The sequence below is a fragment of the Quercus suber genome, unplaced genomic scaffold (genome assembly GCF_002906115.3).
Source record: "Quercus suber isolate HL8 unplaced genomic scaffold, Cork oak 2.0 scaffold_666, whole genome shotgun sequence".
Taxonomy (NCBI): Eukaryota; Viridiplantae; Streptophyta; class Magnoliopsida; order Fagales; family Fagaceae; genus Quercus; species Quercus suber.
Window position 1 is genome coordinate 202,198 of NW_027070107.1, and position 72,089 is coordinate 274,286.

A 72,089-nucleotide genomic window follows, 5' to 3' on the forward strand; every position below is an offset into this window, starting at 1 on the left:
CGCGCAAAACCCAGCAACGTTATTGAAAAAAACAAAGGCTGAGAGGAGTGAGACTGAGGAGGATTATTATAATACTACAACTACAGTACAAAACAAGAGAGAGAGAGAGAGAGAGAGCGGCGCATGTTAGCAGATAGAGATACCTCTTTGGGTTTTTTTTCCTCAGCTTTCTTCTCAGGTTTGCTGTCGTCGGCGGCGGCTTTGTTGTCCTTCTTAGGAGGCAGAGGAGAGACAAGCTCCACATTCTTCTTCGTTTTCTGAGACAGGTAGTCTCTCAGTTTCGTGGGGTCTACTTTTCCGAACACCGTCAGCTTGTTCAGCGCCATCTCCGCCTTTACATCCTCCACGCCTGAAAAGGACGAATCACCAATCACCAACGTTGTTTCAGTGCAAAGGAATCTCAAAATCGTTAAACCCTTTAAAGGGTAGTTTTGGAAAAAGCCAGAATATTAATAAATAAATAAAAGAATAAATTTTGGACTTTCAAGAGTGTTTTGAGGAAAAAACGGTTTCCAGATTCGATTTTGTCAAATCTGACTAGAAAAAAAAATTAATTTTCTGGATAAACAAACAAAAACTTATACATTTACTTCCTAATTTTGTCAACAAATTTTTGACAAAAAAAGAAACTACGACGCAATAGATTGTTAAAACAAAGATTTTGTTGGAATCGGAGAGAGGTATTTGATACGAAACCTTGGAAATCTTTGACGCATCGCTTAATCTTGGTGGCGCAGCCTTCGCAATGCATGTCGATCTTGTAAACCGCCGTGAGTGAATTCGAGTCCTTGTTTTTCTTCTCTCCTCCGCCATTGTCCTTCTTCTCCTCCGCCGCCGCCACCACCTTCTCGGTCACCACCTCCTCGCTCTTGGCCTCGGCCTCATTAGCCTTCTGGTTCTGGTTTGGGTTCTGGTTGCTCTTGTTCTTGTTCTTCTTCTGTAACACCAAATGGAACATAGTACTCAACCCCATTATAACACACACATGAACCAAACCAAAAAAAAAAAAAACAAAATCAAATCAAAGAGCAAAACAGAGAAAACGATGCATAAATAGTAGTAATAGCAAGGAAAAACAGAGCCGACTCACCTTTGCCATTGCAGAGTCGGTTTTGGGTTTTTGGTTTTTGGTTTTTTTTTTTTGGCTCTCCTTCGAGTCCGAATCGTAGAATGAAAACGTATCCGGTAAACTCCGTATTTAAAGAGGAAGAAGGAAATGGTTTGTTGGTGTGAGAGAGAGAGAGAGAGAGAGAGAGAGAGTAGGGCAATGCTGACGTGGCATAGAGTGATTGATCATTATGATGTTGATGATGATGTTGAACTTGTTTTCTATGTTGTGTGTGTATGTATGTATGTGTGTGTGTGTGAACCGTGTGTACTATGATGTATTGTGCGGCGTGCATGTACATGATATGGGATTGGTCGGTCTAAACTCTAAAAAACCTTGTGCCTTAAAGGGTTACTGTTAAGACGTGTTGTGGGGGTACGGCACACGTGCGACGTCGTTTTAGCAGGCAGAAGCGAACGCAGAATTGAGAAACTTCTGGGTAATTTTGTGATAGGAAGATGGGATTTGTGGTGGGGGCCTCAAGTCTAGAGGGCCTATCATTTTTTTGGGTATCCTTTGCCTCTTTGTTTTTTTGTGCGCACCATCAAGTTCTCGTTTGAATTTGTTTGTTTGTTTCTTTATTTATCCTTCTATAATTTTTTTTTTCAAATGCATAACAAATCATTAAAAAAACAAAGGGGTCACCTCTAACCTTTTTTCCCCCTAAAAAAATCAGTAGTTTTTTTTTTTTTTTTTTTTATAAGGAGTAACTTACTAGTAAGTTAGCAAATATGAATAAAAATCTTATCAATTTTAGTATTTTACTTTATTTTTCACTAATCACATAGACAATTGTTCATTATTATTTTCACCTTAAAAGAAAACCAAAAGTTTAAAATGATGCAAATATACACGCATGGGCGACTTGTAAGACACACTCCCTATTTCTTTAGGGTAGGCAGGAACTATTCATTAGGTGTAGAAATTTTAGAGCTTTCTCCTTCCCCTTTTCTTCTAAAAATAGGTACAGGCATTGTAAAATAGTGATAAATACAGTGAAATACTGATTGACGGATAATAAAGATTATTGCTCTACGGCTCCCATTAATGTGATAAAATTTAAAATAAACTATTTATATTTTTTTTTAGGGATGTGAAAAAAACTAAATATGCATTAAATACATATCAATTTAGATAGAAAAAGTCAAATTATTTTGTAATAAATCATAGCTAAAAAGTAAAATAGGTCATGCTAACAAGTGTCCTAACTCATTAATAATCCATTTCAGGAAAGTTTAGATACCACTTTTATAGAAAATGAAAAAAACTGTCAAAATATTAATTACTTTTTTTCATTCTTTATAAAAAAATTTTTAAATAAATTATTAACGAATGCTCTAAGAACACTCGTTAGCATTTTCTAAATAAAATTTTACCAATTTACTATATAATGAGATTTATGATAAATTATAAACGAACCACAACTAATTTATTAACAGGTGCTGGCCGGCACCTGTTAACAAAGTCCTATATATATTTATGCAGCACCTTTAACAAAGTCCTATATATATTTATTTATTTATTGTCGGTAGTTGGCTGCCTTATTATCACATCAACAATCAATATTGTATTGGAATTTAATTTCAGTACCCGTTTGATCAGAGCTTCTGGGTCAAAATCATGTTGGCAGTTTCACTGCTAACGTATTTGCATTTAATTAACACTTCAATTACCAATTTTAAATACACATGAAAAAGGAAAATAATAACTCAAACTAAACATGACCCTCATGTGTTTCCCTAAAAAACTCAACATTGAAAAAAAAAAGAAGAAGCAAGTAATTGTGTCTCATATGGCGGAGCCAAGGCATTTTTTTAATTATTTATTTTCGGCTGAAAGGATACAACAACAACAGAACAAACAAAACAAAAACTCAAGCCCCGTCCTAATCCCCAATGGAGAGCATCAAGTCTGACTGTCTGAGGCATAACCAGCCCTTTTTTTCTTTTTCTTTTTTCTTTTTTTTATATTAAAGCAAAATGTCCATTTAGCTAAGCAAGCAAATGAGGTACTGTATTTTACATCTCTTTTATCCATTTTTTAGCAATCAAGAGTCACCTCACCAACTATCAAATATTTTATCAATATTGTATTGGAATTTATTTATTTCCAGTACCCGTTTGCAAGGACAGACCCAGGATTTGAACCTAGGGGACGAAAGCATGAACCAAAAAATTTCAAGTGACATGGTTTATTAAAAAAAAAAATCATGGTAGAAAAAACAATTGCACTTTATTACCATAAATATTTAAGTCAAAAAAGAAATAATATGAACCAAAAATGTTGAAAGTTACAATATGATATTCAAACTTTTTCGGAGAAGAATAAAAAAAGAAGAGGACTTTGGATCTCCAAATTTTGGATAATTAGAATTAATATGTTGATTTTATCACATTGACCAACTCACCAATATGATAAACTCACACTTTTGAATGCAACCAAAAATCACACTAATGAAGTTTTCAAAACTTTTTTTGAGGATTTTAAAAAATTGGGATATTAATAGTAAGTGTTGGCAATGCTACATCATCAATGTTGGCTTCTAAAAGAATTTTACATTTTATCTTTTGAAAATATTTTAAATATTGTAATTGACTTTCCCATAATTTATAAATTAATTAAAAAGTTATATAAATTATTATCACCCCCGTAAGGGAATTTTTTTTCTATNTCTTCTAAAAGAATTTTACATTTTATCTTTTGAAAATATTTTAAATATTGTAATTGACTTTCCCATAATTTATAAATTAATTAAAAAGTTATATAAATTATTATCACCCCCGTAAGGGAATTTTTTTTCTATGAGATTTTTTTGGTTATGAGTTATTGAATTATGATATTGATGATTTGTGGATTTTTTGTTATGTTGTATTTGGACTATGGAGGGGTCATGGGTTCAAAGAAAGAGTTAAGTGATTAGTTTTTTTTTGGGCTATTTGGACCAATCCAAAAATTTGAGGGGGGCCAACTATAACTCTAAAATATGGGTATGCAAATAAAATAGCTAAAAAAGTTTCTCAAAAAAAAAAAAAAAAAAAAGCTAATTTAAAGAGGGGGTGGGGTGGGGGAAGGGGCCCCCTTGCCCCTTAATGGGTCTGTCCCTGCCCGTTTGGACACAAATTTTGGAGCCAAAATCACGTTCATTGTTTCAAATAACCATTTTTAGGCATTTTGTACACATTTGAAATAGTGCTTTTTAGTTTTGTAAACGTGAAAATGTGCATTTTTGTGTTGCATTCAGAGTAGCAATTGCAAATCGCCACTTTTTCAAAAGGCCCAAAATCAAAATGCGAAACCAAACTCACCCTCCTTTTGATGGACCAGTTGTGGGAAAAAAAAAATCAGTAATATATGATGCTTCTAATAGATAATTTAAGTACAATTTATTGTTTGTCCGAAATCAAGTAAAATGTTGTAATAAAAATGAGAATTTGGGTCAAAATGGTAGGTCAAAAGTGAAATTTGATAATATCCTAAATGCCTGAATGGTCATTGTCTTGTTTTTATTTTAAATCCTTTTTCTGCTGAGAGGTCTAAGTGATGCTGATTGTTAAATAAAAAGTCAAGCTCAAAATTTTTTGGGACCCAAATGTTTACTAAGCTTTGCTCTAATAGCCCCACACACACGAAAAAATACACCCTGCTTATATTTCCTCACACTCACAGCTGGTGGGACCCACCAGCTGTGGGACCCACACAACTGTGAGTGGGAGGAATTAAGGGTATACTTCCTCCACAACACACGGAAAAACACAAAGCTTTGCTCTAGTAGCCTATATATGGGATGGAGCCCAGTTTGTGGAAAGCATACCAATGGGCCGGACTAAGAGTGAGTTCTATGGGTCGGCTATGGGGCCCAGATACCAAATAACGTCAATCATTAATCAAATTTAATCCAGTTTTAATCTGGCTCGGATAGTGATTCATAAGGGAGTTAAGAAAATATCTTCATGTGAGCAAAGAGTAACGCTACAGGTTTATAAATTATAATACTATATCAGAAGTATAATAGAAAGTTGATTTTACGAAGAAAAATGTACACGAAATGACTTTACATAACGGATGTGCATGGAGTACAGTAATAGGCCTCAAGTAGTTAATGTTGTAAAATAGTGAAACCTCAAATTACCAAGATTGGTTGTGAAAATATTTTAAGCTTGTGAAAGATCTTCAAACTAACAATAGTAACGAAGAAAATTAAACCAAAAGAAAATAGATACAAAACACCAAGAATTACGTGTTTAAGCAATAACTTACATCTACGGGTGACAACAAATAAATTTCACTATAACAAATTTAGGATGATACAAATTGATGTAGAGACACACCCACAAACCCAAATCCCAAATACACCCAAATAACTCTCTCTCACAAATACAAAACCAAAGAACCAAATACAAACCCAAGAACCAAAGGTTCACAAATACCAAATACAAATATCAAATACGAATCCAAGTTACAACACACCAAGAGAGAAAACCAAGCAGCAACAAACCTCTCTCACTATTCCAAATTGCAAATCCAACAGGAATTCCAAATCAAGTAATAAACAAGACTTTTAATAAAACTTAATAACTTCAAACAACAGTAACCCAAAAGGAATAAAATTCCTTCCTTATCCAAATCCAACAAGGAGTCAAACTCCTAATTCAAGCCATATTCTACCGTTAAAGCACTAAACTACAAAGATGTAGTAGATTTCAATTAGGTCAACTAGTAAAATTTCGTGTGATTTAATAAAAGATTTGAAATTTGATTCTCATTTACACCAAAAATTAATTTCTGTCTTGGACCTGCCGATAATGAGCAATCATCGTATAGATGACTATGGAGATGTGGTATTTTGCATGGAGAAATAATTACCTACAAAGTGTTAAATGTTGTTAACTTGTTATGGTAAGGCTCTATTTTTCATACTTAGCTTATATTGGTAACCATTTCAGTTAAGCAACGTTTTGGCACATCTCAATTTGGCGTGACTCTGTTTGATAGATACCTTAGATGAGAACATGTTTAAAATAATGTTATTAGTTAGTAACACAACATTTTTATAACTGTTATTATGTACTGGTCACAAACCATTTTAAAATTATGAAAAAAAAAAAAAGTGTTCTTATAGTTATTAATTTTATTACCGTCTACTTTTATTATACCGATCACAAACCATTTTAAAAGTATGAAAGAGAAAAAAGTGTTCTTAGAGTCATTGAAACATTGATGCGTTTAAGTCTAATATCTGGCCGTGCCGACAGAACTAATATCAGAATTCCAGCATGGGCTCCTCTCTCCAACATCAGGTTCATTAGTCTATTACAGACCACTTGTAGTCAATTAGTAACTATTTAAACTGTTGAAAAATATAACCAAGAAAAACAAAAAACCTTAATCCTAATTTTCTTCTTGGTACACGACGACATAAGTTTAAGGTTGGTCAAGAAAAGTTGCTAGTTCACACTGCGCGTTTCGTCATGTGTCGCCAGATTGCAGTAGAGAATATGATTTGGTAGACTGCCAAATTCAAGCAATCCATTTCAATCAAAGTGGTGGACCCTTTGTTGAAAATGTTGACAAAAATACGCATGTGTGTTGTTTTTGTCACATTGTCATTTCTCAGATCTGTTGGCGTGGAAAACAAAAAGGAAAGAAAAGAAAACATGATGGGATTCCTATATAGAATTTTCAATATATATCTATTCCCACTCCTAAATTTTCCTGTTCAATTCTCTTACACTTGCTCCAAATAAACTTTGCAAATCTATTTGAATCCATCTCTCTCTCATACATACACGTATGTGTTGTATTCAAGTTACACAATGTTATGTTATTTAATATTTTTTAATTAGATGTGAATTTTGATAATTCCACCACATTATCTTCGTATATTCTCAATGCTTACAAAATTTGAAAATAATCAAAAATCAATAGCCATGTCATCAATCAATTTTTTTTTTTTTTTGGTAAAAATCAATCAATTGTTTAAATTCAAGTTTTTGTAATTTAAAATAATACATAAAAGATGAGTTTATAGATCGAATATTAAATTACATCCAATTGACATGAAAATTAGCATGCATGTTAAGAAAATTAAGAACATATAATTTAACGGTTGGATTTTTAAAATATAAATTCAATAACAAGTTATTGAACGTTGTAATATTGCGTAAAGTTACATCAAGTGTAACTTAAACCCAACCCTATATATATGTGTGTGTGTGATGAATTCAAATCAATAACAAGTTATTGGGAAGTGTAACTTTAACCTAACCTTATATTTATATATATATATATATATATATTGATGAAGAAAGTTTCTTAGTTCTTACTATTATCCTTTTAATTCATGAATTTAGGATATGCGGTTGAACTACATTTCATTTTACTGGTCAGTGGTCAACATTCATGCTGGGAAGTATCAATCAATGCATGCATCTATATGCACAAACACTCTCTGAGTACGCTAATGGTCTACCATATTCTCGTGCGAGTTTCTAACTCCTAGGAAGCTGAATGAGTCAAATCCAATGTAGGAAATCTATATATTTCAGTGGACACAACTTTCTTGAATGATTTCACCCACTAACACTCTTTACAATGTGTTTGGCCAAAAGGGAAGGGGTAGTGTAAGCAGGAAAAGAAAAAAAGAAAATATTTTTCACTGTATGTGTTTGGATGTATGAAAATAAATATAATGTTGTTATTTTTGTATCTTTAAATATACGACATGTATGAAATAATATAAGGGAATATTAACAATTTTATAATATAAAAGTCACAATCACCTCAAAGTCCCTCTCCCTTCCCTTCTCTTTCCATCCAATTTGAGATGACAACCGTGCTCCATGGAAAATGTTTCCTCCCACTTGAGTCTAATTTCCTTTCTCTCATGTCAACTAAACGATTGAAACGTAGTCCAATCTATTCATTCCTCATCTTTTTCATCCCTCCTTTTTCATCCCATCCAAATATGTGTCAAAGATCTTTCTGTATACTTAATTTGTTGGACCCTCCAAAGCCTTGTTAAAATCATGAGTACGTAACAAATTAAAAATAGTTCAAAGCCATGGCAATTTTCAACATTAATTATTATTGTTTCATGAAAAATGAATGTCATAAACTTTTTAATAAAACAATTAACTTAATTGTCTCAATTGTTATGAGGATATAGTACCTGGTTTGTCTTTCTAATTTCGTTTGATGATTAATTGATTAAGTAGAAAGTCATTACGCGTAATAAGAGTGAGATAGATCAAATTGATAACACTAAATTTAGTTGGCATCAAAACTGATTGAAAGTCATTAGGTTGATGATATTTTAAGAGAATAGGGACTTTAGTATGGGTTACTTAATTAGAAAACATTTACCCTGTGAAATTTCTTTGCCACATCTAACATCATAAACATTGAGTTCTATTCCATCTAGTGGGAACATCAAGACATACAATACAAGACCCTTACTATGAAGTTTTTTTTTTTTTTCTCCACACGTTTTAAATTTCTCATACTTAGAAGGAGAGGACTTCACATACCTTAACATATTAAGATCTTTCAAACCTTCTGTCACAATATAAGGTTCACAATGTATGCACGACATCTCATATAGTAGGACTATTACAACTGGCATTATCAATTATATATGACAATAAAAATTATATCAATGTCCCATTCAAGCAAACAAGCCTCCTTGGTCTTTCCAGTGACTCGCCCTTGTGAAAGTCCAAATCATTGTGAAATGAGAAGTAACACTTTTGTAATTAAGGGTTTGCACTGAAATCCATGTCTCAATCGTGTGACAGAACCTTTGAGAAGTTCTATTAAAAAATTTCCTCAACCTTTTCCTAACCCAAATGAGTAACGTCTAATACAATCTCTAGCAAAATTTGGTTGCGATGGGACAGGAAATTAAGTTGGGTTACATCATATTACAAATTAAAGTAGTGAAATCCTTCATTTTCAACAAACTTGAATGATATAACTCATCTATTATCAGCATCTTAGCAAATGTTTGTCTACATATTAACCCTATCATAGCATTTTAAGAGTGCCTTTTGCTTCCTCAATTGTTTTAGGTTTTTAGAGGATATTTGTTTCCTATCTTGATCTCCGAAATGATTTTTTTTTTAACCTAAGTGTAAAGGACAAAACAAGTTTCTAGTAGTCTCTCGTAGATAGCATGATATTTTAACCCAAAATCATGAGTTTGCCCATAATATCCACGTTTGTCTTTATTATCACTGACATCATTGCTGTATAATTTGATAAATTGATCCTACACAATTGAAGGTTTTTTTTTTCGATTGTTTCTTCTAACTCACCTTGGCTGGCGTCGGGGGAACGTTTTGTGACAAAGGCCGAAAATGCGAGAATTGTCCAAATCTTCCATTGGGTTCTTTAGAGGTGTTTATTGTAGAGAATCAAGGCTAAAATTCCAAATATATAATAAACAAAAGGCTAATGGTGCTTTGACAAGAGAAAATCAAAATGTTTATAACAAAAGTGAAAAAAACCATAAAAACATAACATGTTTGAAATTTCAACCCGCAGTCACACAAAAGAGGTAATTGAGAGAGGTTGTGAGGAAGAGAGGGAAAGTTCCCCTGTACCTATATTTCCACCCCTAAGTTTCGAAATTGTGAGATTGTTGACTAGCTGAATGGGGTTTAGCTCTGAAGTTTTAGGTATATGAATAAGACGTGGCTCAACAGGTCTGAAACTCAAGGAAGCAAATTCCGTACCGTACCGGCCGGTACGGCCGGAATATACCGTACCGGCCAGTAATCCGGTACCGAATACCCCTCTGTTTCGTACCGGAAAAAATACCGGCCGTACCGGCCAATTTCGGTCAATACCGGCCGGTACCGGGCGTACCGGCCGGTACAAAAAAAAGTTTTTTTTTTTTTTTTTTTTTTTTTTTCACACAAAAGAGGAAATTGAGAGAGATCGTGAGGAGGAGAGGGAAGGTTCCCTGTACCCATATTTCCACCCTAAGTTTCGAAATTGTGAGATTGTTGACTAGTTGAATGGGGTTTAGCTCTGAAATTTTAGCTCTCTAGCTAGAACGTGGTTGCCCCATTTTGAATCTAATTGGAGCCTTTTGTATTGAACTTGGGGTGCTCTAAGTGACTAGTTTTTGAGTAGTGGAAAAGGCTTTTATCCCCTATGATACTATTTTAGTGTTTTGGCTTGGGTTGCTTTTGTTTAGGGAAGAGTTTGGTATGCTTTTAGCATGATTTTGGAAATAAAGTGGGTTTTCTTTAATTGGTTGCCTTTGGTCAGAAATTTCAAACCATTGGGAGGTCACCTAAGTGAGGGTTAGCAAATGGAGTTGGCCAATGGGAGCCAACTATGTTTAAAGGAAAAAAATGGTTTGGGTAGAAAATTTGGACCATAGTCACACAGAGCATAAAAGCTGTTTTGAGGTGGAAATTTTGGATACAAGACCTCATTCATGAGCCTGAGATGCTACTAGTGTCCCTTGCTCACTTGGTAGCACGCATGGGCTGGACTCATGTAAAAGGTCTGAAAGGAACCGACCCATACCTTCCAAATCATACTTCCTCAATTTCCCCATAAGTCGCATGGGCTTGGGCCATGCTTAAAAAAATATAATATAATATAATACATGAATTGAGCCCACAAGGAAATCGAGCTTGTTTGAATCGGGCTAGTACAAAATGTGTCGCGAAAATGGGTATTAACAGCTGGGAGTTTTGAAGTATCCTCAGCAAAATATTTTGAGGGCTTTTTTTTTTAGTCTAGAGAGAGAGAGAGAGAGAGAGAGAGATAAATATATATATATATATATATATATATAAATTAGTACACATGATATTATTCATTGCCATCACATGGCATAGATTCGATGAGCTTACACCGAAAACCCTTTTTTTATTTANAAGTTTTGTAATTTTTGAATTTTTGTTAGGATAGAATGGTAACTTATTTGCATTAACTTATTAATATTATTTATTTTCTTAGTATGTAATGGTAACTTTTAATCTTTCTATTTTTTATTATTATGTTTTTTTTTTCTTTTAATTGATACTAAAGTCTAAAATCATGAATAATTAGTTCTGAATTGAGGAAATGTTTTATGATAAACTTTTATATTTATTATAATATATATATACACACACACATACATACATACATACATATATATCTTTATTTATTTATAAATATAAAAAATAGCGGTAAACCCGAAACGGTACACCGGTATTGGCCGGTATCCGAAATATATCGTATCGCTGGCCAAACCGGTACAGCCTCCGGTACGGTATTGACTCCCTTGCTGAAACTTCAACCCCAGTCACACAAAAGAGGAAATTGAGAGAGATCGTGAGGAGGAGAGGGAAGGTTCCCTGTACCCATATTTCCACCCTAAGTTTCGAAATTGTGAGATTGTTGACTAGTTGAATGGGGTTTAGCTCTGAAATTTTAGCTCTCTAGCTAGAACGTGGTTGCCCCATTTTGAATCTAATTGGAGCCTTTTGTATTGAACTTGGGGTGCTCTAAGTGACTAGTTTTTGAGTAGTGGAAAAGGCTTTTATCCCCTATGATACTATTTTAGTGTTTTGGCTTGGGTTGCTTTTGTTTAGGGAAGAGTTTGGTATGCTTTTAGCATGATTTTGGAAATAAAGTGGGTTTTCTTTAATTGGTTGCCTTTGGTCAGAAATTTCAAACCATTGGGAGGTCACCTAAGTGAGGGTTAGCAAATGGAGTTGGCCAATGGGAGCCAACTATGTTTAAAGGAAAAAAATGGTTTGGGTAGAAAATTTGGACCATAGTCACACAGAGCATAAAAGCTGTTTTGTACACCGAAAACCCTTTTTTTATTTAGCAAAAAAAAAAAAAAAAAAAAAAGAAGGTAAATCAGTAACCAAAAATAATAGAACCTATGAGATAAACGATAGTAGGATTATGGGAACACTGTACAAGTAAGTACTAGTACTTTACAAATATCCAAAAACAGCAAAATGATTTCAATATATCAATAAGATTATTAATAATCTAAAATCTAAATCACTCGCCAAAATGCAAAACCCCACCTAAAATACTTCACACTGCTAGCAACCACAATTAATAATATAGGCTATACATTGCAACCCTGATGAAAATGAAAATCTCAATAAAATAAGGACCTAAGAATTCATGATGCCATTACTGGGATGAGCAGGATAGTACTATTTTCGACCGATTACAATTTTGTTATCGTTTTGGGCCCATTTCACTTGGGCCGAACTTAAAAGGAAATGGACTCTTGGGCTGAGCTTAAAACAAGATGCGCTTCAAGAGAAAAACCATAAAAAGACAAAATCGGCCCACTGAACACCAACTCACGGAGGAAAAGGCATTGAAGATCGGCCATACCTCACTGATTTTATGCTATTATGGGCCAACTTGATAAAGATATTAGGATTATTTTGTGTTTGTGTATTGGGTCAAGAGAAACCCATTCTCTATAGGCATTCCATTAGAGTTGTGCTGGCGTTGGATTTCTTTGCCACAAACAAAGAAGGCTGACCATTGGGCTTTTTTCCTATTGGACTCTACTTGAGGTGAATCTATGAACCTCTGTTCTTCTTTTCCCTCTCTCTTTTCTTAGGATATTTAGTGTTGGCTCAATTCTGTATAAAAAAATAAGATAAAAAATAGTTGTAATTGCATAAATAATAATATCATTGTAATTATATTTCCATTTTAATTTTAATTGCAGTGTCAATGAGGATTAAAAGTCCAGATAAAATTCTTTAAAGTGCTACAACAAGAATTTTAATCGAGAAAAATTCACTTTGGTAAGCAAGCTGTTTAGCAAGAATAATTAGTCATATATAGAATGATTTCGCCCAAAACTTGGTTGAGTGAGACTATTATGGAAAGTTAGATTTATTTTTTTCTTGGTTATTTTCTGTAGCCAATCAAGCCTCAATTGTGACACCTATGTGAACAAAAATAAAAACTTAAAATAATCTATTCCCTTAAAAGTTTCTCCCAAAAAAAAAAAAAAAAAAAATCTATTCCCTTAAAAGAAAACATTATAGCCCCCCCTATCTTCACCCTCTGTAAGTTGACACATCCTTAAGCCTGAAAGAAGATTTCATCTAAACATCTTGATCATCCTTGAGTGTACGTATTGGATTAGTGCTGAAAATCATATGGGTAATCGCAAATCTTAAAGTAATCTTAAAGAATCCAAGAGATTGGATTTGTAGTTGGCGATTGACTATCATCATTTGATTGCTTTCACGAGAACCGATTGATACAACCATGCAACAGCAAGAGCGGAGAGCTCATGCACTAGTGCAATTACTTATACCAGAGGTTTTGTTATATGTATTGTGTTGCAACTTTTTTCCTAATGAATTTGGTGAATTGGCCGCAACCCCAGAGTGTTTCATTATTGTATTCTTATTATCCATGAAACCCTTTAAGAAAAATTATTAGATACTCCTGGAGTACCAATGCGTACTCCCCCTTCTCACATAAATGGTGAGTCTCACCATGAATTTAATTTCCCACCGTTTAATTAACTACTTGGATTCTAAATTGCTAAATCAATAAATTGGTAGTAAGCCGTGTCTGAACATTAACTTTAAAAATAAAAGCCACATTTTATAAAAAAAATTAATTGTCTTTAAAGACTAATAACAGTTATTTACTCCATTTTGAAAATCATCACTTTTTAATTGTCTTTTCATACCACCGTATATTCTTGGTGCGATGGTCACTCCACAAGTATAAGTGCTTATGGGGTGTGGGGGGTAAGAGTCAAGGTTTAAGTATCCAGAAGGAAGTTTTACACACATATACTCTTAGATTAGGTTAGAGTAGAATTCTATCTTGTATCAAAAAAAAAAAAATTGTCTTTTCATCATTTATAAATATTTGTTTTCATATTTGTTGAAATATAACAAGAACCTAAGGAAAATCCTAAAAATTCTCCAAAATTACTATATGTAGGATTCATAGTCTTTGTTATATCCGAGAGATGATTTGCCAATAACCTATTAATAAACTATTTTGAGGTGGGGTTCTCATTAGCTCAATTGATAAAATCTCTGATGATTGAATAAGAGATCAGGGATTCAATTCCTGCCTACACCAAAAATCAATTGGTATCTTGATCTGATGATAAAGAGCTATCATCAAGAGTAGACGCTATAGATTAAAATTCTCTAAAAAAAACTATTTTGGAGTGGGGACAAATATTTTCTTAAAAACAATAATTCAACATGCATGCCTCAGTATAACATTTTTTAGAATTATAGCAAGTATAACTTGAATCCAACCCATATATATATATATTGTTAAAGTAAACACTATATAAGGATTTCAGATACAAATTGAATTCAGTCAAGGCTGATGAACGACGACTATAACTATAAATAGAATTGGAAGCCGAAAATACAAAAACTTACATGTCAGTAAACATGTTGTGAAAGTAATATACCTTAGCGTACGTAGAATTTCCACCCCTATTTCATCAATATATAGTTTTCTATCAATAGGCTATATGCATAGAACCTCGCAGTGATCTGCATGAACCACGATAATAAAATTATATTGTTCAACATATGACTTGAATCATGTTGAAAACAAAAGAACAAAAATTTCTGCAAGTGAATAAGAGATAATGCACTGAATATACATAGGAGGGTGATGGTAATGTTGCTCAAACATATAGTTGTAACATATCCTTGAAAACAAATAAAGAAAAGTTATGTGGAAAGCCAAGAGCTATAAACAAAGAGAGAATCATCAAGTATTGCTCACACTGGTCATGATATAGTTGGGGAAAAAAAAACATAAATTCAATACTAGCTAACAATTGAAATCCCTTTTTTATTTGTAAGAAGTCATTGACCCAAAATTCCGATGAGGAAATGGTACTTTGATTTTAGTGAGATCTGTGATTAATGGCTTCGCATACTACATTTTCCTTTCAACTTTTTGTGTGTATGAAAAATATGCATATACTTACCCTATGCCAATACACATAATTGATGACATAAAGATCTTTCGTTAATCTCTTCTCAAAAAAAAAAAAAAAAAAAAAGAAAAGAAAAGAAAGATATTTTGATACGGGAAATTTACTAATGCCTTCTTTAAATTTTTTTTTTAAAATCAAATCAAATCCATTAACCAAATTAATTGAAGCATAGAAATGAATCATCAATTAAAAGGTTGGGCTAATTAATAAATAAAGTTAATACCAACTTGAATACATTCTGCTTGCATCAGATCAACTCAAATACAAATTTAATGGTGAAGGAAGTAACATAATTATAATAATTAAGTTTATTTAAAATAGGGGGAAAAAAGCCTCTAAACACTTTCAGGAGGGCCTGTAAAGATGTTAGAATCACTTACATGCAAGTATAATGACTAATGCTCTTGTATTGGAAAATTTTGAAAAAGCTCAATATTATTCATTGGATGTGATCTATGCTTTCATGAATGATTAATTTGTGCATGGCTTTCATGTAATTGAGCCTATGAAATCACAATATATACATCCAAAAGACAAAGGTCAAAAAGTACTCAAATGCCGAGTAATGATTTCTATGTTTGACAAAAGCAATGCAATGTAATGCAATCCTAAAAGTATATAATCATTATTCTCATTAAGCATAGGACCATTATCATTGTCATCACTAAATTTGCAACCCTCATCATCTATTTCATCTAAACTAGTAGTCACTCTCTCATGAGGAGCATTTGTGATCTTGAACTTGTTGCCCTCCCTAGTGACCTCATTCTTACTTGAGTCTTCTTTTGCGAGGAAGAGCAATATATGGATTGCGGTATCGAATGGATTTTTTACTTTTTAGAATTTGTTAAAGCATGGAGGGTGGGCTTAATTAGGTGCATGATATCATACCATAATATTGATTTAAGTATAACAAATTGTATATCAACAACAATAAGATCTAAAAAAAATCATATTTCACATTTAATTTGGTTTTAGTTTAAATAAATAATTAAAAAATTTCTCAAAAAATCGCTTTAAGCTTATTGTAAAAGCTCCAAAAGGCATGCTTTGGGCAAGCTTTTGCAAATAAACCTTGCTTTAGAGAGGCAAATAAATAGTGTTGAGTTTTTACCAACAGTAATTCTAAGCAATTAACCAGTTATAAAATTGCATAAAAACTAAAAAGGCAGTTCCAATGAGTATTATAGCACACCCTTTTCTCAACTTGTTCAGCCATCAAATAACCAACAGATACTCAAATGAAAAAAAGGCAGCTTGTTAAGTCTATAAATTAGTGTATCCATCTGACATAATCATATAGCCCAAATGTGTTTTAACACTTTTACTGCTATCTCATTGGATCAGTACTTACAAATTGTTATCGAGCTTTTGAAACAAGAAATGACAAAGTTGTCAACCCTAACTAATTGGGATCAAGGCTTCCATATCAAACAATCACTATTATGGCTTTTACCTAATTTGGGGTTTAACCATTCACACTAACATGTTTATACTCTTAAAAAAACAAAGATCGATAAGAGCATATCTATTAAACTTTACAATGTCTGCTGAAGTCTACCCTCTTGTCTTGTATCTAGTCTTTCCTTAAGCGCTCGAAAGGTATTTCTTTTTGATCGACCCACCAGGGAGGGTAAACCCAAGTAAGTTTCATGTTGTCTGATAACTTCTGCCCCAAAACGATGTTTAATGTCCTCCTGAACCTCAAGTGCTGTGTTTTGACTGAAGAATAAGGCAGTCTTGTCACGATTGAGTTGTTGGCCAGATGCTTGTTCATAGGTCTCCAAGATATGTTCTAGGTGAGCGCATTCAGCATTAGTGGCTCGACAGAAGATTATACTATCATCTGCGAAAAAAAGGTGGGAGATTCGTGGACCTCGTGGGCATGCAGCAACACCATGGATTGCCCCACTTCTAGAGGCTTGATTGAGGAGGGCGGATAGTCCTTCTGCACAAAACAAGAAAAGAAAAGGAGATATGGGATCCCCTTGTCGCAAGCCTCTCGTGATCGATGACCCTACCTGCGATGCATGCGGCCTGAATGCCGAGACCAGTGGGCATCTCTTCTGGGACTGCAGACATGCACATGAAGTTTGGACCGCTACAGGTATTCCTTTCGATAATCTGGGTGTACACTATCGCGACTTCATCGACCTGTTATGGTACCTCATCTTCAGGCAGCATGTGGGCCAAGACGTACTTGAACTCATTATCACTATCGCATGGTGCATGTGGTACAACCGGAACAGAGTACGGCATGGCTCCCCACGGCAGTCTTCAAATGAAATCCTACACAAAGCTCGCACCGTCATGGAGGATTTCCAATTGGCTCACTTCGCATGTCCTCAGCCCACGGATCCATTAGACACTCGCTGGGTTCCTCCTTCAAGTCCGTGGTTCAAGGTAAACACAGACGCTGCTATCTTCAAGAATCTTGGCTCAGTGGGCATCGGTACAGTGATTCGGGACCACGCAGGAATGGTCATCGCAGCCCTCAGTCAGCATCTGCACTTGCCATTGGGTCCTTTGGAGGCTGAAGCAAAGGCGATGGACGTAGCGGTTTCATTTGCATGGGATGTTGGCGTACAAGAAGTTATTCTTGAAACTGACTCCCACGTGATTTTCTCTGCTCTGTCGGGCTCCACCATTCCACCAGCTACAGTGCTTCACGTCCTTGAGAGCATCCAGCAGAAATTGCATGTTTTTAGACACGTCAAAGTCCAACATGTGAGGCGCCAGGGAAATAAAAGTGCACATGCCTTGGCACAACATGCAAAGGGTATCCACGGTTTTATCACTTGGTTGGAGGAAAATCCACCAATAATTGAATCTCTACTACTCCAAGATGCTATGTATTCATCTGTTACGTAATAAAAAGTTTCAGTCTTCCTATCAAAAAAAAAAAAAAAAAGATTCATAATTACAAGTAAAAGAGGAAAAAATAGGATAGAATAAAGGGAGAGAGAGTGTGTCCATCTAGTGCAACAAATGTTTAAACAAGATCTCCATGTACCATATCATGCCCATAATGATGAATATATATGTATAGTAAGTGATGGAAATGACTTTATGGAAAGTATGAGTGAATATATGGAAGTATGGAAGAGAGACGAAGTGGCGTTTAGCCATTTTCGAGTATGGTGTAAAGAGGGGCTATTTATGACTATTTTAAGGTGCTAGGATTTTTTAAGAAGATGGAATGTGATGTTTATGGGTAAGTGTATATGAGCGTTTATGGCCTAAAGGCTAGTTTTTGAACTAAGGATTAACTTGTGGGCTAAAAATAGCATGATAGGTGAGGAATTTTATGATAAGATTGTTGTCCACCACGAGTTGATGGTAGTTCCCTTTTATAGTGAAGCTTAAGGGATTAATTAGCAAAATATAAAAGGACTAGGTTTGACAGCAACAAAATCCTAGAATATCTTTTCTGAAATTTGGCCCAAAATGGTGAGACTTGCTTTTTAGGTGTTTTGCTTATTTGGGTAATGCAGCTGGAGGCTGAGATGCTCTAATCTAGGCATTAAGTGCTGGGATTCGAGATTAATTTCATCCAATAGGATTAGAGCAAGTATGAGGACTAGAGATCTTACTTGCTTCCACTAGAATCAAAGCTTAAGAGGATTGGTTGACACTCCAAACTAAGTGTCAACCATTGATGCCTCTCCTGGAAGCTTTTGCTGGACATCCCATTATGCCCTCCAAACAACTTTTCCCTATTTTTACCCTTTAGAATTCATGGACTTGGTTCATGAACCAATTACATACAATTTTAGTAAGAAAATAAACTATTTAGTTGAGGATTTCATGAGCTCAGACGTCTTGGTTATGGCTTCCTTGAATTGTGACCAAAACTTGGGAAAGAATGGTATTTATTGCCTAATAGCCTTTTAGGTGTCAGCCTCTAGTACTGTTCACGTTAGAGTTGGCAGTGGGACAAGTTACCAGCTCCTAATTTGGTTTGGGAGCTTGGTTGTTTCTTGAGGTGACCTCCAGCAAAAGGTAGAACTGAATGCTATTCTCTAGCGGGGTCAGTTTACACACATATGTTATTTTGGCTGAAATTTCATATTGGGTTTGGCCATGAGGGCTGAGTATTTTGGTAGGCCTCTGACTTTGTGGTTCTTTCCACTTGGGTCTATCCTTTTGTTTTCTCATTGTGAGCCCTACAACATGGACAAAGTTACTGTATATTGCCATGGATTTTTATTCTACATGGGCTTTAGTTGTTAGTAGAAATAAAATGAATTTATGAGCTTTAATAAATATTTATGATATGTTTTGGGTAATAATTTTCATGGGATTTAAATAACAACTTTTATTATTTCTCATAATTTTTGCTATGAATTATTTTTGTAAATGATATTTTCTTTGAGGATTTTAAATAATGACCTCCAATATTTCTTGAGAATAATATTTACCATGGGTTTTAAATAGAGGCAACATCCATGGGTTTCAAAGGTAACAACCACTATAATGGAATAATGTGATATTCTCTTGGGTTTTTCTATAGATAATCATAATATGCTTGTAAGGTGAATAATTATCACGAGTTTTAGAAATAGATATTATGAATGTTGTGATGTAAGATAAATAATGACCATGGGTTCTTATATAAATTCAATGGGTTTATATTATGCTAGAAATAAATAAATGTCATAGGTCTAAAATAAATAATCATAACTTTCCATAGGCTTATATATTAGTAACACAAATTCATAATTCTCTATGGGCTTGATATATGTTTGTCATGGGTTTTGGAAAAATAAATAGTGTTACGTAACATAAATAGTTACCATGGGTTAAATAATAAATATTATGGGTTTAAAATAAATCATAACTTTCCATGGGTTTTTATATTAGTAACACAAATTCATAATTCTCCATGGGCTTGATGTATGTTTGCCATGGGTTTTGAAAAAATGAATAGTGTGATGTAACATAAATGGTTACCATGGGTTTTGGAAAAATGAATAGTGTCATGTAACATAAATGGTTACCATGGGTTTTACAAGATAGAATTCATAGGCTTGTAATATTGTAGTAATAGCTTTAAGAATTCAAAACATTGTTAATCATTGGACTTTAAGTGAAATACTTATGATATAGTATTTTACCAAGTATTGATAACTTTTGGTTTTTTAACAAAATAGTGTCAAGTAGTTAGCTTGAGCTTTTAATATTGCCAATGAGAATTAGGCTTTTGATATTATCAATTAAATTGGACTTTTAAAATATTACCAAGCATAAGTAACCTTGGGCTTTAAAAAAGAATGTGATGTGTGAATTGGGCTCGTAAGGCGTTTTTGCGCTTAACTAAATAATAATAATAAAATTGGATAAGATATGAGTTTTTTAGGCTTTTGTGATAGCTTACATCATGACCCAAATAAGATATGAAATATTTGTAATTAACATAATAATAGGGCAAAAAATATTTTGTGAAAGCCCAATAACTTCTTAGTGGTGTTTAAAAATAAATAGGTAATACTTAAGTAATATTAGGTGTAAAAAAAATTGTACCCTAACGCCCTCTATTTCCAAACAGAATTGCCGTCGTTTGGAACAATTTATATAGCTTTTTTTTGAAAAAAAATTTGTTGAAAATGTGCTGAAATATACTTATACTTAACAAAAATAAGTAAAAAAAATAATGTTTTAAAAACTGTACATAAAAATTAAAATGGAAAAAATTAGCTTATAAGCCAGTCCCAAACACGTTTGTACATGTGAAACTGCATCCAACCCCACTGGTATGAACAATATTTATCCATGCAATGACAATGTGGACTGCAAAAGGTATATGTCCATCATTAAAAGCATGGTCCTAGAGAGATTTTTCCCCGGGTTATTTACAGATGGACTTTCCCAAATAATTATTTTCTTAATTTGGGTATATATATATAGCAACAATAAGTACACACCAAATTAAAAGATGAGTGGGGGCTAATCTAAACAAATTTAATTCAAGGCTAGTTACTAACAATCTAACATAGTTCTTCAAAGTCATGTCATGATATCATGATCTGTCTGAGCTCAACCTAGCCATCAGGCGGTGTGTGTTGTAATTCTATATTAGATTTTGTGGAAATCAATACAAAGTGCAATACTAACAAAGCTAGAATGGCCACAAGAAGAACAAACAGAATATATACAAATAGTTTTTTTTTTCTTTTAAATAATAATAATAATAAAAGGAGAGCCTTAGTTATTGCTTGACAAGGGGAAAAAGGCATAAATATTAGGAGTATTAGTTAATTTGAGGAGTATATGTGTCTTCAAATTCAGCAGTTCTAGGCTTATATGTGTTAGTCGAAATATTCTGAAGAAATTGGCTACTTCTAAAGGAATAGGAGAGGGATTATTTTGTAGAAAATTGTGAGTCAAAGCTTGCTTGAAGTTTGCATTTTATTTGTTTTACTATCAATCATGTAAAATATTCTGGTTCTTCTTTTTTTTTTTTTGAGAATAATATTCTGGTTCTTTTGATTTATTAGGAGACACGATAACGTACTTTTATACCTTTTCTTTCTATTCTTCGTGAGCTTAATTCTATTGTGATTCTCTTTTATACTAATATTCATTTTCATGCTTGAGTTAATTAAACCTCTTAACACTAACTAATTCTTCCATTTTTACCAAAGGAGATTTCTCTAAATTGAATCAATTTCAATGATAAATATTCTTTATATGTTGTTTTTTCAACCTGTAAAATAACGCGGTCCTCTTGCCCAGAGGTGGTAACAGTTTCCTCAAGAATTTCTCCTTTGCTCTAGTGTGTAAAAATTTTCAGCAAGAGGAAGCAAGATCTATATTTTTCACTATATTTTAAAGAAGTCCAAAGCACTCTAGAACTCTAAAAACTGTGCAAAAGTGTGCTGTGTCTGAGAGAGTTTGTTACCTTCAAAAGCCTATTTTTGCGAGTCTTCATTACCTCATCAGCTGGGCAGCTCCATTATCGATGGATCTTGCTGGGTCAAAAGATTCTCAGAGAACTCTTTTGAGACACAAATACAAAGAAAGAGATGATGATGAGTGACATAGACTCCATACTTACCTTAACGGGTCCCTTCTGTAGAATCTGTACTGATGGATCTTAATTTGGTCCTTGAAAACCCTTTTGGTGGAACCAAAAATATAAAGAGAGAAAGGTGAATAACATCATGAAAAGCACGTACTGCCATACTGTTGTGTGTGTTTAAACTTTCAAGTGCCAAAATGGCATTCACCTGCGTCTGTACCTGCACCTATTGCTTGGTTCACCTCCCAATTTTGCCATGCTTTAAAGCTAGCTTTGGTTTTTGAAGTCATATATGAGAGAAACAAGTATGTAGGTGCAGGTGCAAATGCAGATAAAGGCTACATATTGGCCTATACGCTCTCACAGGCTCCAGAGTCTAAGAAAGTATAGCACTAGACAACTTAATTTCTAAATGACAAGAAGATTTATATAGAAAACAAAAGGGGTAGTGTGAGACTGAATACTGAAGAGACCTCTTGCATCATGTGTGTGGACAGTGGACACCACAGATTCAAGTATTTCAAAAGGAATAGTAACAACATGAGGGAAAGAAAGAAAAAAAAAATGAAACGACATAGAAAACAGCTTAAAGCAATGATTACAGGTACACAACAAATTTTATAATAGATAAGATTTATCCTTGCATTTGAATATTGGATCAATACGAGACTAACATGTGGTCAATATGAGACACAAATTTTTCTCAAAGTGAAATTATCATTACTATTGGAACCACGGCCTATATATATTTATATATATATATATATATATAATAATAATAATAATAATATTGTCTTGTACAAATCGTAATTTTTAATTTCAATATTTATATATATATATATATATGGACAAAGTTTAGCTACAAAATTAGTTGTAACTTAAGATTACAACATTTCTCAATAAAATAAATATTATTACATATTTTGGAAAGCTAACCATTGAATTGCATGTTCTTTACGCTTTTAATACACATCAAATTTTGTGTCAAATGAATATTATTTACTATATGATTTATAAGTCTATATTTTATACATAATTTTAAATTACAAAAACTTGCAATTTAAAAAAATTTATTGATAACATAGTTATTGATTTTAAATTTTCTAGAAATTTTGTAAATACGAAGGATATAAGAAGAGAATATAATCTAATGGTGGATTTGTCAAAATTCACATTCTATAAAAAGATATTGAGTAAGTTTGTAACCTTAAACTACAACTAATTTTGTTACTAAATTTTGTCCTCTATATATATATATATATATTTTTTTTTTTAAATTACTAATATATGCTTTAAAGATATACATTAATAAACCATTTAAAGATTTTTTTTTTTTTTTTAAATGACTAAGGTGCTGTTTGGATTTCATATTTTCCATCACCCATCACTCTATTTTCATCACTTATAACTCAAAATTGGTGGGTCCCATGGCAGAAGGGTGTATTTGGATTTGTTTTCAGTTTTTATTTACATCACTCAATTCTCTGATTTTTTTAGTGATGAGTTAGCAAAATTGAAACCAACTTTTGGGTGTTTTCAAGTTATAGAAACTGAGTTTGATGACATTTTGGTAAATACACACATATTTGAGGGACCCACGGTCAGAAAGTAGTCAAATCCGATCAGACCTTTTGCCCTCTCCAACACGCATTGTCTTCTTCTTCTTCTTTTTCTTTCACGCTAGGCCTAGGCTTGGTTTCTCTATTCTCTTCTTCTTCTCTTTTTATTCTTTTCTTTCCTTTTCACATTGGGTTTCTGGGTTTTTTTTTTCTTTCACGTTGGGTCTGGGCTTGGTTTCTCTATTCTCTTCTTCTTCTTCTTCTTCTTCTTTTTCTTCTTTTCTTTCCTTTTTACATTGGGTTTTTAGGTTTGGTTTCTTTTTCATTTTTTTCCTTTTTTTTTTCTTTTTTTTTTCCATTCCTTTTCACTGGGTTCAGTGAGTTTGGGTATTGGGAGTTGAAGGAAAAAAAAGAAAAGAAAAGTAAAAACTGCACCAAGTCAATCTGTGAGTCCCACAAAAAGTAAAATTTTTTGAGTTATCAAAGTTAAAAACAAGTGTCAAACATGCTACCTTAGGTAATTGTGGTATTTTCAATGATAAGTGATGAGTTATAGAATAATGAGTGATGAGTGAGCAATTTTTAAAATTCAAACAACCCCTAAATATTTTTTTACAAATTTTTCAACTCTCCATAAAAAAGTTTTATAAAAGTACAAGTACATGCATTAAAGATTGAGAAATTTGTGGTTTGTTTAGACTAAGACACCATTACAAGTGGAATTATTAGAGGATAAGGATTTTGAATGCAAAGTAGATATTAGTACTAGAATTGTATGCCCCAGCAGCCACCAACCAAATGGTCTAGAGCCACGTGATGCAAACGCCCCCAACACGTGGGGTTATAGCCTAATTAAGCTTACAACCTTACTCAATAAAATAAATATTACTATATATTTTAGAAAGCTAACTGTTGAATTACATATTCTTTAAACTCTTAATACACATCAATTTGTGTCAATTAGATATTATTTACTATATAATCTATAAGTCTATATTTTATACATAATTTTAAACTACAAAAACTTGCAATTTAAACAATTTATTGATGACATAGTTATTGATATTTAATTTTCTAGAAATTTTGTAACCACGGAGGATAGTAAGAAGAAGATATAATTTAATGGTAGATTTTTCAAAATTCACCTTCAATAAAAAGATATTGAGTAAGTTTGTAACCTTATACTACAATTAATTTTGTAACTAAACTTTGTCATATATATATATATATATATATTAAAAAAATTTACTAACGTATACTTTCAAGATATACATTAATAAACCATTTAAAAAAAATAACTGAATATTTTTTTACAATTTTTTCAACGCTCCATAAAAAGTTTTATAAAAGGACACGTACATGCATTAAATATTGAGAAATTTATGATTTGTTTAGACTAAGGGTGTGTTTGGTTCAATGTAAATCGAATTCCGAGTATAAAATGAATGCAGGGGAAAGTGAATTCTCGTAAGGAAAATGAAATCCAGGTGTTTAGTTGTGCAATGGAAAATAGTCCGAAAAACAATTTTCGATGTTTGGTAACATTCTAAAAATGCTATTTTCTTACAAATTTTTCACATTTTCTCAGCCATTTTCTCAGTATCCAAACAAATTTTATTACAGAAAATTTCAATATATACACTTAACACAACCAAAAATCAAAATAAAAACATTGAGCAAGAGGAAGAAAGAATGAGATCGGAGGAAGAAAGAGTGACAAATTGAGGGAAAGAGAGAGATCAGAGTGGATGGAGGACGGCGGCGCCAATGAACTTTGGGTGGATCTAGATGGCAGTTAAGAACAAGAATGAGAACGAGAACGGCGACACCGATGAGCTTTGGGTCGAGAACAAGATCGGTTTTGGGTGGACCAGTCTTGGGTGGTGACGATCTGGATGGCGACGCTGATGAGCTTCCAGCGGCAACTCTCTCTCTCTCTCTCTCTCTCTCTCTCTCTCTCCACTTTTTCAGTCTATAAAATGTTGTTTGAAGGTAAAACAACTATGGAAACGGTTTTACAGGTGTGAGGGGGTATTTTTCAATTTGACCATATTTTCAGTTGGTGCCAAACACTCACAATGGTGTAATATGCTTTCCGAAATTGGTTTTCATGTGAAACAAACACAACCTAAGAGCATGAATACTAGTAGTACTAAAAACGTGTTTTTTTTTTTTTAGCATTTCAATCAATTTTTGGTGTAGACAGGAATTGAATCCCAGATCTCTTATACAACTATTAAAAATTTTACTAATTTAGCTAACTGGAACCCAAAATACTAAAAAATTATATTGTTACTTTTAGCACTACTAAATACAAATTTATGACTATATTGATGGAGCCAAAGTCTTTGGCTCCACAGCAGCTAGTGTGCTGTACGGTAGCTCAAGGGTTAAAAAAATTATTAAATTGTGTTTTCACCCTACTTTATATTAGATATATTATTTTATTTATATGTATACACTACTTTGTAGTGAATATATTATTTTATTATATTAGATATATTATTTTATTATATTCTTCATATTATTTTATTATGTTAAAAGTTAAAATAAAATTACTGATATTGATATTAAATATTTTATAAAGTGAAAATGTAAAATATATAAAATAATTTTTTGTGGGGTGATGACTAAATTTATGATTCCAACAATATAGATGCTCTAAGTCGCCATTACAAGTGGAATTATTAGAGGATAAGGATTTTGAATGCAAAGTAGACATTATTACTAGAATCGTACGCCCCAGCCAGCAGCCACCAACCAAATGGTCTAGAGCCACGTGATGCAAACGCCCCCAACACGTGGGATTTGGTAGACCCACGTATCGCCTATTGCCACGTGCACTTCTATATCTGACAGACCACTTGAAATGGACTGTGTACCTGCTGGGTATGTTTAGAGATGAGGAAGTGACAGTGGCAGTGACAGTGAGGAACTTTTGAGCTTGGAACATTGCATAAAGGAGGATCAAAAGTTTTGGAATGGTAATATATACTAATATTTTTACAAATATTCATTATTCTCTATCTGTGTCTCTATCAAAGGAGAGATTATTGCTTTGGCAATGGGGACTCCTCAACTTTCTTGCCAGTACAGTTGATAGGACCATTGTTTGCCCAGAATTGGTCCTAGGGTTGGGACTGGGTTACATTTATTTCCTAGTATGGTTTTAGTTACATCTCATTGCCATTGGGACCAACCAGCTCACCATTTTTTGTTTTAGAGTGCTTGTGAAAGTGATCTTCCTTGTTGGCAAGTCCTTTCTAGACATATTCTATTAAAGTATATTCTTTCAAATGAGCATTTGGAGCCATTAGATTTGTAAATAACAACAAAGTATTTGATCCAGATCATCCTTTACAAATTACAAGATTTAGTTAAAGTTTGCATTCAACAGAGCTGTTGTATTTTTTTCATTTTGTGGACTCCCATCACAATCTGCAAACTAGAACTCCATTTCCAATTAAATGAAATGTTCAGACTAATTTCTTATGGTTCTTCTATAGGTAATTCGGGCCTTGCAGGCAGTGGTCGTCTTGAGATTTTCAATTTGAACACACGAGTTAGAATGAAAATAGAGGCTTAGGGCTTCTTCAATGATAGCACACAAAAATACTCTTAAAACCTCATTTTTAAGTCGACTTTAGTGAACCTGTATATAGTTTATCATGTGAAGCACGCATACTAAGTCAACAACCAACTTTGATTAAACTCATCTAAAAATAGAATTTTCGAGTATCAATCGAGTAACACAGTCAAGTTCGTCGATAGGAGAAGCTCAAAATCAAAGATGAGAAACAAAGGAGAAAATTACATGTCAAACAATATTACATGCCATAGAATTTTCCAACTCTAAAACCCCCTTTAGCAATTTTGTAACAAAACTCATCCCTAAGATAAAAACATAACAATGGACTTATCAACTTACAACGGCTTCCAAAAAAAAAAAAAAAAAAATAGACTTATCCACTTACAATCAATATTTGAAATCTTGTTCCCTTATATTTGATGTGAACTATGGAAGAAACAAAATTGGTGCACTTTTCAAGATGTAGAAAGCATTAGGATTTGGTTGGTAGCGACCTTCACTAATTACATGAGTGAGCTCATGCATAGTGTTTTACAAATAGCAATTTCATTACTGTATTTCAAGAGTCATTACATTTTTTACATATAATTATTTTTGTTGCAATTTTTTAGGCTTTTTTGTGTCCTTTACATATGAAGTAATTTTTTGTTTTCTATAAAAATTTTCATACCTATCAAGAAAACAACTTTTACATAAAATAACTTGAAATAAAATAAATCAATTTATAAACTTAAACAAAAGGGTCCTAATAAGCCGGTCAATAATAACAAGACAAGAGTACTATCTCTCGCATGTGATTTTGTCGCATGTGTGCAATGGTCGCTATCCATCTCCAAGTGGGCCTGATAACAAGCCCACCAAAAACAGCAAAATCTCTTTTAGGCCGGCTTTTGTCCCCTTTGTTCTGCTTTTTTTGGGTAACGTTGTCCTCTACGTTCATTCTCCTCCATTTTTCATATGTTAAAATTTAGGATCAAAACTATTTTTTTCCGCCATGGTCAAAATTTTGATGTAATAAACTGTGAGTTGCTACTATTATTTTTACTTGAATGTATCTTCTTCTTTTTTTACTTCCACTCCCAATCTATCATGTCAAATTGTCAAAAAATTGTAGCAAAAAAAAAAAATTGTGTTCCTAAATTTTCTCTCTAAAATATATCATGGGCTCAGAAATTCTTTTATACGCCGAATGCCATCATATCAAATCTCGCACCCCTTTCACTTTTTATTGACATAAAGTTTTACACTTTATTACACTATCTCCAACAAAATTCAACTTCAAAATTAGCGGCTTGAAAACAACTGCAAGGTATGCAATGGAGGGCCTGCTCCTTTGAGTTCAACATTTTGTTGAACTCACGAGTACTCATTTTTTTAGCCCGTTGGAACACAAGACCGTAGGAGAAATTATCTCTTATAAAAATTATATCAAATTTGTCAAGAATTTTGTATTTCAATTAATATCTCTTAATATTTCAAATAAAATCGTTAGTGGTTAGATAAAAAAAATAGAATCACTCGTCTCAAAAAAAAAAAAATAGAATCACTCATGGTTAAAATTCCTCTCCCATTGTAACTATCAAATTATTAATAAAAAATGTTTTATCAAATTATCTATGTAATAATTAAATGTAATAATTCAATGAGTGAATATCATGCAATTCAATTCTATATTCATTTATTAGAATTAATGAAGAATTGCTCATTTATCTCTCACATAATATTTATTCACTAACTTGTTAGAAGACCCGGTATAATTGTAACAAGAGTTTTTTTTTTTTTTTTTTTTTAAACTTCGGTGCTTCGTGAGTGTTGAGTTATACACCCATTCCATCTCCTTCGGAGGTAAAACTTGAGGATAACGTGCACAAATCTTCTTTGTTGTTGTCTATTTTCTTCTGAACTTTGTATGTCACAAAAAATTCCTTTTGTTGAACTTTTAGATTTCATGTTTATTGGACAGATTTCTCAATACGGTGGTTAGAAATTCCCATCATCAACTGAACAGTGTATTCAGATTCTTACATTGCAACAAAAGAAAAGGAAGAAAAAAAGAGGGTAATCATATATATGTTTTATTGTTTTTACTGTTGAATGAAGATTTTCTACAGTTTAAGACCAACACAATCTGGTTTAAAAAGAAATGTATCCTCTGTACGGAGGAGCAGGGCAGGAAGGGGTACATTACCGCAGCCATTGTTATTCCTTAGAAGTTCTACAATTTAGACCAACACATTTGGATTCTAACTTAGAACCGACTTCAATTTCACATTTTTGACCTTACTTTCTCAATGAGCTCTCTTCTGAGGATTTTTCCTGAAGTAGACTTAGGGACTTTATCTATGAATGTCACACGTCTTAATCTTTTGAAAGGTGCAACCTATAACAAAGAGTAGATACACGATTTCAGATGCATGCAAACGATGTTGGCATGTCACACATTCTGCAGAAGAGCAATATCATATCATATGAAATTCAATCCTAAACTTCCTTTTCCCAGACCCTTACCTGACTAGCAATGAATTTCTTAATATCTTCTTCAGTCAGTGAACTGTTGGGTGAGCGTACAACATATGCAATTGGGACTTCACCAGCTTCAGCATCAGGAAATCTGCAGGGTGAAAATGACTCAACTTTCAATAATGTGTTTATTAAATAGGAATTGACATACATTTTTTAGTGGACTGAGTGAGTAATGCATATTTTTCATGGCTTATACTTACGGAATGACAACAGCATCCAATATCTCAGGATGAGAAACAAGCAACCCTTCAAGCTCCGCTGGTGCAACCTAGGGAAAAAAAATGGTGGAAAGTTTATCAAGCAAACCATACCAAAGAAAAAACCAGATAGTTTGACCTGAAAAATATTAGTACAAACATTCTCCGTTAACAGAAATGTCAAGTCTACACAACGTAACACAGTTTTAGGAATGGGAAACTTGTTGATAATGCTCAACCACAGTTCAATGTTTATCATGATACTGAACCAAAGGCCCCTTCCAACTATTTAAAACATTTGTGCCAAGCTAAGTTACCTGAAAACCTTTGTACTTGATAAGCTCCTTAATTCGGTCAACAACATAAAGATTCCCATCTCCATCAAAATATCCAAGATCTCCTGTGTGTACCCAACCTTTTTTATCTATAGTCAGTTTGGTGGCCTGTGGATTGTTGTAATAACCTGAAAATGAGAACTTCAATGATAATGTCACATATTCTGAATGAATAAAGTAAGAAAATGCCTAGAACATGTTAAAGAAATGCAGATCTCACATGTAAAAGAATTGAAAGGCTATAGCATTTGAAACTTGTTAAGTTGTATCACTTCCGGTACAAAGTTCGACTAATGGAAGAAACAAGCCAGACAATATCGCAGGCAACAGTTACTGATGACTTTTATGCAGCAATTCCCATCCTTGACATGAAAGTGGAATAGCAGCAAAGTTTATAAGGCATATCAAAATATGCTTAAAATGTATCTTCCCACTATTAATCTCATGATTGGTAACCCTCCTAAAATGCCTTTAATATAATAATTATATCAAGTCAAAAGGTCGCCCTTCTTTCAATGGCATATGATTTGGTACCCTAAGAGCAATTAAAGACACTTAATGTCAAATATGCACCAAGAGAGAGGGTAGTTCAGAGAGAGGCATACGATCATATGGACAAGAGGCCTTATTGCTCATGGTAGGTAGCATATTAGCACTAACATTGCCTCCATATAGAGATGAGATGAACAGCCATGATTTGGCTGCTAAAGTTGTATCATATGGACAAGAGGCCTTATTGCTCATGGTAGGTAGCATATTAGCACTAACATTGCCTCCATATAGAGATGAGATGAACAGCCATGATTTGGCTGCTAAAGTTGTATCTTTAATAAGCACGCCATGGGGATCAAAGTGGCAGCTTTTCAAATATAACAAGCAGGCCAGGGAACCAGTGTGTATATGTTCACATTCCCTTTGCAACCACACTTCTGGATACTCTTTATTTGGCAGAGTACCCCACCTGCCATCATTTGGCATGAGTCTGGACTACCTCACCCGCCATCATTTGGCATGAGTCTGGACTACCTCACCCGCTTCTTTTAAATTCCAATAGCAGACTGATAAATGCAGTTACAAGTTACAACAATCCTAGAGAAAAAAAAAAATCTATATATGAGACTGAATTGGTCAAAGTCTTGGAATTATTACAAAATTCTGATCAAAATAGCTAATACAATTGCAATTCTGAATGGTGAGATAACATGAAATCCCAAGATCATCTTACAGATGATGTTGGATAAATGGTATTTATTGTGGGCTTATTGTTAGGACAATTTCATGTAAGGTTTTAAAACTTCAGAAGAATGGTTAGTGTTCAAAATAAATACTAAGGTTTTGGTAGGAAAGGGAAATATTTGATTTAGGATTACAAAAGAGATGGAAAGAAACAAAAATTGAATTTGTTCACGGGCTATGAACGGTAATATTAATCATGCATATTTTTTTTTTTTTTTTTTTTTAAACTTCGGTGCTTCGTGAGTGTTGAGTTATACACCCATTCCATCTCCTTCGGAGGTAAAACTTGAGGATAACGTGCACAAATCTTCTTTGTTGTTGTCTATTTTCTTCTGAACTTTGTATGTCACAAAAAATTCCTTTTGTTGAACTTTTAGATTTCATGTTTATTGGACAGATTTCTCAATACGGTGGTTAGAAATTCCCATCATCAACTGAACAGTGTATTCAGATTCTTACATTGCAACAAAAGAAAAGGAAGAAAAAAAGAGGGTAATCATATATATGTTTTATTGTTTTTACTGTTGAATGAAGATTTTCTACAGTTTAAGACCAACACAATCTGGTTTAAAAAGAAATGTATCCTCTGTACGGAGGAGCAGGGCAGGAAGGGGTACATTACCGCAGCCATTGTTATTCCTTAGAAGTTCTACAATTTAGACCAACACATTTGGATTCTAACTTAGAACCGACTTCAATTTCACATTTTTGACCTTACTTTCTCAATGAGCTCTCTTCTGAGGATTTTTCCTGAAGTAGACTTAGGGACTTTATCTATGAATGTCACACGTCTTAATCTTTTGAAAGGTGCAACCTATAACAAAGAGTAGATACACGATTTCAGATGCATGCAAACGATGTTGGCATGTCACACATTCTGCAGAAGAGCAATATCATATCATATGAAATTCAATCCTAAACTTCCTTTTCCCAGACCCTTACCTGACTAGCAATGAATTTCTTAATATCTTCTTCAGTCAGTGAACTGTTGGGTGAGCGTACAACATATGCAATTGGGACTTCACCAGCTTCAGCATCAGGAAATCTGCAGGGTGAAAATGACTCAACTTTCAATAATGTGTTTATTAAATAGGAATTGACATACATTTTTTAGTGGACTGAGTGAGTAATGCATATTTTTCATGGCTTATACTTACGGAATGACAACAGCATCCAATATCTCAGGATGAGAAACAAGCAACCCTTCAAGCTCCGCTGGTGCAACCTAGGGAAAAAAAATGGTGGAAAGTTTATCAAGCAAACCATACCAAAGAAAAAACCAGATAGTTTGACCTGAAAAATATTAGTACAAACATTCTCCGTTAACAGAAATGTCAAGTCTACACAACGTAACACAGTTTTAGGAATGGGAAACTTGTTGATAATGCTCAACCACAGTTCAATGTTTATCATGATACTGAACCAAAGGCCCCTTCCAACTATTTAAAACATTTGTGCCAAGCTAAGTTACCTGAAAACCTTTGTACTTGATAAGCTCCTTAATTCGGTCAACAACATAAAGATTCCCATCTCCATCAAAATATCCAAGATCTCCTGTGTGTACCCAACCTTTTTTATCTATAGTCAGTTTGGTGGCCTGTGGATTGTTGTAATAACCTGAAAATGAGAACTTCAATGATAATGTCACATATTCTGAATGAATAAAGTAAGAAAATGCCTAGAACATGTTAAAGAAATGCAGATCTCACATGTAAAAGAATTGAAAGGCTATAGCATTTGAAACTTGTTAAGTTGTATCACTTCCGGTACAAAGTTCGACTAATGGAAGAAACAAGCCAGACAATATCGCAGGCAACAGTTACTGATGACTTTTATGCAGCAATTCCCATCCTTGACATGAAAGTGGAATAGCAGCAAAGTTTATAAGGCATATCAAAATATGCTTAAAATGTATCTTCCCACTATTAATCTCATGATTGGTAACCCTCCTAAAATGCCTTTAATATAATAATTATATCAAGTCAAAAGGTCGCCCTTCTTTCAATGGCATATGATTTGGTACCCTAAGAGCAATTAAAGACACTTAATGTCAAATATGCACCAAGAGAGAGGGTAGTTCAGAGAGAGGCATACGATCATATGGACAAGAGGCCTTATTGCTCATGGTAGGTAGCATATTAGCACTAACATTGCCTCCATATAGAGATGAGATGAACAGCCATGATTTGGCTGCTAAAGTTGTATCTTTAATAAGCACGCCATGGGGATCAAAGTGGCAGCTTTTCAAATATAACAAGCAGGCCAGGGAACCAGTGTGTATATGTTCACATTCCCTTTGCAACCACACTTCTGGATACTCTTTATTTGGCAGAGTACCCCACCTGCCATCATTTGGCATGAGTCTGGACTACCTCACCCGCCATCATTTGGCATGAGTCTGGACTACCTCACCCGCTTCTTTTAAATTCCAATAGCAGACTGATAAATGCAGTTACAAGTTACAACAATCCTAGAGAAAAAAAAAAATCTATATATGAGACTGAATTGGTCAAAGTCTTGGAATTATTACAAAATTCTGATCAAAATAGCTAATACAATTGCAATTCTGAATGGTGAGATAACATGAAATCCCAAGATCATCTTACAGATGATGTTGGATAAATGGTATTTATTGTGGGCTTATTGTTAGGACAATTTCATGTAAGGTTTTAAAACTTCAGAAGAATGGTTAGTGTTCAAAATAAATACTAAGGTTTTGGTAGGAAAGGGAAATATTTGATTTAGGATTACAAAAGAGATGGAAAGAAACAAAAATTGAATTTGTTCACGGGCTATGAACGGTAATATTAATCATGCATGTGAACAGTAACACGAGCAGTGTACATAAATAGTATCGTAAATAATGCTAGAATGCCAAAGTAGAAGAAAAAGGTAGGAAAGATCACACTAAGACCAACATGCCTTAATTCCAGTAACTCTCAAATTTTCTATTAACCAAACTCTCCATATTTCATGAATTCCCACATTTATATAGAATAGAACTTAATTTTTCCTAATAGCACCAGAACTCCTACTTTGACTAGTTAAAATGTGCCTAATTGAATTGATCTACAGTCCACAATAAAAGTGAATAAACTAGATAAGACTTATCTATAGTTAATATTATTAACATAAAACCCAAGGTCAACATCTATAACCTACAAGCCACAACCAATAATTGCTGAATTATGACAATACCCTTGACTATAGAAATACCGAACAAAACATATAATAAAAAATTAGTTATCTAATTAACTACCACAAGCACTTTTTGTGGACTGTGCCTCAATGTTAGGCTTCCAAAGAAACATGATATTTGTTCCCTAGAAAATGCAATGGTTGCTCCATCAACTTGTCTGATAACAAACGGCACTACCATATGAAAAATCAATTTAAATAAAATTTCCAATCCACGAAAACCAACCCAAGGTATCGGGTTAGGTCGGTTTCATGGGATTGGTGGGAGAGATGCACACCCCTAACTAGGACCAAGGTATCTCAAAGATTTGCACAATTTGTTATCATTCAGAACATATGCTATAACAGGATTTGGGCCAGCACTTCCTCGCCAAGATATAACTTTGGTATGCTTATCAAACATGTTTCCATATTTGAATACAATAAATTGCCACATCTATGATGCTGGAAAACTAAAAATAATTTAATTAGTCAATGGCCTGACTTTCCCACATCTATATGTTGGACATGAAAAAATAATTTAATCAGTCAATGATGAGCTACCTGGCTTTCCCTTTCAACCAAAGAGCAGAATATTCTACTATTAAGCAGCAAATATACCCATGTAAAAAGGTCTGGGAATGCAAGGATCAGGACTGAAACAAATAAAAAGCACTCTACCTTGCATCATATTAGGCCCCCGAACCCATATCTCCCCTAACTGATTAGGAGGGAGAGGCTTCAATGTATCTACACTGATTATCTGGGATTCAACTCCTGGAGCAAGCATTCCGGCTGAACCAGTATTCCGAATTCCTACTCTTGGATTCTCCACGGAAACAATTCCACAAGTTTCTGTCATACCGTAGCCCTGAAAGAAAAAAGCGCTCTAAATAAAAATGGAACTTTTCCATCACCTGCTGCTCTAACAAAAATGAAAAGGATGAAGAGAAAGATATTCAAAATCAAAAGCCAAGGCAGGCAATGAATTGCCCAAAAAAACTTCCCAGAATGTCAGCAGTGCAAAAGTGTAATATCTCAATGAAGTATTCTCGAATTTTCAATGCCTAGACTGAAGAATTCGACAAGTCACTAACTAGATATACTGCATACGCAAAGCCATTTAGCCATTCCCAGCATACTCTAACTCAGTTGTCACAAAGATGATCTTTCTGGTCAACAATCCAGAGATTCCTTCATAAGTTCAACTGTTGAAATATAACTCTAGCAGTCTTCATTAAACTATTATTTCTTCTCTCTTTTTCAAATTAGGGTAAAAAATAGCTAGTAAATCAATTCAAATCCATGACATTTGAGAGACAGGACTAAACAGAACATAGTTAAATATAAAAATTGACATTTCCCCCAAAACAGAAAAATAGTAGTTATTGTTACAGTTCATTCTATTTGCAATACGTACAACAAACTGCTCCTTAAAGTATAATATCTATGAGTATGTTTATTGTATTGGAGTCTAAAGCCATCTGCTAAACCATCGTTATTTGTTATTTTCTATAATTTACTGTAGGTAAACATGACCACTTAATAAATTTGTTATTCCAATCATTGTGCATTTCAGGGACGGCAAGTACATTTTTAAAAAAGCAACAAATAGAACTTTCTAAAAACATAAGGCGTTACAGACATTCCATCAAACAACTAACACTCATAACCAATTCATAAAGCTAATATAGAAATCCAAAACACATCATATTCAACTATTATCATTACTTTTTCTTTTGCTCTCTCAGTTCCTCTCTTAAAGTAGTGCCAAACTGTTCCTATCGCATACCAGATCAATTGTGCATGGGTCATGCGTTTCTCTCACACATTCATATAAGACTTCCAGGCATGGAATGTGATTGTGCATGGATTGTGCGCTCCTCTCACGCATTCATATAAGATTCCCAGGCATGAATTGTGCACACACGCACGCGCACACACATACCTATAGGCAGAAATTTAAATTACATATAGTGTAGTGTGTTAATATTACACAACTCAATAACTTTTTTATTGTATTTTGAAAAATATTCTGGATAATCAAATATATACCCCCTACCATCCTCACAAATTTTCAAAATAATAAAATATATAAATAACTATCTTGTCTATGAAAATTTCACTTTCAATTTTTTTTTATTAATTAAAATTATACACAAAGCATGGATCATGGATGTACACATTAAACGATAAATAACAATTGGTTAACATTTAGTTTGATTGTGCGTGTTAAGAATAACAAAAACATATGTAATCACTGGTAAGATTTTTAATACATAAATTCAATAATCATCATAGAGATTGACAACAAAGAGTTACACAAATCTATAGTTGACAAAGAATCACACCTCCTTATGCGTCAACTCTTGATTGGTACATAAATTTTTTTTTTTTAAGTTGACACAAGGTACAAGTGATAGCCATACTTTGCATAGAAAAAGATTTATATTTTAAACCATATATTTTAATTGGGAAAATTACAACATACCCACATATGTTTGATCAAAATTTAAGTTGCCTACCTATGGTTTAAAATTTGATACTTTACCCACTGTGGTTTGATCAAAATTTAAGTTGTTTACCTTTGGTTTGAAATCCCATTATACAAATGTTCTACTAAATTTTTTTTAATCTTATTTGATCTTGTATTTTTGAAAGAAAGAGACATAGAAATGGAGCAAAATTACATATTTAGCCCTGTTTTTTTACAGAGATGGGTTATGAAACTCTAAGTGAACTAATCTCAGGTGGGTAAAGTGTCAAATTTTAAATCACAAGTAAACAACTTAAATTTCAGTTAAACCATAAGTGTGTAAGTTATAATTTGCCTATTTTAATTTGATAAACTCTTATTAGATAATTTTATCAATAATAAAATAATATATATATATATATACACATATATAGATGTATATATTCTTGTGGCTTCTAAACCTGTTGTAAAGTACCTGCATAACGACAGCGTTTGGGACATTCCTAATACACTCCTCCCATCAAATCCTTACCCAAAGGCGCAGCACCAGACAAGATTTGCCTCAACGACGACAAGTCGTACTTCTTCCCCACACTCTGTTTCGCCAGAGCCAGTATGATCGGCGGCACCACCCAAAGATGACTGATCCTATACCTCTCTACCGCCGCCAACACCTTCTCCAGCCCAAACCTCTCCATCGAAACCACCGCATTCCCAATCCGCAACTGCCCGTACATAATCACCGACAACCCAGCCAAGTGAGACATCGGCAACACGCACAGGAACACGTGGTGTCTCTCTCCGGACACCTCTTGATCCATCGTCACCATCAGCGACGTCGCGATGAAATTCCCATGACTCTAAAACCACGCCTTTGCTCGTCCCCGTGGTTCCCGACGAGTATAGCAACGCGGCGGTGTCGTTTTGCTTCACATGGTTGATGTTCAGCTCGGAATCTGATGATGATAATGATGGGTTAAGGTTTAGCAAATCGTTGAAGTTGGATAACGTTCGGGTTTGAAGTAAGGTTGGTGTTTGGTCCTAAAATGACAGCTGGGAGGTTGAAACTTTTGGCTTTGTCGAACAGTTCCGCAACTGTAATAACTAACTTTGGGTTCGAGTCCTTGACTTGTTTGGAGAGTTCTTGGGTTGTGTACAGAGGGTTGGTTGTTGAGGCGATTGCACCTATTGCGACGATGGAGAGAGAGAGCAGATTGGGAATTGGATTGAGTTCGGAACGAAGATGAGGACAACATCGTTTTTGGTGATGCCTAGGCTGAGCAATCCTTGTGACACTTTTGCGATTGTGGATTTTAGTTGCGAGAAGGTTAAGGTTTCGGAGGTTTCTGCGTCTATGAGAGCAGATTTGTTTGGGTACGAGGATGCGTTTCTGAAGAGAAATGTGACTATGGAATGATTTGGGTCTTTTGGTAACATTAGTGGTGGTCTCATTGACCTGTATATCCCATCTCTCCCATACCCAGATTTCTCCATTTGTATTGGTATTGCATTTAGCTCAAACAACTTGTAAAGGAAGAAAGGTTATGAAGTGGGAATTTTGGGAGTGGTATTTATATATAGGTTTTGAATTTTTGATGTGAGGTGGTATCCATGCATCGGATGTATGTTTCCTCCTTCTTAGTTTAACTTCATGTGAGAGGGGAGGAAACATGCCATCCATGCATGTTGTATTTTCTCATGAGGTGGGTGGGTTAGAGCTAATCCATTAAAAGATTAAATTCTATAAGGACGTGGTGTAAAACCTATGTTTTACCCTTCCAATCTCAACATGCCATATCATCTTATCACATATTTAAGAATAAACACAATTACACTCAATCAATTCTAATACCCATATATAAATCCAACCAAATTGAGAATCTATTGAGATGTTATTAGGTGTGGTAGGATGTATTGAATTTTAATAAGTTTTAAGTAAAATACTGATGTGGTAATCACTTATTAGATGGTGTAAAACATAAGTTTTACCCTCCATCTTTATAGAATTTAATCTCATCCATTAAATAAGCTAAAAATGAAGATAATAATGTAGAGGGAAAATTAAGCAATTATTTAAGCATCAACTTTCAATAAATTTGACTTTTTTGGGAACTTTCAATAAGTTTGACTTTTTTGGGGGTAGGGGGGGGGGGTAAAAGGAGGAATATATTAAAGAAACTAAACAGCCAAAAGAGGCTACAGCCTATTTGCATAAGCATTAAGAAAATCTAGAATGAAAGAGTGAATGTGGTTTCAAAGTCGAAATAAATTCAAAAATATGTGGTGTTGTAACTGAAAGAGTTTCTATCAAAGGACTATTGGGGACAACGGGGCGAGCTTTGAGTTTTTCTTGCCATAGACTTGTTATTATTGGATTTTAGAGCATTCACACTAAAATTGCTAAAATGACTAAAAAACTAATTTAGCTACAGTAAACTAAAAAAAATTTTGAGTCGCTGCAATGTACTACCATCTCTAGCGCACTCATTGTAGCTGAATGTTAAAATAGAATAATCTTATTCAATTTGTGAAACACGCGTGCGACACGCCTGATTTCTCTCCCACGCCTGACCGAACCCAGCCTCGCTCCTCTTCTCTCTCTGGCTGAACCCAACTTCCCCATGGACTTGTTGGTTGTAGACATCTTCGCTTGCATGTTGGGACGAGCTACAACAGCGTCGAGGCAAGAAGCGAGGCGGAGATAGTTCATCTTCTCGTGCATTTTCTGGATTGCGTTCTCGACATAGATTCGAACACTGTCGATGTTGCCTTTCTCCATGGCTTTCTTGATCTTCAACACTCGGATTTCTCTTCCTTCTCGCATTTCTTATCTTGGTGTTGGAGCGATTTGGATGTGAATTTCAACTCCATGATCTGGTGCAAAAGCTTCTTTGTACTTCATGAGATTTTCTTTTGTGTCGATTAAAAGAAAATCTAGAGTGGGTATTTTGAAGTTGAAGATGAAAGGGTGTATGGGAATTGCATTTTGCTGAGAATTTTTCTGGGTTTTCAAAGTAATTCTATGGGGAGAGAATTGTGGTTGGTGGCTTGCCGTGAAATATGGTTGTTTGGCTGCGGGTATGCGTGTTACGTGGTTGTGGGTAAGCGTTTGGCCGTGGTTGTTTGTGGGTATTTTGAGGTCGTGAGATGATGTTTGTGGGGAGAAATGGTTTATATTATTTTAATGCGTTGTTACGCTAAAATAAAACTTTGAAATTGGTTATATTATTAAGTGATGTGGTAAACGGTCTTATATTTAGAGACTGAAATATAAAAAAATAATAATAATAATAATAACAATAAAAAAAAAAAAAATCAAAAACCAATATTTGAAGTTTCATGAACAAAAACAAAACAAAATAATATATAAAAAAATAAAAAATAAAACAATATTTAAGTTTTCAAGATCATACAGTGACTAATTTGGATTTAGCAGAGAAGAGTAAAGAAGAGAAAAAATAAAAATAAAAAGAAGTAGCGTGTTACTTAGACACTCAGGGATAGAAGCTAAAGACATACAAATAAAGAAAAGATACATAAGTTTTCACCTATGTTTTCTCTTTATTTTGAAGAGTTCAATTTTTGGTGGGAAAAAATGCATAAGTCCCGCCATAAATTTTCCATCCATTCTCTCCTACCAAACAATATCAAATTCTATTTTTTCTCCCATTTTCCCTCTTTTCTTTCTTATCCTCTCAATTTCACTTCCAACCAAACACAGCTTTAGATAATTTTATATTTTTATAAATAAATAAAAAAAACATAATTTGTGGTTTCTAAACATGTTGTAAAGTACCTGAGCAACGACAGCGTTTGGGACATTCCTACCACACTCCTCCATCAAATCCTTACCCAAAGGCGCAGCACCAGACCCAATATGCTTCAACGACGACAAGTCGTACTTCTTCACCACACTCAGTTTCGCCAGAGCCAATATTATCGGCGGCACCACCCAAAGATGGCTGACCCTATACCTCTCCACCGCCGCCAACGCCTTCTCCAGCTCAAACCTCTCCATCGAAACCAACGCATTCCCAATCTGCAACTGCCCGTACATAATCACCGCCAGCCCAAACACGTGAAACATCGGCAACACGCACAGGAACACGTGGTGTCTCTCTCCGGACAGCTCTTGATCCATCGTCACCATCAGCGACGCCGCGATGAAATTCCCATGACTCAAAACCACGCCTTTGCTCGTCCCCGTGGTTCCCGACGAGTACAGCAACGCGGCGGTGTCGTTTTGCTTCACGTTGTTGATGATGTTCAGCTCGGACTCAGATGATGATGATGATGATGGGTTATGATGGTTGAGCAAATCGTTGAAATGGATAACGTTTGGGTTTGAAGTAACGTTGGAGTTTGGTCCTAAAATGACAGCCGGCAGGTTGAAACCTTTGACTTTGTCGTACAATTCGGCAACGGTAATAACCAACTTTGGTTTCGAGTCCTTGACTTGTTTGGCGAGTTCTTGGGTCGTGTAGACAGGGTTGGTTGTTGAGGCGATGGCACCTATTGCGACGATGGAGAAAAAGCAGATTGGGAATTGGATTGAGTTCGGAGCGAAGATGAGGACAACATCGTTTTTGGTGATGCCTAGGCTGAGCAATCCTTGTGACACTTTTGCGATTGTGGATTTTAATTGTGAGAAGGTTATGGTTTCGGAGGTTTCTGCGTCTATGAGAGCAGGTTTGTTTGGGTACGAGGATGCGTTTCTGAAGAGAAATGTGACCATGGAAAGATTTGGGTCTTTTGGTAACACCAATGGTGGCTTCATTGACCTGTATATCCCATCTCTCCCATACCCAGATTTCTCCATTTGTATTGTACTATTTAGCTCAATAAACTTGAAAGGAAAAAAGGTTATGAAGTGGGAATTTTGGGAGTGGTATTATGTACTAAGTTTTTGGGTTTTCGGTGTGAGGTGGGGGTCAGATCCAATCCATTAGAGATAAGCTAAAAATGAAGATAACGTTGAGGGAAAATTAAACAATTATTTAAGTATCAACTTTCAATGAGTTGTTTACCCAAAAAAAAAAACTTCCAATGAGTTTGAACTTTTCTCTATTAGGGAACAAGAGACAAAAAGACAAATGATGATAGAGATAATGACGTGGAGATCTGTCGTCTTGAAAAGAGTAAATGTGGCGTCGTAATTGAAACAATTACTTTGAGAGCATTCCCATTAGTAATAGGACATATTTTCAATTACCGTGAGAGCAATCAAATTGGAAATATGACATATGATTCATATTAGGAATATGACATATTTTCAATTACTGTGAGAGCATTTATATTAGGAATATGACATATTTTCAATTATGTGAGAGCATTCACATTGGAAATATGACATATTTTCAATTACTGTGAGAGCATTCACATTGGGAGTATGACATATCATATGTCATATGTAGACAAAATTTAGTATAAATGTTCAACCCCCCACATTTAGACTTGTAAAAAGTAATTATTGTAAAAAATTTTGCAATACTACTAGTGCAATTCTACCGTTAGAATTGCATGGTAGCACAATTGTAAAAAAAAAAAAACTAGTATTTTATTTAATTTTCACTTTATCAATTCCTCTCTCTCACTGATCACTCTCATCTCCAAAGAACGCAACCCAAAGATTCTTGATTCTTTTACTCTCACACACAAAACCCCCAAATTTTCATCACAATGATCAAAATGGTGAGCACTGAAGCTTTTATCACTAACTCGTCGGCAACCGAGACTGATATGGACGTAGATGAAGATCCCGAATCTGCACCTAATATTGATTCTGCTCCTTTCTTTGAAGGAGAGAAAGTCCTTACTTTTCATAGCTCTCTCATTTACAAAGCCAAGGTAAAGATACAAAAAAAGAATGATTGTTTTTTGTGTTATTTGTTTTCGGATTTTCTAATGAATTTGTGTTGTTAATGCCGTTTTGATTTTGCAAGGTGAAAAAAATTGAGTACCGGAACAAGGAGTGGAGGTTTTTTGTGCATTACATGGGTTTTGTAGCGATGTTGGTGGAGTTTTTTTTTTTTTTTTTTGGTGACACTGTATTCCTCTCTCTCACTGATCACTCTCATCTCCAAAGAACGCAACCCAAAGATTCTTGATTCTTTTACTCTCACACACAAAACCCCCAAATTTTCATCACAATGATCAAAATGGTGAGCACTGAAGCTTTTATCACTAACTCGTCGGCAACCGAGACTGATATGGACGTAGATGAAGATCCCGAATCTGCACCTAATATTGATTCTGCTCCTTTCTTTGAAGGAGAGAAAGTCCTTACTTTTCATAGCTCTCTCATTTACAAAGCCAAGGTAAAGATACAAAAAAAGAATGATTGTTTTTTGTGTTATTTGTTTTCGGATTTTCTAATGAATTTGTGTTGTTAATGCCGTTTTGATTTTGCAAGGTGAAAAAAATTGAGTACCGGAACAAGGAGTGGAGGTTTTTTGTGCATTACATGGGTTTTGTAGCGATGTTGGTGGAGTTTTTTTTTTTTTTTTTTGGTGACACTGTGATTCTCGCTGATCTGGGTTGATATGGATGATGGGCTAATTTGGGTTGATTTTGCAGCGATGTTGGCAGCCTTTTTTTTTTTTTTTAATCATCGATCTGGGTTGATAGGAATGATGGAGGATAAAGAAATGGAATTGTGTGGAAGAATGTGAAAAGTAAAGTTAATGGAAGAGTCTGGAAGGTAGCATGTGGAGGAGAAAATTGGGAAAATATATTTTATTATGTAGATATATTATTTTAATAAGTAAAATAAGAAAATAAAAGTTGGGATGTTGGATGTATTGTAAAATGGTATTATATAATTGATAAAGTAAGTTTTTGAGATGGTAAAATAGAATAGGATAGAATTTGCTAATGTGAATGCTCTCGTAGGACTAATCTATAGCCTAGCGGGGACAATGAGGCAAGCTTAGTTTTGCTTAATATAGACTAGTTTCTTTTTGTGGGGGGAGAAAAACCCAGCCCAACTTATTGGGCCCAAGGCCCTGAATGAGGAACACTCTTCATCCGAGGAGATGGGGCCTTCAGTCGGATGCCCACGCCAATGGGGGATGCCTGGAGATGAGCACGTATACCATCCGAGGAGATGCTCATATGTCCGAGTAGTCATGCGTCCTCGGAAACGGAGGAGATGTAAGAAGGCAATGCTATATAAGGGAAGGGTACCTCTGATAGAGGGGGATCGAAAAAGAGGAGAGGAAAAGGATATATGAGATGGTTGTAGCCTCAGGAATTGTAACCTTATATGATCAATGAAATACATCTCTTCGGACGGAGTAGTCATATTAGTCCGAGAGCACGTTAATCCAAATCTTCCCATTCGCATCGCTGTTTGATATTGTTATTTTCATTATTAGCCTAGCTCTTTCGCCCACTCTCTACAAAATTTATTGTTTTGGGCTCGGTGGGCCAAGGACCCATACCTTTTTGGACTTGGGCTGCAAAAACTGACCCTACACTTTTTTATTATTAACTTTTTTTTTTTTTTAATGAACGCTTACTATAGACTAGTTATTATTGAGCATTCACAATAAAGTTACTAAAATGACTAAAAAGTTAATTTAGTACTCAGCACACTAAAAACACTCACTGCATCAAAAGTTTCTAACTTAAAAAATTTTGAGTTTCAGCTACAACCTACAGTTAGGAATCTAAGTTGGATTTGGGGTGAGTTTCTTTATGCCCTAACCCAACCAGCCACCCACCCCATTAACTAAATGAATTTTTATTTAACCCCCAAACCTGCCCCGTCGAGCCCCCGCAGGCCTCACCCCGTCATGCCAATTCAGGGCCTAATCTAAAGCCCCTAATCCATGGCCCAATCCATGACTAAATGTTTAAAAATAAAAATCAATTTTATATTTTTCCTGATTTTATGATTTTCCCTTTTAGATTCATGATTTTCCCTTTCAAAATCACAATCACAATCACAAACACAAACACAAGGCCCAATTTGAAGACCCTGAATACTGGACCAATCTAATATATATATATATATATATCAGTATATCACACAAATCTACAATAAGTTAATTTCATATTTCTCATTTTCCCTTTCAAAATCACAAACCCAAATATAGAACTTCTAAATATTTTTCAAGATGAAATGATAAATAAATAAAATGTAAAACACTAAAACACTCCAAAAACAGAACCACAAAACACCTGGAAACCCAAAAAAAAAAAAAAAAAAAAAAAACAAAGTATTCATATTACCTTCAACTTATAAAAAAAAAAAAAAAAAAAAAAAATTCTACCTAAAATGGTAGGGTAGACACATGAAAGAAGAGGAGTTAACTGTAGCTAGTGATGCTAAGATTCTACAAATAAGTTAACGATGTTCCAATAGTATTGATTTATGAAATTTTTTTATGATAAAATAATTGATTTTTTTACTGTTTTTTTTTATATTTTTCATTAAAATAATATTAAAACTTTTTAAGAATGGTCAATTAACAAATGTCCTAAGGACACCAGTTAACTTGACCTTATAATCTTTATATACAAATTGATGTGTTACACTTTTTTTCTTTTTAATTTATTTTAAAAAAATAATATTCATTTATCATGTTTTTGAAATCCAACAATAACATTTATTGTCACATCGGTTTGTAAAGATTATGTTGTAACATTTGTATTCATATATGGCTTTTGTTTAACTAATTTCCAGAGGGTAGTGGTTAATGTGCATTTAATACTTTATTAAAAAAAACATTTTTTTTTCCAAAAAATAAGGTCAAAATGTACACATATATCATAAAAAGCCAAATGCTATCCTAATGAATTTGTATGTGTAAGCCAATAAATCATTAACAAGTGTGTTTTCTTCTTTGAAAATATTCAGTAGAGCTTATAATTCAACATTTAAAAATCTTTAACATGTGCCCTTTGAGCACTCGGTACCTTTTTTTTAATTGTGGTTATCCATTCTTCTTAATTACAACATTATTTAAATGTTTGCCTTCGAATATACATACATACATACATATATATATATATATGTATGTGTGTATGTATGTATGTATGTATGTATGTATAATCAATTAAAGTATTAGAAAACAACTTAATTTGATATTTATTTATATTTATTTTACCATCTAGAATTTATGTCAATATGAACACAATAACTAAATTTTGTCACATTAACAATAATTTAAATAAATACCAAAATTATGATAATCAATGATTGTTTAAATATTGATGACATGACAAAATTCAATCTACTCATTTTAAAATAAATTGATAGCATTTTAGGAAGTTTATAGTGGAGCTACCTTAAAATTCTAAAGGATCCTAATCCGATACAAAAGTAATATTTAAACAATCAAAGGAAAAAATAAAGAGCTCAATGTGGAATGAATCTCAAAAGTAGATTAGCTAAAATAGGAAAATATGTTTTGAGGTGGTATTTTTTTTGCATAACAGTTACATGTAACTCCCTCTCACATTACATGCGAACTCATTACATTACAAGCAACTATTACACAAAATGATAAATTCTTTTTTATTTTATTTTTTTGAGTTGTGACCCACATTATCCAGACCAATTAAGTAAAGCTTTGAATACAACCTACCCTCTTTAAAGGCAATGTGTAAGTACCTATGTGGCTCTATGTGAAAATTACTATATTATACAAAAATTTGAAAAAGCACATGGCAAGGTAACCGTTAAGGGGGGGCAAGGGCACGCATAAGAACGCGACTTTTCATCTTGGAGATCCAACGGCTACCATTCACTAGCCGTTAGATTTAAAAAAATTGTATAGAGGACCATATAATATCCGCTGTAATTGCGTCTCAATTTCGCTTATAGAGTTTGTACTTTTCCTTTTTCCCTTTTCTTTCTTGTATAAACCCTTCCCCAAAAACCTAAAAGATTCACAGAGAAAGAGAGAGAGAGTAAGAGTGAGAGAGTGAGAGAGAGAGAGAGAGGGTCCCCATGGAGTTTTCTGAGTAGTCTCTCTCTCTTAATTTTTTTTTGTGTTTCCAAGATCAAAGCAAAAGAGGGCATTCGGAACTGTGATTTTTGGTTATTTGAGTTCTTCTATTTGTTTGATCGGAAATAGGTAATGGGAATCAGTGGAAATCTTGGTTTTTTGAATTTACGATATGGGTCTTGCTTGTTAATCTTAGTTCTTGATTGGTTCTTCTTCTTCTTCTTCTTCCTTTTTTTTTTTTTTTTTTTTTTTTTTTTTTTTTTTGTTGCTAGTTCTTTCTTATTCGAAGGTTTCTGTGTTCTTTCTCAACTTTAATTGTTGATTTGCAATCTGGGTTTTGTGTTTTATAATCAAATTTTGATTCTTTATATTTTTGGATTTGATAGAGAAATGGCTGGATCGGACGAGAACAATCCGGGCGTGATCGGACCCAGAAATCTTCAAGGTACTTGACCGGATTTGAATTTCTTTTTTCCTCTATTGGGTTTGTGCTTTTTTTTTTTCTTTTTTTTTTTTTTTTTAAGAATTTTTAAATTTAGGCTCAGAAACCCTAGTCTGAAAATTTTGTTTTCTATTTTTTTGATTGTGATTTAGAGGAGGGATTTCGTGCTGGAGGTGGAAAGTTGGTTTCGGGAATCGGGCACAACCGGAGAGCATTGAGCAGCATTAACAGGAATATAATAGGAGCTCCTCCTTACCCTTATGCAGTCAACAAAAATGCCTTTTCAGAGTAAGCACTTAAAACCTAGTGTCTGTTTGGTTCATTTTGAAAAAGTAGAAGCAAATGAAAGATTAAAATGTTGTGTGTCAAAATGGGTGCATTAGACTTTGTAGAATAGAAGATTTATTTTATTGGATTTTGTTACTTCCTTTTCTACTTTTGATCTTTTACAATCTTTGATTACTTTCTGAGTAAATTTATTTATTTTTATTATATTCAGAAAACAAGCTGACTTCAACAAGAAACCATCTATTCCGGTACATCGGCCAATTACTAGGTCAGTTGGTCTTCTCCATAATTTTTGTTATGTTCAAAAATTTTCTTTTCTCTCTGGCTTTTTTTTGATTTTGGTACTTTTTTAGGAAGTTTGCCGCAGAGCTATCCAACAAGCAGCAAGTTANATTGGGTTTGTGCTTTTTTTTTTCTTTTTTTCTTTTTTTTTTAAGAATTTTTAAATTTAGGCTCAGAAACCCTAGTCTGAAAATTTTGTTTTCTATTTTTTTGATTGTGATTTAGAGGAGGGATTTCGTGCTGGAGGTGGAAAGTTGGTTTCGGGAATCGGGCACAACCGGAGAGCATTGAGCAGCATTAACAGGAATATAATAGGAGCTCCTCCTTACCCTTATGCAGTCAACAAAAATGCCTTTTCAGAGTAAGCACTTAAAACCCTAGTGTCTGTTTGGTTCATTTTGAAAAAGTAGAAGCAAATGAAAGATTAAAATGTTGTGTGTCAAAATGGGTGCATTAGACTTTGTAGAATAGAAGATTTATTTTATTGGATTTTGTTACTTCCTTTTCTACTTTTGATCTTTTACAATCTTTGATTACTTTCTGAGTAAATTTATTTATTTTTATTATATTCAGAAAACAAGCTGACTTCAACAAGAAACCATCTATTCCGGTACATCGGCCAATTACTAGGTCAGTTGGTCTTCTCCATAATTTTTGTTATGTTCAAAAATTTCTTTTCTCTCTGGCTTTTTTTTGATTTTGGTACTTTTTTAGGAAGTTTGCCGCAGAGCTATCCAACAAGCAGCAAGTTATACCCGAGGTACTGTTTCCATAAACATAGAAGGCTGGTTAATTTTGTTAATTTGAGTACATAGGGTTCAGTATGAGATTGGATTGATGTATAATTGCATTAACAGGAAACTAAGAAACCAGGACAACTAGCCCCAAAGCCAAGTGAGTTTGAGGATTGTACCATTATAGATGCAGAAGACGACGAAGAGTCTAGTGACTTTTCTGCGCCAATGTTTGTGCAACACACTGAAGCAATGTTGGAGGAGATCGATCGGATGGTGTTTTCCTCTCTCCCCTTCCTTTTTTATTTATTTATTTTTTTTACTGCATATCATTTTAACTTTTGGTTGGAATGGCATTAATGTTTTAATTTCCTGCAGGAGGAGGTAGAAATGGAAGACATGGATGATGAGCCAGTTTTTGACATAGACAGCTGTGATAAAAAAACTCGCTTGCAGTTGTTGAGTATATCGATGATTTATATACAAATTACAAGAAAACAGAGGTGATGTAGAATCTACTCTACCTGCTTCATTTGAGTTTCACAAAACCCTCTTGTCCAACATTATTCAGAGCTTTTCTGTTTAAATCATCAAACTGCTTTTTTGTTTAAGTCTTAATTTCTTCTGTGTCTCTATTAATGAATGAATTTGACATATATTTGGAGGATGAGTTCCACATAGTTAACTATTAGCAAAAAGAGTACATCTAAAATTTAATATTATATTGTAGGTGAGAGCTTTAATAGCGTAAATAATTTTTGGTTGATGAAGTGTTGGCTTGATGTTACTTAAAAAATTCTGGAAGATTGTCAAAGGAAAGTGATAAAATAAAATCTTGAAGGTTTTTAAATTTAGGTGGGAGTTTATGGTCCTAGATAGAAGAACGCCTTGATGAGTCATAAGATAGAAGAAGGCCCGATGAATTTGACATAATATTTAGGTGGGAGTTTATGATCCTAGATGAATTTGACATAAGATGATTTTGGTTGATGATGGATGGAAGAGTATATAAATTTGATACTTGGAAAATTTACTAATGTTGTTGTTCAATATGTTCTTGCAGATTCTAGCTGTGCCCCATCACACTATATGACACATCAATCTGATATTAACGAGAGGATGAGAGGTATTCTCGTCGATTGGCTGATTGAGGTACATAAAATGTTGTGTTTTAGTGGCTTAAATTTTGAGATGAATATCTGATTTCATTTAGTTTAATTGAAATCACTAACAATTGAATGAATATGATTACAGGTGCACTACAAGTTTGAACTGATGGATGAGACCTTGTATCTTACTGTAAACCTGATCGATAGATTCTTAGCTGCTCAACCAGTGGTGAGGAAGAAACTTCAGCTGGTTGGAGTGACAGCAATGCTTCTTGCTTGCAAATATGAAGAAGTTTCAGTTCCAGTTGTGGAGGATTTTATTGTGATATCTGACAAGGCTTATAGCAGAAAAGAAGTACTTGAAATGGTATATATAACTAAAAGCATTTATCTTTTACATTTTCTAAACATAATCAGATTTAGAATATATGATTTACTTGTATGCCTGCAGGAGAAGTTAATGATCAAACCCTACAGTTCAATCTGTCAATTCCACACCATATGTGTTTATGAGGAGGTTTCTCAAAGCTGCTCAAGCTGACAAGAAGGTGTGTATAGACATAAATAAACTAAATTGCACACACTGTATGTACTTGGCAATGATTTTGATTAAACAGATTTTATTGTGACTCTACCAGCTTGAGCTACTGTCATTCTTCATCATCGAGCTGTGCCTGGTTGAGTATGAGACGCTTAAGTTTCCACCTTCTTTGTTGGCTGCTGCTGCAATATATACTGCCCAATGTACTCATTATGGGTGTAAGCAGTGGAGTACAACCTGTGAGTGGCACACCAGCTACTCGGAGGAGCAACTGCAGTAAGTGTTTATTCTTTCTTTTATACCATTAGCTGAAGTTTGCGAATCATATGCAATATAGACTAGAGCATTTTTACTGAATGGTGGTGTATCTTATCCTTGTGTAGGGAATGCTCAAAGTTGATGGTTAATTTCCATCAGAATGCTGGGTCTGGGAAGCTCACAGGTGTTCACCGGAAGTATAGTACATCGAAGTATGGTTATGCTGCAAAAACTGATCCTGCTACCTTTCTGTTAGAGGCCAGATACTAGCAAAATGCTCAAGAAACAGATGATTCATCATCATCAATCAAAGGAGAGTAACATTTATTAGGCAAATGGGGGGGATGGGGCGTGTATTTGAGCAACATAAGTTGCCCCTGTGGTTCTTGAACATATTCTAATTTGGCACTCTCAAATTCAATCTTTTATTCTATGCTTTATTTGAACATAGCTAGATTTTTCCCCTTCTTCTTCTTCTTCTTGTAGAGGAAAATAATTTTCCATGTTTGTTCTGTTATGATCAATGAAATGAATGTTCATTTGTTTGTTTCTTTATAATCAAATTGTGAGGTTGCTTATAGCCAGACACAACATTCCTGCTTGTTGTGTACAGTGTTACCATTATCACAGATGTCTTAAAAATAAAACTACCGTGTGCATGACCTGCCTGGGTTCTTGAACACATTCTAATTTGGCACTCTCAAATTCAATCTTTTTTTCTATGCTTTATTTGAACATAGCAAGATTTTTTCCCCTTCTTCTTCTTCTTCTTGTAGAGGAAAATAATTTTTCCATGTTTGTTATGAACGATGAAATGAATGTTCAGCTTCTTTAAAATCAAATTGCTTCTAGCCGCACCATTGTCCACGCAGATGACTAAAAAGTAAAACTGCTAGGGGTGAAAGTTTTCCCGTTTGCTCTCTGGTTTTTTACAACATTTTCAAAAATTGTATAAAATAATAAGCATCTCAAAACCGCAGAATTCCGTTGCCGCGAATAATGGAAACAAATAGAAATAGAAATAGAAATAGGAATAAAGCAAAAGAAGATATCATCATCATCATCTTAGAAATAGAAACAGGAATAAAGAAAAACGCAGAATTCCGTTGCCGGGACTTGAACCCGGGTCTCTCGGGTGAGAGCCGAGTATCCTAACCAACTAGACTACAACGGATTGTTGAGAGCAATGCCCGACGTGTATTACTTATACTCTTTTATAATTTTAGCAAAAATAATCAAAATACTATTTTAACATTTTACGGTCGTGTAGTGCACTAGATAAAGATTCAAAATCATTTGAATGTGATAAAAAAATTAAATTTTGTTAAAGATGACAAAACCATTGTTAGGTCTAGTCATCCACCTCTTGAAACTATTTTGATAACTATTAGTAAAACTGATGTTAAAACTTCTCCTTTCAAAATTGCTGATGATCAAACTCCTATTGTTAGTCTTATTGAACAAAACAATTTGCTAATGAATCTTTGCATGTTATTGGTCAACAGCTTGACCGTATTAAAGAAAAAATTGTTAATATCTACAAGGTCCTTTTGATAGTTATCCATCCGATACTCCTTCTACTGATTAATTGACTCATCCTATTTGTCTGACTTGCACAATAGTCAAAATGTTACAATGTCTACTCCTTGGTAAAACTCCTACGCCACTATTTCACTACATGCGTAAAATATCACTATTCCACTGCATGTATAAGGGATGATGTTCAAAAAAGTTCATTTTGGCTTTTTGTCATTTTAAAGTCAGAAATTCTTTTAGCCTTATGCCTATGCCTTTCCTTAGAAAATTGATAAGTAATCAAAAAAAAAAAAAAAAAAAAATTTAGATGTCAACAATCCCATCAAACCCCAATACCTTCCACTCCATGAAGATGAAATCGGTCCTTTTGGACCATCACAAAACTGCGCTTCATTGTCAGCCATGCATGGCATCCCGCAAGAGAGCTCGGCCAACAGCAGCAACCCCAAGAGAAACCCAAATCCCAAGACCCCACTACTACTTCAAATGACCCAACTGTTCCATTGAAATCCAAGTCAGGTTTCAATCTCAAGCTCTCACTATTGCAATTAGCTTCTTAGTCCTACCTCATCATCTTCCACCACTACAACATGTCAACATCGACACCATGACCTCAAGAAATAATCCATCCTCGTCAATGCTGTGCATAGCCTCGTTGGATTCTTCGTCACCTTCAAGATCATTCGGATACGTTCTTACTAGCTTCATTCGGATTCTTCGTCACCTTCAAGATCATCAGAGTGTGAGTCTTTTCTTCTTTGCTGCTGGTTTACTTTGGGTTCTTTATTGTATGTTGGATTTTGGTTTTGAAAGTCTGGATTTTGTCAGATGGGTATATGTCAAATTTGGTTTTGACTGAATTTTGTCAACTTTTTTCATTGTTGAGATAATTTCTTTTTTTATTTTTTTGGTTAGCCATAAGTTGTTTCAGAAAAAAAATTGCATTATTTTATTTTATTTTTTAAAATTTAAAATTTTAAGTTATTTATATGACGTGGAATAGTTTTTCTAAAAAAAAAAGCCACAGCATCTTAATAATTTTTTTTTTTAATTTATTAATTTTATGAATTTTCTTGAAACACAGTCAACAATCAAGAAAAGATAAGTCAACAATGCTCCACGAGAGTGCGTTTCTTTCATTTGTCTCAATTTAAAAACAAAAAAAAAATCTAACTTCTAACTTTTTATTTTTTAAAATAAACTAATCTCTATTGATAAACACCTTATAAATAAGCTACAACCAAATAGCTAAATTAATTGTTTTATTGATCATAGCTCGTCAACTTTACCTCTATCTCTATAGTCATACTTGCTGCCCATGACTATAAATCATTTAAGGTCTCTTCGAAGTGTTTTTTGCATTTTCTCTTAATTTCATTTGCTTCAATACCTTGAGTAGTTCTGTACGTAACAATGGCGGACGAGGTGATTCTGCTGGATTTCTGGGCCAGCTTGTTTGGGATGAGGGTCAAGATTGCACTGGCCGAGAAGGGTATCAAGTATGAGTGCAAGGAGGAGTTGTGGAACAAAAGTTCATTAACTTTTAGAGATGAACCCCATTCACAAGAAGATCCCAGTTCTCATCCACAACGGGAAACCGGTGTGTGAGTCACTCATCATTGTTCAGTACATAGATGAGGTCTGGAAGGATAAGTCTCCTTTGCTGCTCTCTCATCCTTACCAGAGAGCTCATGCCAGGTTCTGGGCTGATTTTGTTTATAAGGTACGTTTTATCAATCATGCAAAATATTTTTGGTTTGGTTTATTAAATATGTTTGACTAGTTAGGTTTGCTAGATTTTATTTTAGAAGCTAGCTATTATGTATTTATTTGTGTGATGTTTAGATTCTATTGGAGTTAACTAATATTCAGTCTCTACTGTTATATCTGCTCCTGCAATTCTGATTCTACTTGAAGTTTTTGTTTCTAATCCTAGTAGATCCAAGAGATCAGAGCAGAGTGTAGTTGGGAAATAAGTTATGGCACCTTTATAATTACTAATATGTCCTATGCCAAAGAATTTATGTAGTTTTATTTTAACATTCTTTCTGCCTACTCTTAGCATTTGTCATGTTATATTTTCAAGTAAGTCCAATAGTATGTGACATTATTTTTTTAGGGAGTTCTATAGTTTGTTGCTATGTCACACACAATTATCTACTATGTGCAGGTACCAATTAGTTTAACTCATAAAATTTTGGTAATCAAATAATGGACTTAGGTTTGAATTCCTTCTACATACAATAAAAGGAAATCCATTGGTGTGATTGGCATTATGGTAAAGAATAATCAGCATGTTATGAGAAAGAGGTCATATGATTATATGAGTTCATCTCATAGAATGCTTTTATTTATTTTTTCTTTTTTCCTGAAGGTTTAAAGAAATATTCTTCTATATTGATTTAAAATTCATTACTATCATTTTTCATCCTTTTATATAATTTGTGGAAAATACAGGTTTATTATGTTTCAAGGAAGGTATTGACCACAAAAGGAGAAGAGTTGGAGGCAGGCAAGAAGGACTTCATTGAAACCTTCAAGATATTGGAGGGGGAGCTTGGTGACTGATAACGCCTTAAAATGTGTACTTGTTATATATTTATGTGGGCGTTATCTCATTATTACTATGCTTAATTTGTATAATTAAGCCATGATTTGTATTAGTCCCTATTATTTATCTTTACATAATTTCTTGAATAAGATGCTATTAATTGTGTGTAATTTTCTACTTTCAGGAAATCATGTGAGAAAGATGAGTTTACAGGAATTTGTGAGAGAATGGAGGCCAAACTAGAATTAAAGTGGACCTAAAGGACCATGCCTAAATGTCTAAGGAGGTGCAGCTGGAGTGCTTGGATCATCTAACATGATTGGAAGCTTCAAATAAGGAAAGAAATCAAAGAGGCAGAATCTGAAAAGGAAAAATCTGATTTGAGCACTGATTAGTATTTTGGGCGTATCTCTCTCCTCAAAAATCCAATTGACACAAGACTAGATGGGTTGGAACCGTGACTTAAATATCTACAACTTTCCAGTTTTGAGTTTTTCGAAATTCTCAATTTTTGAAGGCCGAAATTAACTCACAAGTTACTGCTGTAAACCTGGACGGAAATTTAAATAGTGAAAAGTTTTATTTTCTTTGGACACTTAGACATTAGGGTTTTAGAAGGGAGGCGGGGAGAACGAATTTTGGAGAAAAAACCTTGTATTTTTCTTTCTCTAATGGCAGCCTAAACTCTTTGCTAGGGCTAGGGGTTATGTTTCTTCTATATGGTATGAATATTCAATGTGATTCTTTCTAGGATTTTATCAATGACATATTTGATTGTTCAATTGGATTTCTTTTGATGTATTAGTTCTTCCATGAGTTTTTCTTATTGTTTAGAGGAATTTCTAATAGTTTCAAATAGAAATCATGTTTTAAAGTGAATGAGTTTTTCTGAAAACTTTTCTAACCGCATTATTAATCGAGGTTATCATGCGTTCTTGAATTGTCTCAGTTTAATCGAATCATAAGTTTTTAATTGTATAAGAACAATCAATTATGAAATACATAATTTCTTAGATCACAAAGAATTTCATATCGATATAGGGAAACACTTCGATGCCCTAGTATTTACATTATTGATTTAATCAGTTTTTATTATTATTCTTGTTAACAATCACCAAGCAAAAGTATTTTTCTTCTTCACCCAAATTGTTATTTAATTATATTGTCTTTGAATTTACTCTGCTCCTTGTGGTTCGACCTCGGTACTCCGAGAATTATATTGCTACGATCTCCTGCACTTGGAAGTGAGCAAGCAATTTTGGCGCCGTTGCTGGGGAGCTGTTGCGTGTTTAGAGGCAATTTTTGGGAGCAAAGCACAACCGGTGGAAATTCTTCTATTGGTAACTTCGTTCCAATTTTTTTTTCTTTTCCCTTTTTTTTTGTTTTTATTTTTCTGTTTGTTTTTATTTTATTTTATTATGGATTCATTGTTACATGAGCATTTGGGTTAGAAACAAGAGAGGCAGATTAGAAATTTTTGAAACTTATTTTGGTAATCTTTTTGACACACCTGCCTTCACCTTCTTCATCAATCATGGGTGATGAAACACGTAATAATCATGAGGAGAATAGAAGAACTATGTATGAATTGTTGCATCCCACACAAAATTCTGTTCCTTCATGCATCCTGTTTCCACCTAATGCACCACATGTAGAATTGAAACAAGGTTTACTAGCAATACTTCCTGAGTTTAGGGGACAAGAAAATGAAAATCCTTATGTCCATGTTAGAGCTTTTGAAGAGGTAATTAGTAGTTTCTATGCACAAAATGTTCTTGAGACTGCTAAGTTACGTTTCTTTCCTTTTTCTCTTAAGGATAAGGCAAGAAGTTGGCTTTACACTTTGAAACCTAGGTCTATAGGTAGTTGGGGGGAGATGGCCAAAGAGGTTTTTAAGAAACACTTTCCTCCGCATAAAGTCCAGCAAGTAAAAAGAAGGATAGCTAGTTTTGTCCAAGGCGAAAATGAGACCTTATACCAAGCTTGGGAAAGGTACAAAGATCTTTTCAATTTTTGCCCAAATCATGGGTATGAAGATTGGAGATTAGTTAGCTATTTTTATGAAGGACTTACACCTAGGGACCGACAGTTTATTCAACTCTCATGCGGAGGGGACTTTTTACAAAAAGAACCCGAAGATGCAATGGATTATCTTGATGAGATTGCTGAAAACTCTAACACATGGACTGGACCTTGCCCTATGGACTCCACTGATAGGACTAGAACTAACACTACCACTTCTAGTGGAAGTGTTTTCAAGTTGAGGGAAGATGATAACATGAGTGCAAAAATTAGCATGTTAACTAAAGAAATTGGTTGGTGAAAATTGAACAATTTTATTATCCTGTTGATTTTATTGTTCTAGATTACCAACCTGTTTTACATCCTGGTGTTCATACCCCTATTATTTTGGGTAGACCTTTTCTTGCCACAGCTAATGCTTTAATTAATTGCAGGAATGGAAGGATGCAACTCACTTTTGGTTCCATGACTTTGGAGCTAAACATATTTCATGTGGCTAAACAACCACATGAGGATGATGATTGTGCTTATGTGAACCTCATTGAGGCGGTGGTTCAAGAAGAGTTTAATAAGAATTGTTTTTCTAATCCTCTTGAAGCTCTTCTTAATAATTCTGTTGATTCTTATGATTTAGAATGTGATATTCATGTATCTGAAAATTTTTCTTTGTTGGAATCCTCACAGGTTTTGGAAGAACAACAGATGATGGCAATTAATAAAGGATGGAAGCCTTACTTTGAGGAGCTACTAGAAAATGAAAAAAAGCTCGTGCATTCAAGTGAAGAGGCACCACAGCTGGAGTTTAAGCCGCTGCCCAGTGGTCTTAAATATGCATATTTAGGCCCAGGTAAGTTAAAACCTAGGTGGGATGGCCCTTTCATTGTAAGGGAAGTGTTTAACCATGAAACTGTAGTAGTTGAGGACCCTAAGGATGGTAGGATTTTGAAAGTAAATGGACAAAGGGTAAAACCATTCTTAGGGGGAGTTATACCAGAGGAGAAGTCTATGTCACTGGAGATCCCTGCCTATTGGGATGCTACGTGAACTCTGAAAGAGCCTTATGAAGTTGTACCATATTTGTTTTAATTTTTTTTTCTTTTCTTTTTGCCTTTTGTTTTGTTTATGCTTTTTGTTTTTTTTTTTTTTTGTTTTGTTATTATTTTTCTTTTGTGAGCTAACATTTGCAGGTGTGAAAGACATTAAAAAAAAAAAAAAAATTCAAATGCTTAAGGTAACTTCTTCCCTTTATACTTGAATTTATTTTGGCTTTGATACATTGAGGACAATGCCATATTTTAGTTGGGGGAGAGGTCTACACATTTTGCTACACCTTGCATGATTTTTTTTTCCCTTTCTTTTTGGTTGCAACTTTTCAATTATTAAAAAAAAAAAAAAAAAAAAACTTGAATTTGAATGCAGAAGAGTTATAAGCTTTATTTTTATATCATGTGATGGAATGAATAATGCTGAGTTGGTTATACTATTTGTTATATTAAGACTCTTTCATGAAGAGCACAATTGGAAACTTTTGAGCACAATAGCCAGGTTAGCGGACGGTTGGATGTTGGATATGCATGGATCATGAACAAGCTAGATATAAGCTGAAACTCAACCCATAGGAGAGTTTTTGAGCCTTACTTTTCTTTGTGAGAGTATATCTTTGTTTGAACTCTTAAATTTCTCTCATATGCTTCAGTTTTTGTAAAAGATCTCTATATTTTTTGGTTGACTACTGGAAACATTTTGGGGAGATATATCATGATCTTACTTATTTTTGTCCTTAGGCATGCTGGTTTATGTGGAATTTTAGGAGATGAGAGCTTAAGGCCATCAATCCTTTGTCACCAGCTAAACAAATATTCAGCCTACCTTTACATTAACCATTGTCACCATCATTTGAGCCATGAGAAATATTTTCACAATACCACAAAACATTTTTGTTTATGGGTGTTCTCTTGGGGTTCAAGTTTTGAGCAATTGATGTGTTTAGATACCACCATTGTCTCTCTTTTCTTTCAAAAAAAAAATCCAAAAGAAGAAAAAAAAAAAAAAAAAAGAGAAAGAAAAAGAAAGAGAAGACATACATATAAATCATTGGTGTCTTACACATCTTTCATGTATTTCAGAAGGGTTATATGGTTGAGTAAAGGTTGTTTTGATTCAAGTTGGTTGTTACTGCTATGAGTTGGGTTTGGCTTGAATTTTCTGCATTTAATTCATATACCTCATATTTCAAAGAGAGCAGTTTGCCTTTACCTAGCAAAAGATTATACTACCATTGAGCCTAAAGTCCTACTTGATCCTAAAGGTGCATGGCTGGTATGTGTTTGGAATAAAAACTAGGGATGAGAATGGTATTAACCTCATGTTTCCAAGAATTCAACATCCTTTCCAAGAGATCTTTTCCCGTTGTTTTAGCGGCTGTTTTTGTATACACATGTGATATTCTTAAAACTTCTTCTTTCCTTTTTGTTCACATGTGATTTGAAGAGAGAAACCATTACTTCTATGTGTGTTCTTTCAGAGTGTTGATGACCTAAGAGAGGTTTTGGAGTAGAGGCTCTAATCTAGATTATTCTTGGTCTATGCATGTTTGGAAAAGCTGGTTTGACTGGATGGGCTATGCACACACACACTCCAAAAGTGAAGCTAGTGAAAGCTCTTTAATATGATGAATAGTATCCCAACTCAAAAATTGAAAGTTCATTTGTATGATATAATGATAAAGAAGACTAACATTTGCTGCAGGAATTTTCAGGAACCTTTGACTTTTGTGGGTAGAGTCACTGCAAACCTTCACGAGAGTAAACTCGTCCACTAGGGTGACCTAGGGGTTCAAAGACTTGCTGCACATGGGAAGTGCAGTCGTGTAGCCTACGAAAGTGGCTTGTATTTTAGTTTTAATTTTTCACTTTTAGTAGACATGGGTGCTTTGTGGATTGCTAGGGACTAGCAAGATTTAAGTTGGGGGGTGTGATAACGCCTTAAAATGTGTACTTGTTATATATTTATGTGGGCGTTATCTCCTTATTACTATGCTTAATTTGTATAATTAAGCATGATTTGTATTAGTCCCTATTATTTATCTTTACATAATTTCTTGAATAAGATGCTATTCATTGTGTGTAATTTTCTACTTTCAGGAAATCATGTGAGAAAGATGAGTTTACAGGAATTTGTGAGAGAATGGAGGCCAAACTAGAATTAAAGTGGAGCTAAAGGACCATGCCTAAATGTCTAAGGAGGTGCAGCTGGAGTGCTTGGATCATCTAACATGATTGGAAGCTTCAAATAAGGAAAGAAATCAAAGAGGCAGAATCTGAAAAGGAAAAATCTGATTTGAGCACTGATCAGTATTTTGGGCGTATCTCTCTCCTCAAAAATCCAATTGACACAAGACTAGATGGGTTGGAACCGTGACTTAAATATCTACAACTTTCAGTTTTGAGTTTTTCGAAATTCTCAATTTTTGAAGGCCGAAATTAACTCACAAGTTACTGCTGTAAACCTGGACGGAAATTTAAATAGTGAAAAGTTTTATTTTCTTTGGACACTTAGACATTAGGGTTTTAGAAGGGAGGCGGGGAGAACGAATTTTGGAGAGAAAACCTTGTATTTTTCTTTCTCTAATGGCAGCCTAAACTCTTTGCTAGGGCTAGGGGTTATGTTTCTTCTATACGGTATGAATATTCAATGTGATTCTTTCTAGGATTTTATCAATGACATATTTGATTGTTCAATTGGATTTCTTTTGATGTATTAGTTCTTCCATGCTTTCAATAAGTTCAATCATGTTTTTCTTATTGTTTAGAGGAATTTCTAATAGTTTCAAATAGAAATCATGTTTTAAAGTGAATGGGTTTTTCTGAAAACTTTTCTAACCGCATTATTAATCGAGGTTATCATGCGTTCTTGAATTGTCTCAGTTCAACCGAATCATAAGTTTTTAATTGTATAAGAACAATCAATTATGAAATACATAATTTCTTAGATCACAAAGAATTTCATATCGATATAGGGAAACACCCCGATGCCCTAGTATTTACATTATTGATTTAATCAGTTATTATTATTATTCTTGTTAACAATCACCAAGCAAAAGTATTTTTCTTCTTCACCCAAATTGTTATTTAATTATATTGTCTTTGAATTTATTCTGCTCCTTGTGGTTCGACCTCGGTACTCCGAGAATTATATTGCTACGATCTCCTGCACTTGGGAGTGAGCAAGCAGTGACAAGCCTTACTTTGGGGGTGAAACAATTGGGTTTGTGGACCTTTCTCTTATCCCCTTATACAACTGGTTTATTGTCTATGAGATCTTTGGCAATATCAACATAGAGGCAGAGTGCCCCAAGGTCATTGCATGAGCTAAAAGGTGCCTGCAGAAGGAGACTGTGGCCAAGTCTCTTCCTGACCAGAAGAAGGTTTATGAGTTTGTTGGGCAGTCGAGGAAAAGGGATGGCTTGGAGTAGAGTAATGGTTAGGCTCAAATCTGGAAGTGTTAGCATGTTCAAATGGTTGTGTAAATACTAAATAGCGTTGATTACATTTTGTTTTGTATAAATTTGGCTTTGTTTCATCTAGGTCCGTTAAACTTGCTAGACACTTTAGTCTGTCCGTTGAGCTTTAAAGGGGCATGTTTTGTATCATGAATAAGAAAGACATTGTTGGGTCTGTAAATGTTAGATCATGCTATGACTTTATTTTAGTTGGAGAATACATAAATTTTCACTATATGTGCATATGTGGGGGGGCAACCTGGATGTTCTAGAAATAGAACAAATGAAATTCAATCAAAAAGAAGAAGTGTCTTTGTCAATGTAATATATTACATTAGTCCAAAAAAATAGGGAAACAAGGGAATAAGATATGTAATATGAAAACATTTCAACAAATTAGACTTCTACACTAATAAAGTTTGCATTTATATCAAACTAGTCGCTAATCCATGCAATTCATTGGAAAATTACTAAAAATGAAATCTAAAGAATACTTGTGTTATTTTTATATTTCAATTGAGTAAGATTTAAAAAAAAAATGCTAATTTTTTATATGAAAAAGTATTATGCTAATTAGCAATTATGAAAGGTGATTTAAATTAAGAGGCAAATATAAGTGAAGAATACTATCCCTAACTATTTGTGTGCCTTTGAAGTTTCATATCTAAGATACCACTTGAGGCTCAAAGTGCGCTCTTACATTTATTTCTAAACAAAAAGTATTTGAAGCTCACAATACAATAACACTAACACTGTGTTTGGTTGGGGTGATTTTAGGGGAGGCGGAAAATATAGAGCGGAAAACTGAGCGGAAAACATTATTTTTCACTGTTTGGGAAAGAGAGGAAAATAGGGAGAGTGGAAAACCCAGGAGAAAATTTTCTCTGCCAGGCCCACAAATTTCGTCTCCCCAAAACGGGAGGAAAAGCTGAAGTGGAAAACTGATGAAGAAGACTTTGTCCATAATGCCCTATGGAATCAAGTTAAAAAAAAAAAAAAAAAAAAAAAAAAAAAAAAAAAAAAAAAAAAAAAAAAAAAAAAAAAACAGAGAGAGAGAGAGCACTGGAGAATGAGAGCTACGCCTGCTAGTGTTGGAAGCCTGGAACATTCTTGAATGAGGGAGACAAAGCAAATAAAAGAAGGGGGATAGAGATATAAGGACAACGTGTGGAGAAAAAAAAAATTAGAGAGAGTGAACTGGAGAAAAAAAGAGTGCTGGAGACATTTTTTTATTGAAGAAGGTAGGAGTGCTGGAGACTTGAATGAGGGAGAAAAAGAAAAAGAAGTGTGGTGGGGATAGAGATACAACGTGTGTGGAGGAGATAGCATAGAAAAAAAAATATATGGATGAAATGAAAAGGGAGAAAAGAGAAATAATATAAAGAATAAAAAAATCCTATTTAAGAAATGTTACTACAATATTTTCACAATAAATTTTAAATAACAGATTGTTATTAGTTAATATTTATAAGTAAAAAAATAATTTCAATAGTGGGTTCAAATTAGAACTAGTAACAACTTTTCACATAAATTTTGTTGTGAAAGTATTGCAAAAAATGTTGTGGACGTAACACTTCTCATTGAAAAATATAATTGTTGGTAAATTTTATATTATTTAATGAGTACAAATAAATCTATTTCTTACCTATTATATAACAAGAGTATAATAGTCAATTTATATAAACTACATTTTCTATCCTCTCACTTTTCTTTTCAACCAAACAAAAAAATTTTCCATCCTCCCACTTTTTCATCCCTCCAACCAAACACACATGAGGGAAAACTAAATATTTTCTATTCTCCCACTTTTCCATCCTCCCACTAATTTTTCATCCTCCCAATTTTCTACTCCTCCATCCAAACGGACCCTAAATGGGGCCAAAAGTCTTCGCAAGTTGCCCTTAACCTTATAAAGTCCCTAATAGAAAGTCCACATGTTATTTGCTATTGCTTTTGCAATATGAAGCAACTCTTCACATAGAAGAAAGTACTCTGGTAGTGAAATCAGTCAATTTACATCTATGCAAGAATAAAGTAATTAAAATGGCCCAAGTAATTAGATTTAATTTCAAGATTAGAATTAAATTTTAGAAGCTTAATCCGAAAAGTCGAATCTAACCAAAAATTAGAAACATAGAAACAAACTAACAAACAAACATGGTAAATAATCAAATAAAGTACAAAACTAACATGATAAATCACTATTTGTACTTTAGAAAGAAAAAAAAAATTAAAGTTGGCTTACTCATTTAACCTAAACTTGCTTGTATCCTAAAATAATCAAACACATACAAACAAAGGAAAGAAACTAAGAAAGAAATTAAATATATGGTGGAATAATCAACCAAAACCAATAAATTATCAGCAAAACAAATCTCATACAATGTTGGCATGAAAAGAAGCAATAAATTATCTAAAACAAAAATAAAGGACTTTCACAAAACAAACATAAAAAAGTTACCAAGAAGATTCTAATTTCACTGAGACATTTTGTCGAACAGGTGATGGGGTTTGTCTATCTTTTTAGCATATTGAAGCCTTTGTATGTGTTAAAATATATTATTATTATTAGCAATGTGATGTATGATACTATGTTATGTATGCTGGAGTGAATGTGGAAGGGAAAGCATAGAATAGGAACACCGTGAACACGAGGGTTACGTGGTTCAGCCTTGTTAGCCTACATCAACAGAGGAATCCCTTAAGGGCTACATTTTTATTATATAAGAGTGTAGTATAATAACCTGTGTTACAATGAATCCAAATATGAGTATATATAGGCGACTAAACTCTAAACTACTAGTACAAGCAGGAATGGGCTTGGGCCTATTACATTGGGCTAATATGTCTAATATATATCTCTAATACCCTCTCTCAAACTCAAGGTGAAAGCTTGATGAAGGCTTGAGGTTGGATAAGCATGAGAATATCACTTGGAGATGCCTTGAAGAATGTCTTTGAAGAAACTATTAGGTTTTAAATGTTTAGAACAATTGGCAAATCGTGAATACAAATTTGTCTAGATATAGATCTTGAGTCTATAGGTTTTATTAGACAATGCTCAAGATGATTCAAGTCAAGATTCAAGAACATACAAGCTGCAGGAAGAAGACTTCATATTCTGCCTGGTTCGATCGATCGAAGAACAGGCTCGATAGATCGAAAATCGTATTTACAGAATTTTAAGTCGGCCCAAACAGAGCTTAAGCCCATTAAGGATTAGGGTTTCGGATCTACTTCTCCCACTATATAAAGGAAACCCTAAGCCACGTTTTTGGGACTTTAGAGAGAGAGAAGAGAGTGCCTCTTTTGTATCTAGGGTTTTGTACCCAAACCTCTCTAAGTCTTTGTTGCTCATATTTACGGTTTATGTGAATCTCTTGTGAGATCATTGAGGAGCTTTTCTTCACATAAACTTAGGGTTTTCAAGGTAGAGATTATCTACATCTTGATGATCAACAAGGTTGCTACCGTTGAAGCTTAAAGAATAACAAGCGTGGGTGCTTGTACTTGATTGAAGAGTCCAAGAAAGAAAGAGTCCGTGGATTCGGAGCTTGCACGTGGTCGTGTCAGTAAATTCTACTGGTGGGTAGCATTAGGAAGTCAAGCGGGGAGCTTGTAATCCTTCTATATGAACTTCGATTCTTTCGCATAGTGGATTCAGGTTTACCTTGAGGATAGCTAGGTCAAATCATCCCCAGGTTTTTACCGTGTGGTTTCCTAGGTGATCATATCTTGTGTTATTTACTTTTCCGCTGCTTTATATTCTTGATATGATTGTTTGATTGTTTTAACCTAGAATTGCATAATTTGACTAAATAAAAACTTGGCTAATTAACTAGGCTACTCAATCTGGTTGCGTTTTAAGGGGTCTAAAACCGTACAAGTGATATCAGAGCAGGTAGCTCTTCTGTTTTAGATCTTTTGATCTAAGAGCTGATCATTGACCCCTGTTGTCATGGATAATTTGAAGTGTCTTTTTGCTTATGCTTCTGCTGATTTTAGTGATGCCTGTGATGCTTTGAATATAAAGGACACTATTGTTTCTGTTGATTTCTTTGATGTTTTTGAAACTCTTCGTAAGGAATTATCTAAATCTTTGAAAATTGCTAAGAAATTTAAAGAAGAGTTAAATTGGCTAATCTTGAAAAAGAGGATTTGATTGTGAGATTAGATGAGTCTAATAAAAAGAATGAATTTTTGAAAAATCAAATTTCCTCTCAAGATGAGAAGATGAAAAGTTTAGAACAAGAGTTAGTTGAATCTAAAACTAAAATTGAAAATTTGACTAGTACCAAGCCTGTTGTTGATAACAGAAGTGTTTCTGTTTCTCTTAAACCTAAAACTGAGAAAGTTTATATCCCTCATTTCAAGAGGAATAATAAAGAGAAGGCTTATTTTGCTTGGTTAGACAAAGGTAAAAGTTTTGATGTTAACGCTGAAGTTTCTAAACCTATGTCTAAACCTGCTGCTAGTGTGCAAAAGAAACCTGTTTTTGTGCCTACCGGTCACTTTTGTGGTGTTGTTGGTCATATTAGACCAAACTGTTCTTTGTCGATGCAAAAACCTAAATCTGAGACTAGATTTGCTGTTAGGAATACTGATGTTCCTAAATTTGTTCATGTTTGCCACTTTTGTGCTGTCCATGGTCATATTCGTCCTAATTGTCATAAATTGAAATTTAAGCATTCTGTGTTTCAATCTAGAACATGTGATGATATTTCTCCTGCCATAAGTCCATATAAGTTGTTTCATATTCTTTTGAAAAATTTGAGCTTGTTGGCTTGTGAAAGGAATTTGCAGGATTTTAGTCTCTCTCAGAAGATTTGTGTAATCCCTCAAATACACTCTGCTTCACATGAATTTTCATCTACAAAGCCGAAGACTTGTGCTAGATGGGTAAGAAAAGATTCTCCAAGGTGAGTGTTGCTGACTTGTCCCTGAATTAATTCTTTTAATTGTTTGTGGACATGTCTTGTTTTTGTTTTTGGTTGTTTTGTTTTTTAGGTTGTTTTTATTTAAAAAAAAAATCCAAAAACATTGAAAAATTTTCAAAAAGATAAAAATATTTTTATTTTGAGTCTTGTTTTATTTTTCTTGAGAATTACATGAATTATGATATCTCTCTCTTGATTTAGAACATGCTTGACATTGTGGAGAAACTTGAATAGTATGCTAAGCTATTTCTGATTTTGTGTGAGTATGTACTAGTTTGTACATGTACTCAATGGTTAATTAAGAAATTGATATTTCTTGTTTGTGTACTCTCTATAGCTTAGTTAAGTACTGTCATGCATTGCATTTGCATTTTTAATCATTGAGCATAATGTATGCCTTTTGTTTTTTGTCATAAAATTTGTTTTTAAACCAAAAAGATTTTGTGGTTTGTATTACATATCATGGATTTGAAATCAAGGTTGGCCACCTTATCTTTACATAAAATGTCTATGTACCTTGTTAAGCTTTGATGAGTTTATTTATTGCACTTTACTAGTTAAAGTTTTGTAGTGCATGTTGTGTGGGAAAGATGTTTATGGTGTTTATCACTTTGTCTTAATCTTGAAGTCACATGTTATTTGACTGTCGGACTTCATTATTTTGAGAAAGGCATAAATAACCATCTCACCACTGTTCACTAGCCAATCATGAATATCTTAGTGCATATCATAAGATTTTGTGCTCGAGAAAGTGTAGCACATGCACAAAAAGAACATAAGGTGTAGCCTTGGCTTAATTGCTTAATGCTTAAAATTGGTGTGTACTATTAGGCTTGATGCCATCTCACATAAATAAAATTGGTGTGTATTATTAGGCTTGATGCCATCTCACATAATAATGAGGCAAAAATACAAGAAATTTACATGATTGCCAGCTTTTGTTCTAGGAGATGTGGGAGTTATAAGATGTAACTCTTTAAGTGATAGTCTCTTTTAAATTCTGTGTGATGAATTTTGTAGATTTTGTGATTGATTTCTATTCACATATCACCTCACATGTATCTCAAGTTTTTGCTAGTTGTACACACTACACAAGTTACTCTTTGTTAAACTTGGTACATTATATTGTGTGTGATTTTGTTGTGGCCATCCAAGATTAAAAGTTCATCGATTTTAATGCAAAATGTGTTTAAATGTTTGCGCTTTGAGGACAAATTGATTGAAAATCTTGATTTTGGAAGATCTGGGTTGAATTCAAGTATTTTCGAAAAACTTTTCGTCTCATACTTATGCATTTTTTTTTATAAAACAATGTGTTTTGAGGAGTTTCTGCATTACAATGCTCTGTTTTCAAAATTTTGATTTTTCTAGACTTTCGATCGATCGAACCTATTTTTCGATCAATCAAAATTGCGATTAAATTTTTGGTTTGAGTCTGCCTGACTCGATTGATGTTCGATCGATTCTCGATTGATCGAAACTGAAAAATTTTCTGTTTCTATGTTTTTGACCAAAATTTATTTTTTATGCATCATTTGTGTTTAGGATTCACATGCAGTGCATTGATTTTGTATCCATCTTGCAATTTTGCAGTCATATCTCTTATTGTTTTCACACATGCATACATTTTGCTAAATTGGGTACTCAACTTGATTTAAAAATTGATTGATTAATTTTTGAATTTTGTACATTCCAGTATATGCTATTTCTTATGTGTGAACTGTAGAAAATATTTTTCTTAAGAGATATGATGGATAATCAATGTGCAAATATTTTCTCTACTCATGCAACTGTTTATGGGTCACATAGTGCCATGTTTGCATTTTATTGAAAGAGATAATATTTTTTCTTCATGTGTATTCTCACCTTAGTTTTTAACTTTGGTCCTGCTGGTGAGGATGTACCTGATCCTGTTGGTGATGCTGCTGCTGCTGCTGATTTTCCCCCACCTCATTTTATTTTCCCTAAAACTGTTTTTCCCAAAACTTGTTTTGTTTTTCCTATTTTTGATAGGGGGAGGAAAGTTTTTTTTAACCTGTGTTGTTCATAGGGGGAGTTGTCTCTATTTTCTATAGAGTTGAATTGTTTTGTGTCCCCTTCTTTCTCTATTTTCTCTGATCCTTTGTTGCGTATGTTGACTGTTTACTCTTTGTATGAGTTGTCTTTGTCAATACGTGACAAAAATGGGGAGAAATAGTTGATATGTGGGAATATGTGTGGAAAATACAAGAATGTTATGTTTAGGGGGAGTTAACATTATTTTTGATGTATCTAACTTAGGGGGAGAGTTAGTTTGCATATTTGTTGATTTACTGTTTTTCTGTCACACATGCATTTATGCGTTTGTTGAGTATTTCAGGAAATATACAGGTTGATTCAATTGAGCTGCTGTCTACACTTGCAACTGATAGATAGTAGTTAGGTTGAATTTGTTGTAATGAGCATTTTATTGTATTGGGTTGTTCTTGTATTTGAGCATTTCATTTTGTATGAAAGTTTTGTCATGAATTGCCAAAGGGGGAGTTTGTTAGGTTCTAAATGTTTAGAACAATTGGCAAATCGTGAACACAAACTTGTCTAGATATAGATCTTAGAGTCTATAGGTTTTATTAGACAATGCTCAAGGTGATTCAAGTCAAGATTCAAGAACATACAAGCTGCAGGAAGAAGACTTCATATTCTGCCTGGTTCGATCGATCGAAGAACAGGCTCGATCGATCGAAAATCGTATCTGCAGAATTTTAAGTCGGCCCAAACAGCAGCTTAAGCCCATTAAGGATTAAGGTTTCAGATCTACTTCTCCCACTATATAAAGGAAACCCTAAACCACGTTTTTGGGACTTTAGAGAGAGAGAAGAGAGTGCCTATTTTGTGTCTAGGGTTTTGTACCCAAACCTCTCTAAGTCTTTGTTGCTCATATTTGCGGTTTATTTGAATCTCTTGTGAGATCATTGAGGAGCTTTCCTTCACATAAACTTAGGGTTTTCAAGGTAGAGATTATTTACATCTTGATGATTAACAAGGTTGCTACCATTGAAACTTTCTCTGATCCTTTATTGCGTATTTTGACTATTTACTCTTTGTATGGGTTGTCTTTATCAATACGTGACAAAAAGGGGGAGAAATAGTTGATATGTGGGAATATGTGTGGAAAATACAAGAATGTTATGTTTAGGGGGAGTTAACATTATTTTTGATGTATCTAACTTAGGGGGAGAGTTAGTTTGCATATTTGTTGATTTACTATTTTTCTGTCACACATGCGTTTATGCGTTTGTTGAGTATTTCAGGAAATATACAGGTTGATTCAATTGAGTTGCTGTCTACACTTGCAACTGATAGATAGTAGTTAGGTTGAATTTGTTGTAATGAGCATTTTATTGTATTGGGTTGTTCTTGTATTTGAGCATTTCATTTTGTATGAAAGTTTTGTCATGAATTGCCAAAGAGGGAGTTTGTTAGGTTCTAAATGTTTAGAATAATTGGCAAATCGTGAACACAAACTTGTCTAGATATAGATCTTAGAGTCTATAGGTTTTATTAGACAATGCTCAAGGTGATTCAAGTCAAGATTCAAGAACATACAAGCTGCAGGAAGAAGACTTCATATTCTGCCTGGTTCGATCGATCGAAGAACAGGCTCGATCGATCGAAAATCGTATCTGCAGAATTTTAAGTCGGCCCAAACAGCAGCTTAAGCCCATTAAGGATTAGGGTTTCAGATCTACTTCTCCCACTATATAAAGGAAACCCTAAGCCTCAAAGATAGAGTCGGAAGGCTCGGTAGTCAGGTTTGGTGGTCAGATTGGTGGTGCGAAGATGGTGGGGACCGATGAGCCGCAGGGCGCGCTGTACCAAAAGACTATCTGGAAGTCAAGAATCTGAGGCGGGCGCGTGAGATTTTCTGGAGACAACTGCGGCGGTGGAGGCGCGTGGTTGGGCTTCGGGTGACCATTTCTGGGTTTTCCTTACAGAGGACCGAGGAGCACGCCTGGGGGTTGGTTTCTTTAGGGAAGGCTTGATTTGCACAGATCTGTAAGGTGAGTGGTTCGACTTGCTTGAGAGATCATAGATGTAGCAACGAGGCAGCAACGGAGTTTCCGTGGGAGCTGCGTGATGCTGTAGACCCAGATCTGAAAGAAGGCATGGGCACTGTTGTGGATCTATGTTACGCACGTGAGAATCTTCTTTGCTTGCTAGAGATGTTTGCTTGATGCCGAGATCGAAGTTTGGCTTGATACCATGTTGAATATTAGCTCTGATACCATGTTAAATGTAATATACGCAATGTGTTATATCATGTTGTATATGCTAGAGTGGATGCGGAAGAGGAAGCATAGTATAGGAACATCGAGAACACGAGGGTTACGTGGTTCAGCCTTGACGGCCTACGTCCACGGAGGAATCCTTAAAGGCTACATCTTTATTGTATAAGAGTGTAGTACAATAACCTGTGTTACAATGAACCCTAACATGAAGTATATATGGGACTAAACCTAGACTACTAGTACAAGCAGAATGGGCTTGGGCCTATTACATTGGGCTAATATGTCTAATATATATCTCTAACAGTATGTTTAATCTGAGACCCTAAGTTTTAGATAACACATGCTCAAACCTATAGAGGAAGATCCATTTTTATTTATACAAGACATGAAAAAATAGGATAAGATAGCAAAATTGGACTGAACAAAGTGAAACTAAGATGATATCATCTAAGGAAAATTGAAAAAGTCAGATTTCCTTTCGCATACGTCGCAACCAAGGCCTCAGAGGGTGTGCTTTCAATGGCATCAATAAGCCAATTTCTTTAAACTAAGATATTCTTTTTGGAGCTGACCAAGCAAGAGAACACCACAATGGAGATGGAGATAGTAAGATACCAACTGTTCTAATACTGGGCAAATCACAGTTCTTTTTCTTTTTCTTTTCAATTAATAATGAAGTTAGAGAAGGGAGTAATGCAAGCGTATTAGGGAAGACTGGAGGCAGACCGGACAGGGGAACTTGTAGACTATAGAGTCGGGTTGTTCCAAATTTTATCGATTTTGTATTTGTATTTGGGGGGAGTAATTTTTTAAATACCGTGGAAAATTGCAAGAACTTCACACCCTACTTGGTGAGCTCTTATATATAGTTTTTTTTTTTTTTTTTTTGAGAAACAAACACACAAGATAAAGGAAATAATTCTTTAGCTGTAATGCGAGGATATAGTTCTTTAGATGTAATGCATTAAATTTCCCAATCAAATTTAATATTAATTTCAAACATACATATTATTGTATTGATTTTTTTTTCTTGGAGAATAAGTTGTATTAAATTTAATCCTCCTCAGAAATATAACATTGTTTATGTTTATTGGTTAATGAAACCATTTATTTGAATTTAATTGAATAATCCAATGTACAATACTTAAGTAATTATATCTAAATTTTGTCCTATTATAATGATGCTGGAAAAGTCGTCTTGTTATGATGATGCAAGAAAATAACCTTAAAACAACACAATATTTAGCTCTTTTTTTTTTCTTTTTTTCTAAAACATATGTGAATGTTTGGCAAATTACAAGTATAATTTTGCAATAATTTATTTGAATTTAATTAAAAACCTAATATACAACACCTAAATAATTATACCTTATAATGATGCCTGAAAAGAACCTTAAAGGATTTCAATTTTTAGTCCCCTTAAAACGTACGTATTTTGCAAGTGTAATTTTAAGAG

General features: G+C 34.1%; 6 protein-coding genes, 1 long non-coding RNA gene, 1 other non-coding gene and 1 pseudogene across 8 annotated transcripts in view; 3 read left to right on the forward strand and 6 right to left on the reverse strand.

Moving 5' to 3' along the window:
- Positions 1-1,217, reverse strand: part of LOC112023408 (heavy metal-associated isoprenylated plant protein 3) — a 2,551-nt gene extending 1,334 nt beyond the window's left edge. Inside the window, exons 1-3 of the mRNA XM_024056016.2 lie at positions 1,091-1,217; positions 697-937; positions 144-349 (exon numbers count right to left, since the gene is read on the reverse strand). Coding sequence (XP_023911784.1) covers positions 144-349; positions 697-937; positions 1,091-1,099 — 456 coding nt within the window. The 5' untranslated portion in view covers positions 1,100-1,217. The remainder of the gene's footprint in view (positions 1-143; positions 350-696; positions 938-1,090) is intronic.
- Positions 1,218-16,353: 15,136 nt separating this feature from the next.
- On the reverse strand, positions 16,354-22,631 carry LOC136064325 (uncharacterized). Its single transcript, XR_010625954.1, has 3 exons — positions 22,153-22,631; positions 21,997-22,066; positions 16,354-17,955 (listed from the first exon to the last, which is right to left on the reverse strand). It is a non-coding gene; the product is annotated as an uncharacterized LOC136064325 (long non-coding RNA).
- Positions 22,632-29,306: 6,675 nt separating this feature from the next.
- On the reverse strand, positions 29,307-31,297 carry LOC136064327 (uncharacterized). Its single transcript, XM_065765942.1, has 5 exons — positions 30,893-31,297; positions 30,302-30,508; positions 29,988-30,055; positions 29,773-29,875; positions 29,307-29,644 (listed from the first exon to the last, which is right to left on the reverse strand). The coding sequence occupies exons 1-5, from the start codon at positions 31,295-31,297 to the stop codon at positions 29,531-29,533; spliced, it is 897 nt and encodes a 298-aa protein (XP_065622014.1). The 3' UTR covers positions 29,307-29,530.
- Positions 31,298-32,031: 734 nt separating this feature from the next.
- On the reverse strand, positions 32,032-38,892 carry LOC112023411 (probable CoA ligase CCL7). Its single transcript, XM_065765949.1, is given in 10 exon segments — positions 32,032-32,369; positions 32,498-32,600; positions 32,713-32,780; positions 33,027-33,172; positions 35,414-35,603; positions 37,684-37,725; positions 37,727-38,068; positions 38,070-38,189; positions 38,191-38,415; positions 38,418-38,892. Coding segments are annotated over 10 exon segments (1,635 nt in total). The 5' UTR covers positions 38,703-38,892; the 3' UTR covers positions 32,032-32,255.
- Positions 38,893-40,694: 1,802 nt separating this feature from the next.
- LOC136064328 (probable CoA ligase CCL7) lies at positions 40,695-42,027 on the reverse strand. Its single transcript, XM_065765943.1, has 2 exons — positions 41,005-42,027; positions 40,695-40,715 (listed from the first exon to the last, which is right to left on the reverse strand). The coding sequence occupies exons 1-2, from the start codon at positions 42,025-42,027 to the stop codon at positions 40,695-40,697; spliced, it is 1,044 nt and encodes a 347-aa protein (XP_065622015.1).
- Positions 42,028-47,007: 4,980 nt separating this feature from the next.
- Positions 47,008-51,367, forward strand: LOC112031932 (G2/mitotic-specific cyclin-2). The gene is given in 18 exon segments (XM_065765944.1): positions 47,008-47,293; positions 47,551-47,609; positions 47,759-47,894; positions 48,106-48,162; positions 48,248-48,291; positions 48,402-48,537; positions 48,750-48,806; positions 48,891-48,936; positions 49,034-49,186; positions 49,289-49,349; positions 49,352-49,418; positions 49,981-50,062; positions 50,165-50,386; positions 50,471-50,480; positions 50,483-50,512; positions 50,515-50,567; positions 50,658-50,836; positions 50,944-51,367. Coding segments are annotated over 17 exon segments (1,533 nt in total). The 5' UTR covers positions 47,008-47,293; positions 47,551-47,554; the 3' UTR covers positions 51,089-51,367.
- Positions 51,368-51,919: 552 nt separating this feature from the next.
- Positions 51,920-51,992, reverse strand: TRNAE-CUC (transfer RNA glutamic acid (anticodon CUC)). The gene has a single exon. It is a non-coding gene; the product is annotated as a tRNA-Glu (tRNA).
- Positions 51,993-53,767: 1,775 nt separating this feature from the next.
- LOC112015028 (probable glutathione S-transferase) lies at positions 53,768-54,922 on the forward strand. Its single transcript, XM_065765945.1, has 3 exons — positions 53,768-53,954; positions 54,227-54,315; positions 54,812-54,922. Exons 1-3 carry the CDS (start codon positions 53,768-53,770, stop codon positions 54,920-54,922), a joined length of 387 nt encoding a protein of 128 aa, XP_065622017.1.
- A 10,464-nt stretch (positions 54,923-65,386) lies between these two features.
- LOC112034594 (RNA cytidine acetyltransferase 2-like) overlaps positions 65,387-72,089 on the forward strand; it is a 30,616-nt pseudogene continuing 23,913 nt past the window's right edge.

Excerpts from the sequence above, each read along its gene's own strand:
- LOC136064327 (XM_065765942.1), bottom strand. The coding sequence starts at position 31,297 with ATGCCAAATGATGGCAGGTGGGGTACTCTGCCAAATAAAGAGTATCCA. Across the intron at positions 30,056-30,301 it reads TCAAGTACAAAGGTTTTCAG|GTTGCACCAGCGGAGCTTGA; the intron begins GTAACTTAGCTT and ends TTTTTTCCCTAG. Across the intron at positions 29,876-29,987 it reads TTGGATGCTGTTGTCATTCC|ATTTCCTGATGCTGAAGCTG; the intron begins GTAAGTATAAGC and ends TTCACCCTGCAG.
- LOC136064328 (XM_065765943.1), bottom strand. The coding sequence starts at position 42,027 with ATGGAGAAATCTGGGTATGGGAGAGATGGGATATACAGGTCAATGAAG. Across the intron at positions 40,716-41,004 it reads CAAACGCTGTCGTTGCTCAG|CTTCTATCCCTGAGTGTCTA; the intron begins GTACTTTACAAC and ends GTATGTCTTTAG.
- LOC112015028 (XM_065765945.1), top strand. The coding sequence starts at position 53,768 with ATGGCGGACGAGGTGATTCTGCTGGATTTCTGGGCCAGCTTGTTTGGG. Across the intron at positions 53,955-54,226 it reads TCATCCACAACGGGAAACCG|TCTCTACTGTTATATCTGCT; the intron begins GTGTGTGAGTCA and ends ACTAATATTCAG. Across the intron at positions 54,316-54,811 it reads CCAAGAGATCAGAGCAGAGT|GTTTATTATGTTTCAAGGAA; the intron begins GTAGTTGGGAAA and ends TGGAAAATACAG.